Source organism: Acomys russatus, chromosome 24, assembly GCF_903995435.1.
Source record: "Acomys russatus chromosome 24, mAcoRus1.1, whole genome shotgun sequence".
NCBI classification, from domain to species: Eukaryota; Metazoa; Chordata; class Mammalia; order Rodentia; family Muridae; genus Acomys; species Acomys russatus.
In genome coordinates this window covers 19,376,022-19,448,110 of record NC_067160.1, presented here as the reverse complement: position 1 = coordinate 19,448,110, position 72,089 = coordinate 19,376,022, and the positions used below count along the sequence as shown (strand labels likewise).

At 37.4% G+C, this 72,089-nt stretch overlaps 1 pseudogene; it reads left to right on the top strand.

Moving 5' to 3' along the window:
• The first annotated feature begins 32,035 nt into the window (after positions 1–32,035).
• On the top strand, positions 32,036–71,184 carry LOC127207674 (mortality factor 4-like protein 1; annotated as a pseudogene).
• Positions 71,185–72,089: the final 905 nt, after the last annotated feature.

The following is a 72,089-nucleotide window of genomic DNA, read 5'->3' as shown; positions in this document are numbered from 1 at the left end:
ATAACTCTGTAATGAGCAGCAGTAGCTTTGTATAAAAATATCATTTTCTTAATCTAAATTTTTAATCATTTGCTTTTCAAATATATCTAGAATAGTTGTATGTAAAATTGGGCACTAATAACATATGAAAAGACCTACTTTAATCCAATTTAATCATATGCCTGGGAATTACAATCACTAATGTATGGAAAATATTACTATTTGCCCTAATTTTTTTTGTATCGGGCTTTAACTATCAATTATAAAACAAAAAATAAATTATGGAAATGAACCACAAAGTATTTTGGAAGTTAAACTATCATAGTCAAAATTTCAAAATATTGAAAATATGCTTTTGTGATAAACTTTAGAACTGAAGTGAGATTGTACAGTATATAACCCCAGACTCAGAATATTTGAAAAGACTGAAAACTATGTTTCCAATTTAGAATTGTTTAATGCATAATTAACTTTGGTAACATTGTTATACCAATGCAGGATTATTAATAATAATGTGTGTCAGATTTAGGTTGGGTTAGTAATAGTGAAAGAGGATATATGTGTTTGATGGGGGACAAGCTTGTAAATACATTGTACACTTATAAGACAAAATCTCCTGAAATTCTTACACATGTAAATTCTACATATTCTCACAAGATTTAATAAGAGTATGCAAAAGAAGCAATTAAATTATTATTTCAAGACCCATATATTTTTATTGAAATATTTTATAGGATTTTACAAACAAAAAACCTAATAATTTCCCCGTGGTGGGGCCGCCTCTCAAGGCCACAGGGGAAAAGGATTCCTTTAATTATGATGCTACTTGATGTGCTCTGGCAGCTTGGGTGGAGGCTCCCCTTTTCTGAGGAGTAGAGAGCAGAGAGAGGTAAAGAGTGATGAAAGGTAGAACCAGGTGGAGAAGAGGGAGGGGCTACAATCAAGACATAAAGTGAAGAAAGAAAGAGAGAGAGAGAGAGAGAGAGAGAGAGAGAGAGAGAGAGAGAGAGAGAAGCAATGTAAGGAGAGAGAGGGAGGAGACAGTTTTACTAAGAAAGTTTTACAGAGCCTAGTTGAAGATGTAACAAGCTAGACACAGGTGAAGACAGAATGAGCTAGAGAATGGGAAAGAACCAGAAGATTAGAACAGATTGCTAGAGTTAGTTTAAGGCTAAGTAGAGCAATTCAGTCAGAAGCTTAGAGAAACCAGTTTGAATAAGTCAGCTCAGAGAGGTGTTTAAACCAGAACAGCTTAGTTGGACTGGTCAGCCAGAGTTGGGAAAGAACAAGGAAAGGTAAGCTTGTTATTCAGCAGGAAGGCCAAGATTAAATTGTATGGAGGCTAGAAGATTCCAGAGCTACAACTAGGTTGGGAGATGGGGGCAGAAAACCTAGGAGTTGACAATCACCACAGAAAAATAAAGTTACACTTAGAGGAGTGAAAGAGTGCCTTCTGGAAAATAACACTTCCTTGTTTGATAGCAAGCAAGGCATACTGGCACATACCTTTAATCTCAGCATTCAGGAGGTAGTGGCAGGTAGAACACTTCTGTCTCTTCCATTCTGTCCTTTCCCCAACTCTTCCGAAAGTCTCCCTGCCCTCTCCCCATTGCTTGGTTGTGAGTGACTGTGACTTCAAGACCATCTGGTCTACACAGTGATTTCCAAGAAAACCAGGGCTACACAATAAACTGCGTCAAAAGAAACACACACACACACACACGTACACACACACACACACACACACACACACACACACACATCATATCACATTACATCACAATAGAAAATATTACAAGATTCTTCTCTGAAAACTTTATGCAATGATGTGAGCAAAGTGAACATAATGGAAAATAAAAAGGTGCAAAGCATTGAAGAATTGTATGATATATGGCTTTAATTAAAATGTTTAGTTGTAGGGAAATTTTATGGTATTAGTAGCATTAAATGCTTTGTTTATATTTCAGATTTGTCAAGCTCTGCCACACCCACCCAGATATCTCTTTGTCAAAAATTTATAGATGAGTACTACAATCACATCATTTCTCTCTCTCCTTCTCCTCACCCCATGTCTTCCCTCTCAAAATCATGACCTCCTCTTCAATTGTTCTAGTTGTGTGGTGTGGTGTGGTGTGTGTGTGTGTGTGTGTGTGTTCAACCTGCTGAGTCCATTGAACGTTGCTGATAGGTAGAGGTATATGTGTTTAAAGCTGTCCACTTAGGATTGGATAGCTTATCAGGGACCTTAATCTTAGAGAAGGCTGCTTCTCCCTCTCCAGCAGCCATCTATTGCCTGAAGCTCTTTATGTAGGTGTAGAGCTCTTGGGATTTTCCCATCCACAGTGGATGGGACAGAGTTGTCGTTGTATAGATCTTGTTTAGGCAACCAGACTGCTGAGGTTTCATGGGTGCGTCATCTGCTTTTGTTTTTGGTGGGGGCAGGTTTGTTTTGGTTTGTTTTTGGTTTTGTGAGACGGGGTTCTCTGTGTGTAGTCTTGGCTGTCCAAGATTTGCTTTGTTGACCAGCCTGTCCTTGAACTCACAGCCATCCACCTGCCTCTCCCTCCAGAAGGCTGAGATTAAAGGCATGCACCACCACACCTGGCTCAGGCGGGTCATCTGTATCATACATGGAAGACACTATCTCACGGCTGATATCTTGGTCCTCTGGCTCATACAATCTTTCTCTCTTGAGCTGTATGTTTAGGGGATGTTATTGTAGATGCACCACTTGTGGTTGGGCACCCATGGTCAGTTGTTCTCTGAAGTTTTTGAGTTTCATATGTCTGTAATGTTTCCTGCTGCTGCCAAAAGCAGCTTCTTTGATGAGGGATGAGAGCTATCCTTACCTGGGCATAATGTTAACAATGTACAAGGCAGTTAGCATTTCTTCATTCTTTCTTAATTTTTGAGAAGGTCACACATGTATACAATGAAATATCATCACACCCAACCTCCAGCTGCACCTTCAATTCCTCTCATACCTTTCTGACAAGTCACCTTTCCAAGTTCAGGTCTTTTTCTTATAGCATACCTAGTCCAGTTGTCACTGTTTATTGTTGGGGAATTATGGAGTTTGCCTGGTTTAGCTGCCTTAAGAGACATGTGTCAAGCCAGGAGGGACTGATAAAAATCCTCGCATTACAGAACATATCAGAGACAGCTCCGGCTCCCCTTAGTAGAGAACCCATATAAAGCCTGATCTGCCCGTTGGCTCCATCTGTGTAGGGGGCCTAGGTCAAGTCCGTGTATGGCCCTTGGTTGGTGCTTCAGTCATGGCGAGCCCCTCTGGGTCCTGGTTGGTTGGTTCTGTTGGTCTTCTTGTGGAGCTCCTGTCACCTCCAAGTCCTTTTCTCTTTCCCCCGACTTCCACAAGACTTCCTGTGCATCACCCAGTGTTTGGCTGTGAGTCTCTTCATCTGTTTCAAACTACTGTTGATTGGAGCCTCTCAGAGGACAACTGTGCTAGACTCCTTTCTGCAAGCATAGCACGAGTATTTTTTAATAGTGGCAGGGGTGGCTCTCTCCCATGGGGTGGGTTTAATAGTGGCAGGGGTGGCTCTCTCCCATGGGGTGGGTTTTGCACTGGGCCTGGCATCGGTTGGACATTCCCTCACAGGGGAAGAGGAAAAGCTCTGTCCTGATGTGACTTTATGAGCAGCGGGTGGATGGATTCCTTTTTCTGAAAAATAGGGGAGTAGGGATCAGGGAGAGAGGGAGGGAGACTGGGAGGAAAGGAGGGATGGGGCTATCATCAGGATGTAAAGTGAAAAAGAAAAAAATAGGCATTTGTTACAGGGTTTTCAGGCTAGAGTCTTTGACTCCTGAGACACTGTGTGCCTTGCAGTTCCTGAGAAACAGAGATATACCCTCAGGAGTGAGGCATTAAATGCAGCTTTGTGTTTCTTTGTGTTCCTTAGATGTCAATAAAGCATATGGAAGTTTGAAGTGTCAATTGGTCTTAGACATTACTCTTCTATGCTTGTATAGTTGGCAACCATCATAGTATTTTGGCCACTGCCGTTGTATTGATCCTGGCAACTGCCATTATATTCTGAGTATAAGGGTATAAACAGTCTGATTGCTTGTAATAAACTTGTCTCCACCTCTGTCTTGATGAAACCCCTCCATTCCATCATGATTAAGATTTTTTTCTCATCATCTGTATCAGGTAACCTTGGCCCAGTAAGTAAGCCCTGGTTCTCACATCTTATATGCACATGGGGTAAGGCCCTACAATGGAGCATGAGGAACGTAGCAGTGGCCAAACCTCAGACGAAAAATTCTGCCTCCCCAAAAGCCACCTTCAACTGGCCAGCAGTCCCTTAACACTGGGCCTAGAGAACATCTATGCTGGAATATGTCTGGTGTGATCTCCTGACAGTCATGTAACCATGGCTGCTGTGATTCCATGAGTGTCTAAGCCAGGTTGTGTCCAGAAGATCACAACACACTCCTCTCACCCCAGCCTCCCTTACATTCTTTCAGTCTCATTATCTGTAACATTTCCTGAGCCATGGTAGGGCAAGAAGAGGTTAATAAGGTTGTCTTATTTATTTCTGAATGTCTGTAGTCTTGTAGACTCAGCACTGAATAGTTGTGAATCTCTGCACTGACTGATACTTGCTGTAAGCAAGACTGGGTGTGCCCAGGCCTATGGGTATAAACATAAACACTTAGATTGCATTCTGACATGACCATTTAACAAAATAACAATAGGAGGTATTATCCCAATGTCTGTGGTCTGCAAGGCCATGAATTGTTTTTTGTTTTTTGTTTTAAAAAAAAACAAGATTTACAGAAGCAAGTCATAAACCCTTTCCTGTGAAAGCAGGCCTCAAATCTTATCTGAAAATGCTATCCCAAAGCAGTTAGCTGTCTGCTGTAACTAGTTGACACTAGTTGACACTGACACGGGTCAGTAGTTTAGCATGATTGTGTAATACATTGGTGTCTTTTCTGCCTCAGTGTCTTGCATCATAGTATCTTTCAGTGCTGGAAAATGTAACCCAAAAGGAGGAAGTTTCCCTGCTGCCTTGAGATCAATTGCCCTTTCTGCAATCCTAAAGTGTGATATCTTCAGAAACAGGTCTAGCCATGTAGTTACAGTGGTTAAAAAGAGCAATACTTTTCTTACACATCAACACCTACAATGGACCGAACTTTCCTACATCTCTCAGCAACGAAGAAAAAAACCCCACAGACACGTCAGCTGACTGATTTGATACAGGGACCTCAAAGGATACAACCTCTTTCCAGATATTTCCAGGTTTATGTCAGCTAGAAAAAAAAATAACTATAATATGTCCCCAGGCCATTTTTCATAGCTTGCATTTGCGCCTCATGCTAAATGTTTCTGTAGTAAGATCCAAATTTAATAAAAATGGCTTGTTTAGTGAGAGTAAGTGAATATTGGTAGTTTACTACAGTGTGCAACGTGCTCAGACTCTTCTTACCTGAACTGTTTTGAAAATTTTATAAGAAAATGGAGAAAGGAACATGAATAACTCCACCTCACTGAACCAGTGAAATGTAAATAGAGCAATATGGATAGTAGGTTTTTATAATGAGACCAATTCACAAAAATTGAAAGGAATGCATTTATGATTGTATATGCATATAGAAACACATAAGAAATCATAAATGTGACCAGATACAATAACAAACTGTGGCCAAGGATCAATGTGGAGGCCTGACATTAAGAAACAGATAAGAAACAAAGTGTGCAATACCGATGTTTTTATGTTTTATATCTTTCTCTTGCTGTTGTTTTGCCTTAGGCAATTTGTGGTTTTGGCTTTTTCATTCTTTACAATTTTTTCCATACAGTATATTTTGATCTTGTTATCTCCCTGTCTCAACTTCTCCCAGATCCTTCCAACATCACTACTCTGTCTCTCTCAATGTCTCTCTCTGTCTCTCTGTCTCTGTCTCTCTGTCTCTCTCTGTCTCTGTCTCTCTCTCTCTCTCTCTCTCTCTCTTTCTCTTTGTGCCAAATACTCATTAGACAAAAAAAAAAATTGCCAAAAACAAACCAAATGAACAAACATCACACACACAAACAAAAACCTTCTGTGTTGGTTAAATATTCATTGGTACAGGAGCTGCCCTGAAGTGCCGTTGATATATCCAGTGACACTCTACTATGGATAATGAATTTTGCATTTCTTGTCAGGTATCAGTTGCAAATACGTTCAAGTTAGGGATGAGATTTTGCATCCACGTCCCCTTTTCAATGGGGACTCTGGCGTGGATCTTTACAGATCTTGTGTGTGCTGTGATAGTCTCTGTGACTTTGTATGTGTATCAGACATGCTGTATCTGGAAGACACTGCTTCCTTGGAGTCCAAGCCTTAAGGGGTGGGGTTTGCTGATGACAGCCCATTTAGGAATGACTGTTCAAAAGTATCTTTTCTATGCATATTGTCCAGTTGTGGTTCTCCATGTTCATGCCTATCTATTGCAAGAAGCTGCTTCTCTGATGATGGTTGAGCAAGGTCTTCTTTACAAGCATAGCAACGCATTAGGAGTCATTTTATTGTGTGGCTTTAGTAGAAAAATAGTATTTGGTAGTCCTCTGGGCCCATGACCTATCTAGTCTTAAGCTTTTGGCAACTGTAGCAGTGTCACGTATGATGGTATAAGATGTCTAGGTGAGGCGCTCTCTCTCCTCTATTATATGGTGACTCCATTTAAATACCTTTCATATAAATATTATATATTCATACATATATTATGGATATTCTAAAGTGGTACGTTTCCATATGATTTTCAAAATGCCTTTAGTGTTAGCTGTTCCTCCTCGTATTCTCTCCTTTGCCCCTCACACTTCCCCTTCACCTGACCATAACATTATTTTCTATTTCCTTGAAGGTTCTTGTCAACACTGGTGACTCTCATAGATATAGCACCCTTTTCTTCACTGGCATTCATTTTTCCATGTATATCTTTTCACTGTTTTCTATTGGAAATTCAGGACAAGAGATCACATCAACAACATCTTGTGCCTTAGAATGCAATTACACATAATGCATCCTGTCAGTCTGGCTATGCTTAGGATGTTCTCATTAGCAACCCATCTAAAACAGGCAAATGCAAATCTCCAGTGTCCTATTATTTCCAATTCATCAACTGGTCCTTCCATGAAGATTAAAAATTAGAGCACTAATAGTAAAACTTCTTGTCAGTTTTTCTCCCTTCTTGGTGGTAAAATTGACATCAAAACATCAATTAAAATGTAACATTTATCAACCAACTTGCTTCTCAGCTAATTCCCTTGAAATTATATCTCCAGTTAAAATATCCCATAGGACTGCATTTATTTCTAATCCAGCAGTTTTTTTCTTTGCTTCTGTTTTTGTCTTTTGCCTCTGAATTTATCGCTATATTTCTGTTCCTAAACACATAGATATCCATGCAACTACCTGACCTGAAAATGTTAGTTAATGATGTTCATAAGTATTTTTATTTTCTTGGGTATATTACACCAATGCTTCTAAAATCCTGGAATAATGAAAGACAACATTTTTATTTTGGAAATGTTATGTCTATTACAGTCTCATTGAGTGATAATTCTTACATGGGGGAGTAGAAATAGCATCCTTATTTTGTAGTTCATGTAAAACACTAAACAAGAGCTTGAATCAAAAACATCTATGAGTTCAGTGTTTTTATTGGATTCTGCAGTTTAGTTTTGGACACTTTTTGCAATTTACTGTAATCACTATGTAACTAAAGCCTTCTATCTAAGTGACAGTCCTTTTTGAAATGTTTGTATCATTTTGTGTGTAGTAATTTTTATTTTAAATTTTTAAATGCCTTTATCTTCATTTCAAGATAATTTCTAAAGTTTTATCAAAATTTGCCCATAGTGCACATAGTGCTAGAATACCATTATGTCTCATAATGTACATTGTACAATGTGTAAGCATATTTACTAAGACAGTCAGATCTTTTTTATGATGGCCCCACTAAATAATCTCTTCAAGGTTTTCAAATGAGCAATCTGTTATCATTCTCTTTTGTCACCTTACTAAAAAGAGAAATGGTGGCTTTTGACATGATAACTTATTTTCCAGAGAGTGGTACAGATGTTAAGAAATGTAAGAGTTGTTAGTGATCTTACAGGAAAAGTGAATGTCATATTCTTTGCCTGCAACACGGTTCAATTTTTATTTAACTGGACTGAGAGGAAGCCTTCATACAACACCTCCCATTAAAAGAATCTAATAAACGTTTTACCCAAGTTAAGATCATCCATTGGCTAAAAGTAAAAGAAAAAATGAGGGCGTGATATGAACGTGTGGTTGATTACATTAAGGCCCAGGGTGGGCTCTCAGTCAACTGTACTCTTGACAGTGGGAGATCCTAAAGGACTCTAATATTTGCCACAGCGCATGCCTTATACGACACAGTAGAAGTCACCAGTGCATCTGGGGTGATCTACCAGTTCCTCCGCCATTATTTCCATGGATTTTCATTAAGATAGGAAATATGGGGCACACTGTAGCCGCATTCCTGTTGTAAATGTCACATCTATAGCTGGAACACTCTACCTTGCTTGATAACAGCCTAACCTTCAGCCGGTGCAGCTCTTGCTGGTTCCTGTAGTTGTATGTCCCAAATTTTCCTTCTCAAGCCCTGAGACAAGAGCGTCTACACTGACCCTGTGAGCTCCCTCTATTCTGTCTGTCCATATTGTGTTTAAGAGCTCTCCTTCCGCCTTTGTGCTCCTTAGTTGATTTCTTTGCCACAGCAGCTATACTTTATTACTTCTAGATAATAAAACACTCACTGCGCTTTTGGAGCGTTGATACTCTGCAATACAATGCCTCACTTTTTGGAAGCCAACTCCTAAACCTGAAGATATGAAATTTATAACGAAAAAAGGGAGGGCCTTCGTTGTTGGGAACTATATTAAGAGAGGTTGTTTTTGTTTCCACTTTAGTTCTTGAACCAAGGTAGAGTCTTATGAGACACGATGCATACAGAAGCTTCTGCTAAAGTTATATGCTACATTGTGAATGGTGCTGTCCCCTTTTTTCAAGACGTTACCACCCAAATGTCACTTTACTTCCACCTCTAGAAGACACTGTTGTGCTCTAACGTTGTTGTACCCACTGATCATAGATGGAGCACGCATATGTTAGTACGTCACTGTTTCACAACCTGCATCAGTTGCTGTTACTTTAATAAGATGTCTGAATGAAGCAATTTGAGGGGGAAAATACAAGTTTTGGCACGCTGTCTGAGACACAGTGGTTGGTGGTTGATATTACTCACAATTGTGATCACAGAAACCAGAAACTGGTCATACTTTGGTGGACTAAAACACACACCAAAAGATCAGCCATTAATAATATCAGATCATAATTCCAAAAATCTATCTCCCAGTGACCAGGTCCACCTTCAGTGATCTAAAGAATAAAAACTTCCACCATCGCCAGCTGGAAACAAAATGTTAAAACACATGGGCTTGTGGTGGATACTTAAAAATTCTCAAATCACATCATCCTCTTTGTTTTCAAATGAAACCCTTGGTTATATGGCATTTTATACCAACAAGTCATGAATCCCAGAAATTCAGATATACTTGGAAGACAAAGAATCTATTATATGACTGATTTTCACTAGGCATCATCTAAATCCAAGTTACAATACCCTCAGACAGTAAATAAACACATGAAAGAGCCACAGGCCGTAGATTTTTCTTTCTTTCCTTTTTTTTTAAATTAATTTATTCTTGTTACATCTCAATGGTTATCCCATCCCTTTTATCCTCCTATTCTTCCCTCCCTCCCATTTCCCCTTATTCCTCTCCCCTATGACTGTTCCTGAGGGGGATTACCTCCCCCTGTATATGTGTAGATTTTTCTTAAGACAGCACCTTATAATCCACACTTGAAATGACACATTGTTACAGGGTAGCTATCTTGAGTCACCCTGTCAATGTAAATTCAGGTCCTCTCTCTAGCAGTCTTTCAATTGCCTAAGTACTGCCCTGTCTCTAGTGTAAAAGGACCTTTCCAAATAAACATAGTTCTATTTTGGAGAGAGGATAAAATGTATACTCACAATATTATAGCAGGATAATTCTACCTATGAACACAGCCATTCTTTAATAAGTTAGTTTTATATGTAAAAAAATTCTATTTGACCAAAAGGTGAGCAAAATATAAATAAATTTCTTGAAGCTAATAACCTTTACTGTTGTTCTCTGTGCTTAACTTTTTTTGTTATAATCAAAAACTTCCATTTTAGTTGCCTGTCTGGTTTGTTATAAATATTCATTTCTCTATAGAACATCTCCAACTCTATTGAACTCCTCATGGACCAAGCCTCCCATCCCCAAAATATCCCTTTGCCTTTCTAATTCATCACAGGAATGGCAATCTTCTATAATTAAAGGGCTATCACTGGCACCTAGTTTCAGTACTAAGGGAAAAGTTCATATTTCATCACATCAGTGACCCCAGGTCTGTGTTTGCCCCTCTGGGCATCATTCCTAACCTGCACAGCAAAGTCATCTCCAAGCTCCATGGTGCTGCTAGCAGATCTCCTAAGGACATTCTGAAGGCCCTCCTGCGTGCTGCGCTCTGTGTAAAGTCCTATGGAATAAATCTTCTGTCAGATGCTTTAGTCTAGCGTTATGTATCTAACCCAACATGTTCAACTGCCCTCTAGTATATCCCAGTGAAATAGGCATTTCAACTGTCTGCAGCATGAGGCACTGACACTATGAGAGCCATGAATGGAATACATTTACGAATCCTCTAAAATGACACCAGAATCCATTAAGAAACCCAAATCACTAAAAAAGTTTCTTGATTTGAATGGATTATTAATTATTAGTCATACATTTTCCCTATGTTCAAAGTTTAAGCTAGAATTACTTTCTTTCCTCTTTTCAGTAGTGAAATCACTCAGAACACTTGGGTATCCCTCAGTCAAACCTCTGACTGGACGATGTTAGATTTAATTCAGCCTCTGGAAAGGGGGGCAGGAACAAGCTTCAGGAATTGCACCTGTTTCTTGGATGAAATACCCCTCAGTATCTTTTAATGCAGCAAATTACTGGACCTGAAATACAAAGAGAAGAATCTGTTCAATGAGCATTGATGCTCCAGGGTCTTAAGTTCAGCACCTTTGAGGACATCAAGGACCTTCTCTCCCATAACAGAAATAAAATCAATAAACAAGTGAATGAATGAATGAATAAATAAATACAAGTGCAAATTACACCATGGGGAAGCTTAATGGTCCTCACATCTTAGTCTTTGCTTTCTATAAAATCTCTGCTTTCCTTAGACACCTGAAAGCATCTTACTCAATATTCATTTATCCTTCTTACTTGCTAGACAATGTCAACCAGTATTCAAGTCAATTTTTTTGGCCTCACTCTTGGTAACAGTTGTGTTAGTTCAGGTTGTCTGAGAAATAGGTCAACCTGTTATTCATGATAGAGACATGTACATAAAATAATTACAAAATACACAAGAAAAATAAAAAGGAAAGGACATACTTTGCTTCATGATAAGAGGTTTGAAACATGAAGGAGAAGAGAAATGAATGATATGATAGAAAGATACATGGACCTCAGGGCATCTGAGCAACTGTCTACCAGGGAGACTATGAGTGGAGAAAATATGAATTAGCAAAACCCTGCACTGCACAGTAACAAATCATAATTATTCTAGGGATATTCGGATGGGGCTTGGGACAGGCTGGGGTCAATGTGGTCTTCATGTGAGCACAGAGGGAAGTTATTTTTGAGGATGTCAGTGAAAACTGCCCATGAGAATATCTGAGAAATACATTTTCTCAATCAGTGAAGACTTCAATAACTATTCACATCATTCTCTGACACTTGCTGATGATATAAGTTTTTCCTTAGTGTTTGTTTCTACTGGGAAAACATCTCTTCCTGCTTCCTTTTCTCTTTCCTGTATCCGTACAACAAACAAACTTTAACTCATCCCCCAGGATCACAATGTACACAATTATCCATCTGCTTTGATCTTTTGGTATCTGGAAGACATGAAATTTTTTTTGTATTTTTAAAATCTAAGTTCTTACTGTATAACTTTAAAGGCACAGTCAGTGCTAAATAGGTGTTTGCTAAGTGAATAAATTCATGCCCAAGGGCAACGGAGATCAACTTGGGTTAGATATTGAAAGGATTATAAATCATAATGTTAAAAAGCAAATTACCAAGAAAACTTAAAAATCTTTCTCTGAGTATGATCAAAATCCAGCATATTAACAATATCTAAGAAGCAACTTACTGAAAAAATAATACTTTAATAACAAGATGTACATAATTTTTAAATATAATTGGATATCAATGAAAAACTTAATTGTTTTATTTTCTGTATTTACTCACATTTTTCAACTTTTGGGTGATTGCTAGAATCATTGGCAGAGTATATTACAGATGAACTGATAGGCATATCCTTGGCTCATTCTTAGTCACACAAAAAGGATTTCACAATTTTGCCATTAACAGGAATGCCTACTATAGTCTTGTTAATGCATTTAATTTACTGATATTTGTTTGTCATTTAATTTTACTTGTTAAAACAGGGTTTTTTTTTACTTGTTAAGACACGTAAAATTGTTTTTGTCTTTCAAGACAGGGTTTCTCTGTCCTGGTTGTCCTGGACTTGCTTTGTAGATCAGGCTGGGCTCAAACTGAAAGAGATCCGCCAGCCTCTGCCTACCGAGTAGTGGGATTAAAGGCGTGTGCTACCACACCTAGCAAGACAAGTAAAATTGAATCTTTAAGATATATGACAGTGTTTTGTATTTTAAATTTATCATCTGCATTGAATACTGTCTTGCCATAAAATTTTGATAAATTTTGAAGAATTTAAGAATACCATATTTTAGTATATGCAAATGTACTAGCGCTATATTGATAAAGTACTCAACATGGTATTGTTTTCACAAAACAATCATCATTTTGCTTTTATAACTCATGAATCTCTGTGTCTGACAGCATTCATTTCTCTGTTTTGGTGTCAGTTTGTTTACTGACACAGGGCATTATGAGTAGGGTTGCAAGACATGCCTCATTCACTTTCATTAGTACAGAACAGTCTCCCTTTAAGTCAAATTCCTGGTTGGTATATTCTTTCTGTGCAGTAAAGAGCCTACTCTTTTGACTACTTTTTACTGTCATTGTAGATCAACTTCAAGCTTTCTGGACACCTTTTACAAGTAATTTACCTTTGTGTCTCTAATCTAGTTTAAAATTTGCCTTAGTTATTTTTAGTCTTGTTACTGCGATGTTTAAAACAACTAATCGGGACTCTCCATGTATCGTGCCAACCACATTCATGAATGCTCCACTCTTCTCAGGGTCTTAAGTTCAAGAGCTTCCACTTGATTCATTTGTATTAGTCCCAGTTTTCTTGAACGGTTAATTAAAAGGGTTACTTTAAATTTTGGCATGATGATTACATCGTTCCAATAAATCACTTCTTTGTCTATTTTACTTCTATTTCTTTTTCTGGTCCTTTGTATTCCTGTAACATTTTGTACAATGCTGTCAAGTCTATTGCAGAATGCACAGTGTTTCATGGGGATGCGGTTTTCCTTCTAAGAAGATTCACTACTTTCTTCTACAGGCAAAAAAGAAAGCAGCTTACCCCACACAGTCCATGGCTAAAACCGCTGCAACATTTGCTTGATGGGTCTTGAACTCTCAGCACTATAGGATTTCAGCAGAATATTTTTTAGTCTTCTCCTTTCCCTTTCAGTCAGTTTCTGGTTGCTTTCATGAAGTTCTTATTTACAGAAACAAGAAAGCAACAACAAAACTTGAGAATAAAATAGTCAGGGCAAAAGCTGGAATGTTATTCTTAGTTGTGTTTACCCCCTCCCTCTCCCCCATCATCTTGGCGTAAAATCCTGGCTCTTGCTGCTTCTGGATCCCATTTCTTTCCTCAAGATACCGATGAAAGTCCCACTGGTCTTCCAGCCTGCTGGCTGCTGTCCACCCTCCTGGCTTATTAGCAAAAATGTAGACTTGGGAAGTAGTGTGTAGCGTTCTAAACTCATTTTAATGAGATGATTTCTTTTCTCAGAGTATTTCTCTCTGTGTGTCCCTCTCTCTTTTCTCTGTCTCTTTCCTGTCTGTCTGTCTCTCTGTCTGTCTCTGTCTGTCTCTCTGTCTGTCTGTCTGTCTCTCTGTCTGTCTCTGTCTGTCTGTCTGTCTGTCTGTCTCTCTCTCTCTCTCTCTCTGTGTATACACACACATACCTTATGTTTCTGGTTGTTTGGAGCACCTTCAAACACAGATTTTGCTGCTATTATTATTAATGCATATTAATCATACAAATTAATAACATTATATTTTCACATCACATGCTTAAATCATACACTGAACATGTCCAGAAAACTTTTTGTCCTGCCAGTCATTTCTGCATATGCAATACTTATCTTTGTGTCATACCTAGATTTTAGCCAAAATTCACTTACAGTTCTGTGTTAGCACTGGGTTTCTAACTGAATTCCACCATCACATCCAGAGAAGGAAGTGTCAACAGTATTTAAAAGTATTTCTTCATATTCAGTTTATGACCAGAAGATTGGCACATTATGTTCAGTGGAAGAAAATATTAGCTTTCTTTCACTTTCATGTTAAAGAATAAACAACAGAGTCCAATAGTTTGTATATCTTCTGCAGGTGCACGTCATGTTATATATACTTCCATTTTTAAAAAATTAAAAATAACGCTTATTTTTTATTTAATATGTCCATTTTTCATTTATGTTGAAATGCCTTCCTAGTTCCTGTGTCCATTGAAAATGTTAGCACAGGGAATAACTTTTCACACTGACAGGTTTTCCCCCCTTAGTTTCAAATGTTTTGATTTTGCCTGTGTCTGTGGCATTTGTCCTGGGAACTGTCTCTGCAAGTGCTAATTTTTTTCAAAATACCAATGATTTCAAAGCAGAGAGACTTTCAACCAATAGGCAAATAAAAAAATTGGTAGCACAAAATTCAGTGAAGCAGTAATGGACACTTTAGAGGACACTCTGCCCCAGTGGCAGTGGCCGAAGAGCTCAGTGGTCAGCTTTGCTTCTGCTAAGATTTACACACTGATAGATTTGAGACTTCACATGCCCTCCAGCTTTAATTTGGAAGAAGCTGTCTCAGAAATGAGTTTTAAATGGTGGCTGAGTTGTCACAGATTATGGCAATATGTAATGACTTCAAAACTTGACATTTTAAGGACTCTTAGCTATCTGTATGAAGCAGTATATGACTTGTTTTGGTAGCCAGCTTCCTGTTTACTTGAAGTCTTTCTATCTTTTAAGTCTTCCATATGATTATTGAATTGCAAGCGGCACAGGCCCTTTGGTTTTTTGTTCTTTGGGTTTTTTTTTTTTTTTTAACTACCATTCAGTTGCTATAGACAGCAAAGATGACACAGCTACTTTGAATCTTAGGAATTATCCTGTCTAAACCCATTAGGATTTCCAGGATACTTGCTTATTAAATGATAATATTAAAATGATAGGTGAGTGAAATCTGTGAAAACAGGGGCTTTAATCTATAGGCATTTAAGGATTTAAGGCAAAGTGCATATAACTAATTATTTTCAGCAATCATCTATGTCATTGTCCAAGCAAATCCAAAGTGATGGTCATTGTCAGAGTAGGAAAGATGAATTATATTCCAAAGAAGTTGCCACAACTCTAAAATGCTCTATTAACATCACATTTCAGAGCAAGATTGCTAAAATGGAAATAAATACAAGATGTGCTAATGTAAATTACAGAAGTTTGGACTAAAGGGATGGGAATCCTTTGGTTGCTTCCTGTAGATCATACTGCTAGAACTAAGACTGGAAGCTAGGAGATCTAAAATAGTCAAGTTAGGTTACAGAAAGCTTAGAGGAAGGGTGAAGCTGGGGATGTATTTACGCTGTTCACTCCTCTACCTGTTTATCTGCTCATACCTTAGCCCTCCTTCAAATTTCAATAACAATCATCTGATCAGCTGGTGTGAAAACCTTACTGAGCCTTTATACCTCTCACTAGCCAGAAACAATGCCACTTTTAAAATCTGCCAGATACATGTGTGACTTTTTACTGCCAGCGTTCTCAACAATCATACCATTAAAGGTTTGTGCCATCTAATGCAACTCCTGTAAATTCTGTGTTTATAAATACTATGAATTGTAAATGTTCATTGTGCATGATGCTTTTAATGGTCACTTGCTATAACAGACACTGAATAAATTACTTCCAATAAGTAAGTAGATAGCTAAAAAAAATTAAACACATTAGAGAAGTGTGTTCTTTCTCTTTACAATTTGATTCCTTTATAGAACATAAAACTCACCCATGTCAAAGGAAAACCTTAAGGCCATGTAACAAAATGGTACCTTTTGACTAAATCGAGGTGATAGATCTGATCAATTGATCTCTGTTTATCTTCCTTGTTAAAACAATCTATTGTATAAAAATATATACATAACCAAGACAGTCTATTTGAGGAGACTTGGTCAGGCATCTCTGAGGAGGTTTTAAGTCATGAGTCTCTGAATGAAAGTCAATTGCATGGTCCCTTCTCTAACTGATTTGCATTTGGGAAACTGATGACGACATAGAATGGAAAAGAAACGGTTGAGTTATAATCTGTTCCTTGATTTGTGCTATAAAAGCCTCTTTCTGTAGCAGGGTCTCTTTGATTTGTTTGTCTTCATGAGTGCTTAAGAAGTGGTAAAGTTATTATTTTCATATTAAGAAATGGAAAATACAGTGATGTAGTAAGTGAAGGTTATAAAACACAGTGCCACGTGAAAGAGAAATCCATTCTTCAAAGACATTATATCCAGTAACAAAATCAGTGCTAAATTAGAGCCAGGGTGGTATCATGACCATATTCAAGATGGCCATTAACAAAATGTTTAATTGTATTTTACATGTACATTTTGTTTTATTTTATTGATGTCATTTTATCTTTAAACTAAAACTAGTAGGCAGACACTCCAGGTATATCATGCTCACAGACATATGACCCACTGCAATGAGGTCTAAGGGAGAGAGATTCCATACCCAGTATGTTTTGGCCATCTTTTAAAATATGAACCTACATTATAAGGGAAAACTCAATGAAAAGATCTTTTAAAGAAACAGTCACAATCTTTCTCACAACTATTATTACATAACTACTTTGAAAAATTCACCATCTTAATTGTTTAAAAAATAGTCTCAATAAGCCACATGTGCTGGGGAATGCTTTTAATCCCTGCACTCCAAGAGGCAAAAGCAAGTGGACAAGGCTGAATTTAACTGTTTTTAAGTAAAAAGGCAGAAACTTAAAATAACTGTTTTTATCATACAGGAAAACCACAAACATTTAGAATATTGTTTGTATTACATCACGCTTACTGCTTAGAAAACTACTGGAGTGGCTCTAAGGTAGGAAATACCTAGTGTATGAACCCTGACTAAACGACTTAAATTCTATTAGCTTTTGATGATTCATTTATTAAATTCGCTTCTTTAGGACCATAGCACAGATGGTGAGTTGGAAAATAGAGACTGTTGCATCATTAATGCACTGTGTCATGTTAGTATTACTCTCAGTGCCTGATTATACTCAAATGCTCAAAAGTATTAATGTGGATGGGTTAGGCTTCAAGATATCTCTTTATATTAGTCACCACATTTCCCTTGGATGCATTACATATAGCAATTTAATCATATTTTTCCTTGAATCCATTAAATTTATTAAATTGAATTTCTTCAATGAAGATTATCCATTCACTGATGAATAGTAGGGCCAGATAGGAAATTAGAATAAATTGAGACAGATATAGAAAAGTCAATGCAGCACTGAAAATCAAATAAATGTTCTAACAAAAGGCTATTCTTTATTTATAGGTTTGTTGTTCTTTAGGCTCAAAAAGAAAGTCTAGTTTGTTTCTAGTCTGACATCCAATTAACTACTTACCGTAGATATAACTGTGAGTGATAAAACTAGCTACCTTTAAAAGTCTAACAATATTTCCATTGATTCAAGCTTTTTAAATTACATGCAGCTTTCTTCTGGAGTTGTATTGGTTTTCCATGTATTCACACGATGAGATTCTGTGTGTAGCACCTGTTGTAAATACGAGAATTTGTAGGCTCCTAGAAAAGACAAATTTCCGTCCATGTGAGCTTAGTTGGAGAGTTACAGTATCACAGCCCAAGGCAACCATGATGAGACTCAGAAGTGCAAGAGAGCCAGCCCTCATGATGACATCTTAAAGAGAGGCATCCTTCAGTTCCGAAGAGCAAAGGGAAGTTTCTTGTTCTTATGAGGAGTCTGGAAAAGTTCCCCAGCGGGTGGCTTAGCTTATGTGCTAGGATCGAGGAAGGTGCTGATAAGGACCAGTTATGTAGCTCAGGAGCATTCTGGATGAGTAGCAGGGGACTAAGGCTGCAAAGGTGAAGGACAGTGAACTCTTTAAGAGCTGCAAGGTCACAGTGTGGCTGTTTATCATCTCTTTGCAGAAAGCTACAGTGGGATATCAGTGTGGCCTGGTTTCCAGGAGTGATTCATGAAAAGAGTCTGTAACATAGTAGCACACAGCTCAACAACAGTGGCTCAGAAAAAGGGGTTTCTCCTGTGTCCCCACTGGAACAGTGTATACCCTCCCCGACTTCACCTTCTGTTTGCTTCAGTGGATATTTGTGACTTACTTATCATGTTTTCCTGAATCACTCAATTAGTCTCTCTCTCTCTCTCTCTCTCTCTCTCTCTCTCTCTCTCTCTCTCTCTCTCTCTCTCTCTCTCTCTCTCTCTCTCACACACACACACACACACACTCACTGCAAAATCACAGTAGACCATCTTCAGAACCACAGTGATTTCAAGTCCTGTCTGTGCTACAAAAAATCCTTGTTTCCAAAGCAAAATAAAACAAATCATCATGTCTATTTAATTGCTTGCCTATGTATGTTTTTGTGCACGTGTGCTTTGAATTTGAACTATGGATGTGATAGTAGTTTATAATCTATTTTATTTGACAAAATATCACATCCACACATAAGTTCAAATACTATGTTTTCAGTGCTCTAATTGATATTTGGGTGTTTTTTTGAAATTTTATTTTAAATCTAATATTTGAAGAGAACAATGACAGTAAATTGTTTTATTTATTTCCACATTCACATCTGGCACAGATCCAACTATGACATAACAATCAAATAGAAATGAGATGGTGACCACTCTATATCAGAAAACCAGCTACAAATCCTCACCTTTAAATGCAATTCCTCCCTTTGTTGCATGCTATGTGAAAAATAAAAAGTTTTGTGCCAAGTGGGTCATTCTATTCCAAACACTGATCATTTATCATGTTTCTCTCAAATCATTCTGTACAGTTCTAGGGTCATTAAACATTTAATTTTCAGCATTCAATTACTGCCCTTTGACATTTTACATTCCTCCTGATTCTCAAAGCATCAATCAGCAAGAAGCCATGGCTTAAGACGTGTTTGTGATAATGACAATTTGGAAGAGTAAAATGTTCTTGGAAGGGAGAAGCTTGAGTTAAAAAACACTGACAGTTGAAACAATTTGAATAGTTTCTTAAACTTCATTTAAGTAATTTATATTAAAACAAAGAATTATGCTGACTTTTTTCCTGAAGAACCTATAATATATTGGGATGACAACTGGAGCATTTTATACAAAGTCCCAAGAATAAATTTCAATAAGCGTTGGATCAAATGGCCAGCACACCATTTTGAATTCACTACCATCAAAAATACACAAGCATAATTTTATAATAATTTTACTTTTAAGATACAAAATGTGTAGAAAACCAAGTTTCCTGTTACTTTAACAGAGTTATTTTCCAGTCAGGGTTTCTATATGTGTCATTTTGCCTGTCCTGGAATTCACTCTGTAACCCAAGAAGGCTTTGAACTCACAGAGCCCTATCTATCTCTGCCTCTGCCTCCCAAGTGCTGGGATTGAAGGCATGTGCCACCATTGCTCAAACTCACAGTTAGTTGGTTTTCCACACTGACTACAATATATACTTAGAAGTTCTAGTCAATGAATATCTAATCCTTGATAGAAGGCACTTAGACTCTGTGCTTAATATTTTATCAATTTTGCTTATTAGATAATTAAACTGATACTAGATTTTATTCAAGCTTTAATTTATTTTGCCATATTTGAAATAATCTCTATTGGCAAGATAATGCATATAATTTTCTCCAGTACACAAGCCTGCCCCTCTCTCTCTGTCTCTCCCCGCCCCTCTCTCTCTGTGTGTGTGTATGTGTGTGTATGTGTGTGTGTATGTGTGTGTATGTGTGTGTGTATGTGTGTGTGTATGTGTATGTGTGTGTGTATGTGTGTGTGTATGTGTGTGTGTGTGTGTGTGTGTGTGTCTTCTCTCCCTTTCTCCTTCAGAATCACAGAACTTCAAAGAAGATCATATTTAACCTTAATTTTCTCATTAGAATTGATTCTTATGAACCATGTTGCAGTAAGTACTTTGATTTTTATGTAAAAATATTTTGAACTTAGTTCTTTCAATAGCATATTTCTATTTAGTTCACATGTTTTTAGGCTTAACACTTTTATTGCAGGTAACTGTGGTGTTCTTCTGATGTCTGAATTCAGCTATATTCACTCATCTTCAGTCCTGAAGGTAGGCTAGAGATGGCAACACTTCAGGTCATTTTTACTTTCATGACCTACTTATACCGCAGTACCTTATTAAATTTAAAAAATCCATTCATATCTTAACTATGCTCAAGAAAACTGTATTCATTGACAATGAGAATTATAAACATAAAATGATAAATAGAAACTAAAACAAAAACAGTAGTAAGGAGCAGATGAAAACACATTGGAATTCAAGATCGCCATATATAGAACAATCATACAGTGTCTTTCAACTAAGCAATTGTCTTTCTATACATCAAACACCAACAATTTATATTCTAACTAAAGTAGAATCCTTTTATAAGGAGGTATTTTCATCAATTATGTCATATAAATTATTTAATTTAGCCAAGTGATATCCGTATACTGTCCCTGTAGGCACAGGCCACACCTCCTCCTGACACATTACTAGTCTATGTGTCCACCCACACACTGTTATGTGTAATCTGTCAGAAGACAAGTAGGTGTATAGGCCAAGGGATGGGACAGAAGACACAAATATAAACCAGGCACCTAAAGTGAACTGATTTTCACACGGGGACTAAAATGAGCACTGGAGAAAATAAATGTTGTTCAATAAGTTTTCCTAGAGAAATTGAAATCCTCACAGAGAAAAGGAAATGATTGTAGCTTGACCCTTTGGGATGATTTAAAAAAAATAAAGTATATGGAAAACTTCCATGTCATACTGAACATCTAGAAGTTCCATGTTCATTTCCATTATATTAATTCGATCATACATGAGCATGGGAGGTGTCTTCCTTAATTTATTCCTTCTGAGATTTAAAGTTTTCAGTGCTGAAGTCTCTCACCTCATTAGAGAGTTTTCTTCTGAGGTTGTTGAGGTTACTTTTTCTGAGGCTATTAAAAATGGAATTATTTCACTAATTTCTGTCTCAGCATGTTTGTTACATTAACAGTAACTAATGAGTTTTACAAGCTAATTTTGTATCCTGCCATATTTTTGAAAGTATTGCTCACTTCTGCAAGTTCTTTTGGTGGAGTCTTTGGAACCTCTTGTCTAGTGATATATCACCTGCAAACAGAAGTAACTGGATACACCAGCATCCAGCATACCTACAGATAGTTTAGCTCTTAACCCTCATCAGAAAAATCTCTTATAGAAGTAAACAGTGGTTTCCATAGATCTTCACAGCCAGTCAAAGTAATGAGAATGAATTAATTGGGGGAGTTTTCAGCCCCAACTGGGAAAGTGTGTCAACCACTCCACCAAGATGAAAGAAAAGAGTTGAGTGGGGAGCTGAAGGATTGTAAGATCCAAAGATTGAGGGTTGTTGCAAAAATATTTTCCTTTGGACTTGTCAGGACTATTAGTTTCATGAGCTCACAGTAGCCGTGGTTGCCTGTGCAAGAGCTAAACTTAAGCAAACACCTTAGCATTCCTGAATGAGGACAGGTCACAAGGTTTCAACACTAGCCCAGCCTGCTGAGGAAATCCCAGTCAGTTTTCTTTGGGATGTGGTCCCTAGTAGGTTGTCCATGCTCCACCGTGTGTTCCTATGTGTGGATGCATATGAGTAACACTAATTGAACTTTGTATATTGTAAAGATAAAAAGAACAGAAACTTGAGGGGAGAGATTTTCTTGGGTTCGAAGAATTTAGGAGGGGAGTGGTGTTAGAAATAACTGACAGACTTTGTGTATTTGTATGAAGTTCTTAGAGAATTGATAATATAAAACTTTCAAAAACACTGGGTATGTTTCAAGATCTCATACATGGCTTTCTGAATGAAATTCTAAAATTTCTTGAAATACCAATAATTAATAAGAAGTAAAATCATATGAAATTAAGAGTGATTGCACAGAATAAAAAAATAAACATATTAAAGAGAAAACATACACAAAGAAGGACAGGCACTGTTAGGTATATGTTTAACTAGGTACATGTAATTATGTGGGTGTATTTATCTATAAGCAAAGAAAGGCATATCAAAGCTACCTATTGCATCTACCTCAGTCAACAAGTGCTGGAGAGGATGCTAGACACAACAAAATCTTATACAGTATCTGTCCTAAAATAAGTCTGTCTTCTATGAAAACCAGTATGGAGGTCCTAAAAAAAACTAACTAGAATATCATTAAGAATCACGATGGCTATGCCACCCCAGGGTAAATAGCTGAAGAAATGAAAGGCAACAGTATATAGTATAAATGAAGACTTACATTTACTTCAGGACAGTTCACAAGAGCCAGCTTATAGAAACAGTGCAGGTGCTCAACAAAGGATGACTAGATTAAAAAAAAAAAATAGATTGTGTATATATACACACACACCATAGGGAATTTTCTCGCCTCAGGGAAAGACAAAATCATATTGTTTACAGGAAAATGAATGCAACTGGAGTAACCCAGTCTCAAAGCAAGTATTGCATGTTGTCTTTTATCTCCAGAATATAAACTAAATACATAGAGGACATAAATGTAAAAAAGAAGAAATATGTAGGGAGAGGAAGGAGACAGAGGAGCTCAAGCAATGGAGGGTAACAAGAGAGTCTGTGGGATCAAAGTAAAATATATAAAAGTATGGGAGTATCAGAATGAATTCCATTGTCACTACTCTGCTAATCAATGCACAATAATGTAAAGATCCTATGCTGCAGCTATAAATGTGAGAGAGTGCATACCGTGTTTGGTTGGGTTATATGTGATGCTAATAGACTGTTCCTATCAATTACTGCAGAATGTGACTCTCTTGACAAAGAATAAAACTTGATCATAGATGCTCATGGAATAAACTCGAGTAGAGGAGCAATCTCACAGTATAGTTGCTGGATGAGAAGGAATAATTGTGTTAAAAAGACAAATAAAAAAATGAATGGTTAGCTGATGATATGAAAAATGCAGCCTGGCATCATATTAAATTGTAGCCATGTCATTCTTTCTGCTTACACATCTAGTGAGGCAAAACAGAAGTGACCCCTGATATCCTGAACAAGACAGCCTAGGATTCGGTTGTATAAAAAATGCATCAACTGATTTGACAATTCAAATAAGACATATTTTTACAATCATGCCATAAATTGTGAGCTCTTCTTCTGCAAACATATCAGCCCCTCTCTTTCAATTTTATTTGTTAACTTTTTGATCTTCACGTTTAACAAATAAAATGTTCCTTAATATGTATATGACAGAGAGTGTCTGCCAGTTCTCCTTACAGAGAACACAATTTGAAACACAATTGGAACTATTTCAATAGAAAAAGTTAGCCACAGCTGGAGTGTCAGTGGCTGAAGTTAATTAAGAACAGTTTATTGATGGGCTTGTAAGTCACAGGGGAAAAACAAAACAACAACAAAAAGAAGATGGCCATCTTCTCATTTCCTGCTAGTAGCCCAAAGTTATAAAATCAATGTCCAAACATAAATGTGAAATTACGTTTTTATGGGTATATTTCTGTTGGCTGATTTAAACAGCTATTTCTTCTTTTCTACGCGTTTCACTGTGTACATCTCCAGATGCCGGAAGTTCCCTCTGATAGCATTAAATGTAAAGCCCCCTTCTAAATTAATGCTGCACATTCCCGGTGAGTGACAACCATGTGAGTTCTGCTTTCCTTCTGTGCTTCCTTCTCTAAGAGGTATGACAGAATGGCTACCAGTTAACTCTGCATTTCAAATCGCCATGCTAATGGTTAAAAGCTACCTTTGTGAACTTCGGCCATTCATTGAAGCCCACTGGGTACTAGTTTCTTTTTTTTAATTTTTTTATTAATTTATTCTTGTTACATCTCAATGGTTTTATCCCATCCCTTGTATCCTCCCATTCTTCCCTCCCTCCCATTTTCCCCTTATTCCCCTCCCCTATGACTGTTCCTGAGGGGGATTTCCTCCCCCTGTATATGCTCATAGGGTATCAAGTCTCTTCTTGGTAACCTGCTATCCTTCCTCTGAGTGCCACCAGGTCTCCCCATCCAGGGGACATGGTCAAATATGAGGCACCAGAGTACGTGAGAAAGTCATATCCCACTCTTTACTCAACTGTGGAGAATGTTCTATCCATTGGCTAGATCTGGGTAGGGGTTTAAAGTTTACCACCTGTATTGTCCTTGGCTGGTGCCTTAGTTTGAGCGGGACCCCTGGTGGTAATGCAAAATAGTACAGCCACTTTGGAAATCTATCTGGTGCTATCTCAGAAAAATGGGAATAGGGCTTCCTCAAGACCCAGCTATTCCACTCCTTGGAATATACCCAGAAGATGCTCCAGCACACAACAAGAAAATTTGCTCAACCATGTTCCTAGCAGCCTTATTCATAATAGCCAGAACATGGAAACAGCCTAAGTGTCCATCAGTAGAAGAATGGATAAAGAAACTGTAGTACATATACACTATGGAATACTACTCAGCTATTAAAAACAAGGAATTCCCGAAATTTGTGGATAAATGGATTGAGCTAGAAATGATCATAATGAGTGAGTTAACTAGTTTCTTTAGTTACAAAATAAAAATGCTAACAAAAATACTTTTGAAGATATTTCACTTGCTTCTTTCGCATAAATAGGCAATACAAGTCTTAAGAGGTCATTGGAACTGAAAGGGTTGGCTGCCCCTCCTCCGTGCCTGTTTTTGGTAAGAAAAGACAGATTTGCTTGCATATCTGGAGATGTGCCTGGAGTAATCAGACCTGAGAAAGCACATGGATGGAGCCTCCCTACAGACATCAAGTCCTCTAACTGTATCTGTGCTTCTGTGGTTGGGAGAATGGCAAACAAAAGAGGATATGATTTTCTTGGAAAGTTGTTTAGTCTTAAACAGCTTAATTGTTATCTGAATTCCCTTCTGTAAAGTGATGCTGATAAAAAATACTGGCTCATGGAGGGTATTCAAATTTGAATTACAGTGCAGGAATAATTACTAATAAATATTAACAAGAGCAACATCTTCACTACCAGTGTCATGACCCAGGAGAACATTTAGCTAAGATAATCTATTTCAAGATCCAGATAATAAGGCTTGGGAAGGAACTGGATAGGAGACTCTCTTTAGTCTTGGGAAAGTATGCAAAGATTTCAGTAACTACTTGGGTGTGATTGCACATGCTTATAATCTCAGTACCTGGAAGACAGAGGCAGGATGATTGGGACATGTTTGAGAGGCTAGTGTGTACACAGTGAGTTCTACAACAACGATGGCAGCAAAGCATAACACTGTCTCAAACACAAAGCAAAAAGAAATTTTTAAAAATTACTACTTGGATTTTATAAGAACAGGCATGAATGAGTGTAATCAGTATAGTGTAGTCACCCTCGGTTCAACACAAAATACTAAGGTCTAAAATATTTGGGTTGCTGATGAGCCTCAGGACCTTGTACCCTGTTTTCAAAAACAGTGGTTGTGTTTATTACCTTTGAGTCTATTATGTGCTCACTGCCAAGCATCGAAAGCTGAAGACCAGGTGTGTGTGGGCTCCTCAAGCCACTTCAATCTTTGCAAAGGCAGTTTCCTTGGCAGGTTGACAGTTTCAATCACTTGGGCTTAAAATAATGATACAGTGTTGTAGTTCTGCCTGTTTAAGGAAAATAAAGGCAACCACAAATCCTGTATGACTTTCTGCTCCATCAAAGCAAAGAAACAAGCCAAAGCACACGGACTGGACTCACAGGATTCCTGTATTTATCACCATTCTCAGAGCTTAATATCGCACCATCCTGATGGATGTGCGGGATTTAAGCGAGCCTACTACTTCACATTCTAGAAGAAAGCGAACACAAAAGTGAACCACAGGAGAGACAAAGGGAAAAAGAACTCCTAGGAAACACTGTAGGCCAATTCATCCACATCTAACCCTGGGAGAAACACACGGCGCGTGTCCAGATGGCTAACGTACACCATGCACTTGGATGGAAATGTCTTTTAGAACCCATCACTGCATGCAATGAATATATTGAAATGAAATAAATATTTTACAAAAGAAAATAGCACATTGATAATTAAATGATGAAGGGGCATATTACTACAAAATATCACTATTAGTGAGGACCACAAAGAATATTTTAAAAACTATACTCCAATAATTTGAAAAACAGAATAAAACGAGCAAGTTTTTAAAGACATAACCTACCAAACTTGAACTACCACCAGTGTAGCAAACAGGTCTCATGGAGCAGTCGTATTTTCCTCATGTATTTTCTGAGACAAAGTGTTTCTGTGCATCCATGGTTTGCCTGAAACTCATGATGCATGAGAAAATAAAAGGGCATTTAGGAGGAGGAATGTTATTGAGGAAGGAAGACATGGTGAAAAGAGAGTCATGGGAGGGAACACAATATAAGTACATTGTATGTATGCGTCAAATGGCCATAACAAAGCACAGTATGCAGACTTAATAAAAGTCATAAAAGTAAACAATGCCTACATTGATTTACACTTTTCTTTAATTGATTTCTATTTTTCTACATTAAATTTTGTTTTCTTATTTGAAATTAATTTTATACTTTTTCTTGGTTGATACATAGATTCAAAATCAATTGGAGATCCATTTTAATTTTCCAATGTAAACATTTATTATTGTGTATTTTATTTAATAACTGCCAGCTAAGTCATATTTATGATATTATAGTTTATCTTTAGCAGTACATATATTTTTTTGAAATAGCCTTTCTCAGGGTAACAGCCCTGCCTATCTTAGAATTTCCTTTGTAGACCAGGCTGGCCTTGAACTCACAGAGATCTACCTGCCTTTGCCTCTCAAGTGCTGGGATTAAAGGAGTGTGCCACCACACCATACATGGCAAAATTTTGCTTTTCTTGTATTATGTTGTTATTCAGAAATTGTAGCTTAACTGCTAAGTAATTGGCAATTTCAGAAATATTTTTCTTATTGTTTTCTAATTTTGTTTTATTGTATTAAAATAGTATATTTCATAAGAATTCAATCATTTTATACTTATTGAGGCTTGCTTTAGAGCTCATAATATGATTTGGTTTTCATAATGCTTTTTGTATGCTTCAAGATGCTGGTTTGGCAAGGCATGTAATAGAAATATCAGATTGGACACAGGGGCAATATTGCTCAAGGGTTTTTGCATATTCATCGATTTTCCTTGTACTAAGCTAGTTAATGACAAAAGTAGAGAATGTAATACCCAATTGTAATTGCAAGAAATTCTCTGACTACCTTTTTCTCACTCCTCATGTATTTTACATCTATAATAATGTCTTTGTCTTTTGATAAACTGGTTGTTTAATTATATAGTGTCTCATTTTATCACTAAAATATATTTCTTATTTTAAAGCTATTCACAACTCATATTGATATAGATGCTTCAACTACTGTTTAGTGTATTTTTGATGTTTATGAATTTCTGTTAATCTATTTTTAATCTTGATTTTTTTAAGTGGGTTTGCATTAGATGATCTACAGTTGCTTTGCTTTATTTCTTTTTTAAAAATATATTTTATTAATTTATTCATATTGCATCTAAATTGTTATCCCATCCCTTGTATCCTTCCATTACTCCCTCCCTCCCATTTTCCCCTTACTCCTCTCCCCTATGGCTGTGACTGAGGGGGATTTCTTCCCCCATTATATGCTCATAGGGTATCAAGTCTCTTCCTAGTAGCCTGCTATCCTTCCTCTGAGTGCCACCAGGCCTTCCCATTGAGGGGACATGGTCAAATATGGGACACCAGAGTTCATGTGAAAGTCATACCCCACTCTCCACTCAACTTTAAAGAATGTCTTGTCCATTGGCTAGATCTGGGTAGGAGTTCGAAGTTTACTGCATGTATTGTCCTTGGTTGGTGCCATAGTTTGAGCAGGACTCCTGGGCCCAGATCTGCCTGTCATAATGTTCTTCTTCTAAGTTTCTAGGATCCTCTGGATCCTTCTTTTCCATTTTCCAATGCTTCTCTTACCTAGAGTCCCAATAGGATGTCCTCCCCTCTGTCCCACTTTCCTGGTAAGTGAAGACTTTCGTGGTACATGCCCCTTGGGCTAGTGTCCAGATATAAGTGAGTATATACCATTTGACTCTTTCTGCTTCTGGGTTAACTCACTCATTATGATCATTTCTAGTTCAATCTATTTGTCCACAAATTTCAGGAATTCCTTGTTTTTAATAGCTAAGTAGTATTCCATAGTGTTAAAAGATTTATTTTGTTTGTAATTATGTCTATGTGTGTGAGTGGGGTGTGGTGGGCCTGTAGAGGCCTGATGATGACATCAGAGCACCTATAGCTGTAAATATCTTGTTACAATTATTGTCATAAATCTTTTCAATGCAACAGTTTGTGTATGTGGAGGGGGTATCAGGGAGCTCAAAAGTCCTTTTCTGAGTTTTTAAATATGAATTTTTAAAGATGTGTGTAAAAGTTATATTGGTATTTATTTTTTACATATATTATAGATATAGCTTCACTACCTATTACAGGCACAGTTTTTATCAGTTTATGATGTTTCCTCTGTATTTCTCTAAAAACTTAGTACAAATGTGGGGATGGGAAATAAAGAGCCCCCTGCGAGTCATTGAGTCATTGTGTTATGTTGGCATTATACTGATCGTCGGCTTCTAATTCAATGCTAAAAAGTATTATTGTGAACAGGCTAGGCAACATATCTCTTATGATAGTAAAATACAGAGCTTTTTACTTTATATACTATCATTTTTGAGGTGTTTTTTTTTTTCATTTTTTACCTAACTATGGAGATATACACCTGTAATCCCAGTATTTGAGAAGTTGAGGCAGGGTATTTTGAGTTCAAAAGCTAGTCTGGATTATATTGCAAGAATTTTAAACATTCTTTTTTTATTATTATTTTTTTTCCCCAAGACAGAGTTTTCCTGTGTAGCTTTGGCTGTCCTGGATTCACTTTATAGACTGTGCTGGCCTTGAGCTCACAGAGATCCACCTGCCTTGCCTCCCAAGTGCTGGAATTACAGGCGTGAGCCACTGCCTCAGGCTCTGTCTCAAAAATTTTAAAAAATTTCCCATTTCCTTTCCACAGTTCTACTGTGCTCCTGCTTTCTTCTTCCATTTTAACTATGCATGTGTGTCTTTTCAAAACCATAAAACCATCCAAAGTGGCTAACTCTTTAGGAACTGATTTTCCTTGCCCTGCATTTCAATTTGATTTCTTACAGATTGTAACTCACTTAAAGATTTTAGAGGTCTTCTCCACATCCGCGTATTTCTATATGGACATGGTTTGCTCTTCTAAAGTTTGGAACAAAACTCAGCTACAAGTTCCTAAAGCTCGTTGCTCTCCACTTTCATCATCCACTCTGCGATTTCTCCTGTGAGTCCTGTTAGTGCTTCTGTCTTAGGCATTTAAACACTACTTTCTTCTCTCGATCATTTTACTTTTATAGTGTAGGGGATCAAACCCAGGACCTCTTGGAAGTCATCTAAGTGCTCTACCTCTAGGCTGTAATACATAGTTTTTGATTTCCCATAGTGCAATTCATTAATCCTCTATGGTGCATAAAGTACTTAAAAGACATTTTATGAGGTGTCTATAGCTAGAATCTCTCTACTTTAGTTATTGCCTTCTATCCAATGTTCTAAATCAAGTGTGTAATACACCTCCAGATCTTTTTGAAATGCAGCACTCTAATCTCTGCTGTACAGAAGTTCTGCTCTGCTTTCTAGGACTTTCCCCCTCACCTATTACATCTCTGGTGTGGGAAGAATTCTTGAGGAGAAATTTGGCTCTGCACAGGATCTCCCCCTTCCCTCACTGCAAGTCTCTTTCCCCACTTTGATTCAGATTCCCAAGATACTTTACAGAATATCTTTACAAAGACCAGTTCTCATCGTTAATTTTCCTTTGCTACTTAATATCTTCATTTGTCATTACTTGTGCAATCCTCCACGTACATGAAACAGCTGGCAGCATATATTTTTTCACTTTGTTGAGTTTCCTCATGAAGGACTGTAGGTGTTCCCAATCCACTCTGTCCCACTGAAAGCAGAGTTCATTAAGATGGTGCAATATATAAAGGAAATTTCATCATTATAGACTTCCACAACCTGACCTCACCCTATGTTCTATGCAGACATTAAATATGAGCCGGCGTGTACTGAGATTCCATCATAATCTGCTGAATGCACCAAATATTCTCTCAAGGATGCTTCTGAAGCTCCTTCACCCCAGCTCCCTGCTCGAAGAAATGACAGCAGCTAACACTTCTCTTCTCTCATATGCTCCTTGATAATAGGGACTGCATTTTGCTTGGATTTAAATTCTTTGTGCCTCATAGCTCAGGGCTCTACAAATAGAGAGAAACTCAATAAATATTTGATAATCTCAGTTGAATAGCCTATACTTCATGTTTTGGTACCCTTTGCCCTTTCTGTCCATGACGTCCTAATCTAGGAAATTAAGTTCCAAGTAAACTTTTATTGGCTAGATTTTTTTTCCAGGCTAAAGCATCAAATTCTGAGCTGACTTTTGTGTTAGCCACATAAGTCCAGATAAGCAGAAAATTTCATATCTAAATGAATTTTAGACAGTGAGCAAGCTACTGCAATAGAAATCTTAATCTTTCCCATATTCCAGAATTAATGACTGAATATATCTTATAACTTAGCATTTGGGTGTACTGTTCTTTGGATTGACCAGAGGAACCCAGACAGCTGGGATTTTTGCTGGTTTTTGTTGTTGTTGTTGTTGTTTTGTCGATAAAAGAAGTTTTTCTCCTCATTATCTGTGTTCTTCTGTTTATAGGTTTTGTTATAGGAGTAGATAATACTTCTACTGATAGAAATTCTGTCATTAATATTCACACGAGGCTCAGGCAATCTGGCTAATGCTTTAATGCTTACCATGATTGGGTGGGACTTACTTTTAAGCAGTAAGTAAACTCATCCCGATACCTTTGGCAAAACTGATTAAAAATATTGAAGAAAAAATATAGTAGAAACAAATTTGCTTATGATGCTGGTAATATTGTAGTAAGTGTTCGTACAGATTATATTTTACTGGCTGTTGACAGTAACTTCATTTGACATGTAGGCAGTCTTACCATGCTCAATTTGTAACCAAGGCATAGATGAATATAACAGTCTGTCTCACAAACATAGAGCAAGCTTCAGGATAAATATTCCAGCACATCTTATTTAAACTGAAAAGACTATGGCCTTTAGAAGAGTCTCTACTTGTCTGTTTAGGACAGGCAACAGCAATAGCAACCTAATAGGGAAGAAGCTAAATTGAATCAAAATGATCTAAATATAGTGCCTTGAAGTTTGAACTATACTGAATTAACAGAGCAAAAATTAACCCGTGTTAAAACTCATATGAAAACATGCCACTAAGAAAATGTATTGGAAGTTATGTGGGGTAGACAGTAGGGGGCAGTAGTCCGGGGTTGTGCAAGAAGGAGGAGGCTGTGAATGACGTATAAATGGCGCCCAAGCAGGACCCAAAGCCTAAATTCCGACAGGGCGAGCGAGTGCTGGGCTTTCATGGACCTCTTCTTTATGAAACAAAGTGTGTAAAGGTTGTCATAAAAGATAAACAAGGGAAATACTTTATCCATTACAGTGGTTGGAATAAAACTTGGGACGAATGGGTTCCAGAAAGCAGAGTACTCTACGTGAACACCAACTTGCAGAAACAGTGAGAACTTCAAAAGGCCAATCAGGAACAATATCCACAGGGCAAGATGTGAGGTGCTGCTCCAGTAAAGAAGACATCATGTCTGCAACAGAAATTTTTTGAAGTGAAAACAAAGAAGAAGAAGAAGAAGAAGAAGAAGAAGAAGAAGAAGAAGAAGAAGAAGAAGAAGAAGAAGAAGAAGAAGAAGAAGAAGAAGAAGAAGAAGAAGAAGAAGAAGAAAGAAGAAGAAGAAGAAGAAGAAGAAAACACCTGGAAATGGAGATGGTGGCAGGACCAGTGAGACGCCTTAGCCTCCTAGGAAGAAAAGAGCCCAGATAGACCCTACAGCTGAAAATGAAGTAACATTCATGAACAGAATTGAAGTTAAAGTAAAGATTCCTGAAGAGCTGAAACCATGCCTTGTGGATGACTGGAACTTGATCACCAGAGAAAAAACAGCTTTTTTTATCTTCCTGCCAAGAGAAGAACGTGGGTTCCATTTTGGAGGGTTATGCAAATTATAAGAAATCTCGAGGAAATACAGATAATAAGCAGTATGCTTTTAATGAGGTTGTGGCCAGGATGAAGGAGTACTTCAATGTGATGTTGGGCACTCATCCACTCTACAAATTTGAGAGGCCACAGGATGCTGAAATTCTCACAGCTCACTCCCATGCACCCACATCCCAGGTGTATGGAGCGCCACATTTGCTGAGATTATTTGTGTGAATTGGAGTGATGTTGGCCTATACACCTCTAAATGAGAAAAGCCTTGCTTTGTTACTGCACCATCAACGTGATTTCCTCAAGTACCTGGCAAACCTTCTGCGACTTTGCTCAGTGCCAGTGACTATGAAGTGGCTCCTCCTGACTCCCATCGGAAAGCCATGAGGGGTGTGCTCTCTCTCACTCATGCTTGGATCTCTGTACACAGTCTGGTTCTTAGTCCTTCTCTTGTACAAATGATATACTTTGAAGACCGTTGGTGTATAACAGAGTTGCTGTTTGTTTTTGTTTTAAACAGAGAAAATAAAAGGAGTCACTGCTCCCTTTTTCTTTCTTTTTTTTTTTTCATTTCAAAGTCTCCACCAGTGTACTCAGTGATGGACAACAGAGACACGCTGTAGAGTGTTTTATTACCCAGTTGACAAAGCTGCTTTTGAATGCCAGTGGTTCTGTTCCTTTGACCCGACACACTTTTATCATATGTGTTAATGCTCTATTTCAAAGTGCTCTCCTTCCTAGTGCCAAAGGTTCACTTCAGTGTATATAACTGAACACTCATCCATCTGTGCTCTTTTTTTATGGTGCTTAAAGAGCCCATCCTCTGTGAGTCACTCGTGTTGTTCCTTAGGCATTTTATCTTTGCTTAATTGTTAAAGAATGGTGGCTTGTTTTCATGGTTTCTGTATTTGTGTCTAATGCATGTTTCAACATGATAAATTCAGTGCATTGCGTAGCTACAGCTTTATGGAAAAGTCAATTTTATAGGAGTCCCTTTTCATATTTTCAATAAATTTCTTTATATTTCAAAAAAATGAATTATTGTATTATAATAAACCAGAATCCTATAGATAAATATGACATTTTCTGCCTTATATGGAATCATGTGTGTTTGTGTGAGCATGTGCACATGTGTGTGTGTGCATGTGTGTGTGTGTGTGTGTGTGTATAAAACATGAAATGATATAGGGGATCATGAAGAGATGATAATATAATGCATATGACATGAAAGCAGGAGAAGAAAGAACTTGTAAGAGGGACTGGGAAGATGAGAAAGCATATTTTAAAATATTTATAAAATAAAGAAGAGTAAGTCAATTAACAAAAGGATACATTTTCCTTGAAACTACTTCCAGCTAAAAAATGTCTAACATTAAGAAGTAGTATGAGTAAAACACTGTAAGAATTTTTTGAGAAATCCCATGTGTGTTCACTATGTTCTGAGCATACTGAAGCCACCATCTCAGGCTAATGGGAGTAGACACTTTTGAGACAATCATTTGGACTGTGTGATGCAACAGAACTTGGAAAGGAAATTTGGTTCTATGTTAAGCCTTCACTTGCTGAAGGGGATGTTGGTTCTGAGTAATAAGCTCTGGGAGATAGGGTACATGTCTATAAGTTAAAATAAAAACTGCTACTCTTGAGAATTAGACAGTCAACTAAAACATAAGAAATGTAGAAAAGTACAGAGTACTGTTGATGACACTCGTGATAGAAGCTAGTGAGTCTACTATGCCAGGACAACTCCTGAGAGTGGTACATCTGGATTGGAAAACATATTAAAGTAAAGGGTTCTTTCCTTTACTTTGAAAATGAAAATCAGCCATTCTCGACAGGCATAGTACACAGGTTAGAAAAATCAAGAATAAGAAGTGAGAAAAGACCACTATAGACCTGGCAAGAAGCTTTGATTAAATGTGTGTGACAGTAATCTTAAACATGATTAGCATGATGTCCCAGATGAACCGAGGAAAACAACATCATTTTCTTATTTCTGAAGACAACATGCTCTGTGGCTCAAGGACATAAGAGAAATCAATGTCAAACTGAACAGGAAACTTTCTCTCAGCTGGCTACATTTCGAAGTGCTACAAGGTGCCATGCAGGATTGCTCAGGGAGGAAAGATATCAAATTATCTTACCAGGGTCAAGACCCTGAATGCTACAATATGACCTACCAAGCAAGATGTGCCAACTTGTGCAATGGTGGCAGGCATTAATGTTACGAGTGACTAACCACTTTCTGGTTAGATTTGGTGTCTGTTCCACAGGAAGGATTCTATGTCAGGTGTGCCAAACTTTGTCATAGCTCATGGGTAGGCAAGAAGGCCCGACGGCAGACTCTTCTACTGTTTTGCTAAACAAGCATGCTCACAAATTGCTGTCTAAATATATCCATGGTCCTGATTTACTCTCATGTTTTGTCAAAAAAGCTTCTCTTTCCCAGTGGGTTGCAGTAAACGGAAAGATATATGACTGGTCGAAAGGCTGGGTGGTCATCCATAACCTTATCATCTGTATAAAGCTTTCCTTGCCTCCCTGTACACACACCCAGGTTAAGAGAAGTCTTAAGGTGGTGGAAAGAATTTAGGAGCTGGTACTAAGAATTTCTGTTTAACTGGACATGGCATAGTTTACAGTCATGAATTTACACCAGCTGCTACAAGATGAAGCCAGCCAAAACTCCTGCATATGTACTGTAGAGTTTCTTCAGGCCCCATTCAGTATAGAGGGTTAATTACATGGCGGTTTCTGAAGGAGAGAGATTTTTGAGGATGTGGCCACTGATGGGAATTCCATACTCTATTGGGTGGCCCCATGTCCATCCACATATGGGCAACAATAACTGACCTTGGTGAGTTGTATATTTTTAAATTGTGATAGTTTATCACAATATTATTATGAGTTAGATAACTGTAGTCTATATAGTGTAGATTATTCCATATAAATCTATTAAGTGGGTATGAATAATTGTGTTTAGTGTGTGTTTTATACACATACACATATGCACACACATACACACAATATGTATATGCATATGTGTGACTGTATACATAAATACAATTTGTTCTATACTGAGAAAGTAAATCGTTTCTCCTCAAAAAAAGGCCATACGCATTAACAATTTATAAGGAAATATAAATGGAAAACTGATTTTTCACGGTGTGGCTTATATAATGTGATAAAGTAGAACATGTAAGAAATGCATAGAATTAAAAGTGTAACTGGGTGTCCCTTTCTGGATTGTCTTTCCTTTATTTTCCGCCTGGCTAAATGTACTTCTTGACATCACAGGATAGCGTTCTCAGTTCATGGGCCTGGATACATCTCTCATCTTCAGGATTCTCATGTACTCTCATGTCCATTGTTACATCCGTGACTACATTCTATTATGTAACAAGACTTGTGTTATAATTATCAACCAAATAATTATAGGTCGCCCTCTATTCCTAGTGTAAGAAGTACACCACGCATTCAATACTTCCAACTGAGCTGTATGATCTCACAAGCCAAAGCTGCCTTCCCAGAATATCTAATAGTCAGCTGTTGGTTCAGTATCCTAGTCAGTGTTTACAGTGTGAATAGTATTGTTTATATGAAAATATTTAATGCCAGGTTAAATGTTTGCATCATAAAAAAGCAGCACTTATGTTTGCTTCAAGAAACACAGAGTGAAATGAAGACTCCATCTGCAAGCCCCTGAAACTTAGCACACAAAAGACCACATGTTCTGCATATAGAATGTACGTGATACGTCATAGAATTGCTCAGGCTTAAACTATATGGAGCTTTCTGTGTGTTTCAATTTATTCTCTTTTACAATCAAAAACAAGAAAAGAGCATAAGAAAAAAACTCACACAAATGCTATGCTCTTAGCAAGCCAAAATAATTATTGTGACATGATTCTAAGATAATTATAGCAATTTATTGTAAACACTTTTCAAGTAATCATTAATTTGAACATCCCAAATTGGAGTTATCGTTTTAACGCAGTTTCTGTTTTTCTTTGAGTTGTCCAATTAGCTTTTATATTTGACCTCAATCTCTTAAGTTTTACTTGACTTATCTTTCTCTAGCAAGGGATTTGTTAATATAAAAAAACATGTAAATGTCTTAAAATAATATTTTTAACAGAAATTAAAATATTTTAATTTTACCCTTCAAGTTTTTTGTTTATGTGGTGTATTGTACACATAAGTGCAGTGCCTTCGGAGAGCAGAAAAATATTTTGGATATTATGAAGCTAGTAATTCAAGAGGTCGTGAGCCACACGAGGTAACTCCTAGGAAGTGAGTTTCTGTCCTTTGCGTGAGAAGTATATGTTTTTATCTACTGAGTCATCTCCCCAGTCCTGATAATTAGTTTTTTAATGTGAAAAAAATTGATAATATGTAATAATATTTACCTGATTCTTAGTTTTCTGATGAACTACTATTAAACAAACTACCATTTGTGTGTAAAATGGATGTTCCTGTTTCTTAGGAGACTGTTACATACGCCTATTCAGTTCCATCCCTCTGATCCACTTGCTTGCGTCTGCCATTTGATTTCATTTCAGATTTTGTCATGACTTTTGATGTCTTGGTATCATGTCATCTTGCTGTCACACCACATATCAATGCCATCCTGCTTAGTATTCCGTGTCTCATCAATATGCCATATCCCTTACAAACAAGTGGCTCTTATAAGCCTACTAGAATTAGAAGCATCACTGAGGAATAAAATTAAATTTAGAAACGAATTTATCAGTCAAAGTCTCTAGAGGCTCCTGAACATGAAATGTTTTGATATATATAGCACCCTAACCAAAAGGCCATCCTTTTCTTTCATTCTTCTGATAGTAAATAATGATCTCATGATTAACCATAAAAAATAATCCCACATAGAACACATCTTTAATTCAGTACCCCATTTTTAAATGTCAAACAAGTCAAGTTAATTATGTACTTCAGCTTAGAATAGTTAAAATCTTCCCTCACTCTGAGATGATGTCTAACTAGTTAGTTAAAGGCTCTGTCTTTTCACATGAGTGTATATATTAAATTCTATAGGCTCTTGTCATGCCATTCCAACCATTTGAGATAGTCACAGGTAATAGGAGAGAAACAATTTAGACGTGTCTAAATCTGACTTTGTGCCAGGCTTTGTCATTCTCTAGAAAGGTGAACATGGTCAAGTAACTGTTTTATTTTAATGCTGATGCTTAGTCTTTCATTCATAGTTGGAGTTAGAAAAAGGCTTTTCTGTAAGCCCCTGCTGCCTCATGTTGGTTGATTCTGAAGAATTATTTATGGTGTGCTTGACCCCTCTGGCTCCTGCAATTCTTCTTCCATGTCTTCTGCTGGATTCCCAAGCTCAGCCTAATATTTGGGTGTGGATCTCTCTGTTTCCATCAGTTGTTGGGTAAAACCTCTCTGATAACAACTGACCTAGATGCCAATCTATGACTTCAGCAAACTATCTTTTTTTTTTATTTTTATTTTTTGCTATTCATGTTTAATTCTATTGTGGGTCTCTGGGGTATCCAGCTTCTGGCTCCTGGCCTTCTGGGCAGTATAAGGAGTGCAGTCCCTCTCATGGCCTGGACATCAACTGTAACAGTCATTGGTTGTCCATTCCCACATTTTCTGTACCATGGTTACACCAGCACAATTGTAGGTCAAAGGTTTGTAGCTGGGTTGGTTTCTCAATTCCTATATGGAAGTCTTTCCTGGTTACAGGAGATGGCTAGATCAGGCTCACAATTCCCCATTGCTAGGAGTCTTAGCTAGGTTTATCCTCATCAATTCCTGGGAGTTTCCATTGCTCTGGGTTTCAATGTCATCTCAAAGATGCCACATGATTCCAGCTGTCTCTTGCAGTACTCTCTCCCTCCATCCTCCCCACACCTGATGGCACCCATTTCCATCAGCTATCCAGTCTCCCTTCCCCATTTGCATGCATACAGCGTGTATTCTGTTTTACCTTCTTGATGAAATTCAATCACCTCTACCCCCTTGGGCCTTCCTTGTTCCTTAGCATCTTTGGGTCGGTGAATTGTAGCATGGTTATCTTGTACTATATGGCTAATACCCACTTATAAGTAAATATATACCATGCTTGTCTTTCTGGTCTGGGCAACCTTACTTGGGATGGTCTTTTCTAGTTTCATCCCATTTGCCTGAAAATGTCATGATGTCATTGTTTTTAACAGATGAGTAGTATTCAATTGTGTAAACGTTCCACATTTTTTTTTTTTTTTATCCATTCGTTGGTTAAGGGACATCTAGATTGTTTCCAGTTTCTGGCTAGTATGAATAAATCCATTATGAATGTAGTTGAGACAAATGTCCTTGTGGTATGTGAAGCAGCTTTTGGGTATATGCCCAGCAGTGCTATAACTGGGTCTTGAGGTTGAGTTCTCCCTAATTTTCTGAGAAAACTCCAGACTTATTTCCACAGTGGTTGTACAGCAGTGGAGTATTCCCTTTTCTCCACATCCTCACCAGCATGTCCTGTCACTTGAGGTTTGTTTTTTTTTTTTTAAATCTTAACCATTCTGATGGACATAAGATAGAATAGAATTTCAGAGTAATTTTAATTTGCATTTCTTGATGGCGGAGGATGTTGAACATTTCTTTAAGTGCTTCTCTGCCAATAAATATTCCTCTACTGAGAATTCTCTGTTAGACTTGTACCCCATTTTAATTGGATTATTTAATTTGTTGATGTCTAGTTTCTTGAGTTCATGTATTTTAATAGCAGCCCTCTGTCAGATGTGGAGTTAGTAAAGATCTTTTCCCATTCCTTAGGGTGCCCTTTTGTCCTACTGATAGTACCTTTTGCCTTACAAAAGCCTTTCAGTTTCACAAGGTCCTATTTATTAATTGTTGATCTTTGTGCCTGAGCTGTCATTGTTCAGTTCAGAAAGTTATCTCCTGTACCAGTGTGTTCAAGGCTATTCCTCACTTTCTCTTCTCTTAGATTTAGTGTATTCAGGTTTATATTGAAGTCTTTGATCAAGTAGGACTTTAATTTTGTTCAGGGTGATAAAAATTGATCTATTTACAATCTTCTACCTGCTGACATCCAGTTAGGACAGAACCATTTGTTGGAGATGTTTTCTTTTTTCTGATGTATATTTCTGGCTTCAAAACCAGATATCTGTAGGTTTGTAGATTTACTTCTTGAAATTCATTTCAATTTCATTGACCAATCTATCTGTTTTTATGCCAATTTTACGTGATTTTTATTACTTGCTCTGTAGTACAATTTGAAATTAGGGATGCTGATACCTCCAGAAGTTCCTTTATTGTATAGAATTGTTTTAGATATCCTAGGATTTTTGTTTTTCCATATAAAATTGATTATTGTTGTTTTAAGGTCTATAAAGTTGTGTTGGAATTTTTATGGGAATTGCATTGAATCTATAGATTCCTTTTGGTAAAATGGCCATTTTTACTGTTAATCCTACTGATCCACGAGTATGGGAGGCCTTATTATCTTCTGATATACTTTTAAATGTCTTTCTTCAGAGACTTGAAGCTCTTCTCATACAGGTCTTTCACTTGGTTAGAGTTATGCCAAGGTATCTTATATGTTTTGTAGCAATTATAGAGTGTGCTGTGTCCCTGCTTTTGTTCTAAGTCCATTTTTGGTTTGGGGTTTGTTTGTTTTAGTTAATTTTATAACTAGTCACCTTGCTGGTGGTATTTGTTAGCTTTAAGAGTTCTCTGGTCCAATTATCGAGGTTGTTTATGTATGTACCATGTCATCAGTGTATAGTGGCACTTGACTGCTTCCTTCCCAGTTTGTATCTCCTTTAGTTGTCTTATTGTTGTAGCTAAACCTTGAAGTGATACAGTGAATAGATACGGAAAAATTGTCTTGTCCCTGCTTTTAGTCCAATCCCTTTACATTTGTCTTCATTTAATTTACTGTTGGCTATGAACTTTACTGTATATTGCTTTTATTGTGTTTAGGTGTGCATATCCCTGATCTCTCCAAGATTAAACACGAAGAGGAGTTGGATTTTGTCAAAGGCTTTTTCAGCATCTAATGAGATGAACTATTTCTTTCGATTTGTTTATAAGGTAGATTACTTTGATACATTTTTGTATGTTGAACCATCCCTGCATCTCTGGAATGAAGCCTATTTGGTCATAGTTAATGATGTGTTTGATGTGCTCTTGATTTGGTTTGTGAGTATTTATTGAATATTTTTACATCAATATTAATGTGGGAAATTGGTCTGAAATTCTCTCTGTTGAGTCTTTATGTGGTTTAGGTATCAGGTGACTACTATGGCCTCATAAAAAGAATTTTCCAGTGTTCTTTCTGTTTTTATACTGTAGAAAAATATGAAGAGTATTGGTATTATCTCTTCTCTAAAAGTCTGGTAGAATTGGGGGGGCGGGGGTTGGAGACTTTTGGTGACAACTAGCCTAAGCCCTTCACACATATGTAAGAGTTTTTACTTGATGTTCTTTTGGATGTCCTAGCAGTGGGAGCAGGACCTGTCTCTGACACTGTTGCCTGCCTTTGGGACCTTTCTCCCATAAAGTGTTGCCTTGCCTAGCCTTAATAGAAGAGAGGCTCATATTCTTACTGCAACATAATGTGCCACAGCTGGCTGATATTTATCAAGCCAGACTTTTTTCTAAAGCAAAATGGAGGAAGAGTGGATGAGATAGAGATGGGGGGAAGGGACTGTGAAGAGAGGAGAGGGCAGAAACTGAGGTCTGGATGTGAAGTAAATAATATTACCAAAAAAAAAAAAAAAAAAAAAAAAGGGAGAGGGGTGAATAAATTTTCTTAAAATGCATGATGAATTTCCAGTAGGCATTACTTGTCAATTATATTCAAGTGAAAACTCTAAAAGAGAAAAATCATGAACTTGAAAAATGAATGAAGGAATTAAACACAGATATCTCATTCACTGGAAAGCATATGCAGGCTGGAAAGGGGTTTTTATTTAAGATAAGCAAAGTCATTCTCCTCTTCATTAATTTCCATGAGAAGGCGTCAAATGCTTCCTCTTTGCTGCTGAGTGGTCTTTTGTTAGGCTTTAGTTTAAGGGATTCTGGGCACATTGCTTGCAAGTGTAAATTGTGACAATTATTTTTGAAGGGAAGAGTTCACAGTTCTCATCATCATTGAATATACATCTATTTGTTAAAAGAAGAGCACTAAGAAAATGCTTTTCTGTGTCAGATAATAGTCACCATGATTATTTGCTTATTTTTATGCCATTTCTTACCACATTATTTGGGTGACCTTTGTCAGATTGCCTTTTAAAGATGATATTTCAAATCATTTTAATAGAAGTATGTGCTTCTCTGATATTATGGTAATTATCATTCTATATTGAATGATTTATCCAACAAGCAATTTTGCAGTGGCTATTAGAGGACAGCTGTTAGTTCAGACACTGAAAACAACAGTTCAAAATAAAGGCTAAATTCACACTCTTTAACAGTTGACATTTAAGTGGGAGATCTAAACTAAATAAAAACACAAACAATGTTCTGTAAGTGCCACAGAGAAGAACACAGAGTGCAAAGAGCATAAGAGCTGAATAGATTGGTGCATGGTGGTGATTGTGAAGGGCATGGCCCAAAAATGTCAGCCTTGTACCCAAGAAAGTATCAGAAAGCTGTGGAGGGGTAAGTCATGTGGACAACTGCAGAGAGAGTGGTTCAGTCACAGAAAGTACCAAGTCCTGAAGTTTGCAAGGAGGAGCATGTTCAGAGTATCAGAGAATTAGAGCTCTATGGTAGTTTTAGGTTCCGTCATTGGCTCCCAGTGAAACAGAAAGCTCTGAATGGTTGTGAGCAGAAAATTAGCAATGTATTGCCATTGGCTGTTGTCCTGGTTACTTTTCTTCCTGCTGTAGCCAAAACACTCGACAAAACCATTTTAAGGAAAGGAAGGTTTATTTGGGCACGGGGTTCCAGGGCAGAGTCCAGCATGGTGGGAAACATGGTGCCAGGAGCCAGAAGAATCTGGTCACAGATTGCTACTGCACCTGAGGCTGGTTTTTCTTTCTTCTTCAATCTGGGACTTAGCCAATGGTATGACACTCCCTACCTTTTATTGACACTTTCCACTTCCATTAATCCAGTCTAGAAACTGTTCCATAGAGATGCCCAGAGATTGGTGTCCATGGTGATTTTAAATCTATTCAAATTGACACGTAAAATATCTATCATAATTGGCCAATTGAAAATGGATTGTAGCTGTCCAGGGACAATTAAAACAACCCAACTATGAGACTATTGTTATAACGTACGCAAAATAAGATACAGGTTGAGGAAAAAATTGGAAGCCAGGAAAAGGATAATAAATTAGATTTTAGCTACTTGTTTGCTGGAATAGTGACCTTGTTTATTTAAACAAGCTCCAAAGTAAAAAAACATGCATGATAAAGGAAATCACAGCATGAAGACAGTAGCCACTCAGCAGGCAGAAGAGACTTTAGACTCCCAGCTTCAGAAAGAAAAGCCCATCAGCATGGCTTTAGGCTGGAGGGAACTTGTGGATACCATGAGATTAACAGATACTATGAAGGATTGCCAGGAATGCGGATGAGGAACTAGTGCCAGAGGCTCAGTGGCAAGAATCTAACAGGAGATACACACCGAGCAGCAGAACACAGAGAGAAGGAACCTCATAACCTCCAGCTTAGCCCTGGATGAAATTTGACCTCCTCACCCCTTGGGTAGAGAGAAGAGATGGACGAAAATAGGGGAGGAAGCACACCAACTTCATCTAAGGTGTAGGGAAATAAATACATTTTTCTACATGTATTAAATAATGAATTGTTTACTTTATCAATATTAATTCGTTCTTTGTTCAGAAACATGGAGAAAATATTTTTTCTTTAAATTAGAATTCCAAGAAAACATTTTCATCCACTGAAGAACCATTTCTAAAGAGAAATGTGATATTTCACTGATCAGAATATTTTACTTAACCTTAATTTACTTAAGGTTTCAACAAACATGGCATTAAATTAATTAATTACACCTCAGATATACATTTTTAAAATATTAGATATGTCCATTTTGATCGTTTGTTTTAGATTTATTTTTATTTTGTATTTATGTACTTGTATGTGTGCATGTGTGTGTGTGTGTGTGTGTGTGTGTGTGTGTGTGTGCGTGTGTCTGTGCTAGCTATCACAGAGTATGAGAAAGGGGCCACAGATCCCAGGATTTTAAAAAAATGGAGTCAGACCTCTTAGAGCTGAAGTTACAGGCAATTTTGTGCTGCCCAACACAGTACTGGGCACTGAAATTTGGTCCTGTGGTAGGTCAACAAATATTCTTTTGATGGATTTGAGCAACTCCTGATGTGTATATAAGGTTTAATAGTTTAAAAATTATATGACATTTGCTTTTAACCACTATTCAATTAGTTAGTTTTTGAAGCAAGTGAGTGTTGATCAAATAAAGGCACTAGTACCCATCCAAGAGTTGTATAGGCTTCTCAAGAAACACAGTTGCCTCAATTTATACAATCTTTCAAAAATTTTATAGAGAAGGAAAATACTTAAATTTGTAAGCTAATTAGTCATTATCAATCAAGTCATTTAATGTTTTTGAAAATTTTCAAAAAAAAGAAAAGAAAATTCAGACAGAAAAAAAAATCTTCTTTTACAGCTAAAGAAACTGAGACATATGCTTCATGGTTTTCATGAGTAAAAGAACACCATCAGTCGGAGAAATAATAATTCAAGACACACACACACACACACACACACACACACACACACACACACGTATATACTAAAGCAGTAAATGAAATAAAATAATTTGACAATTTCTGTTTCAATGATTTTTTATTTTAACTAACTATGGTGACTCAAAAGAGAAAACATAGTGGGTAGAAATAGTGCAATCATGAAGTTTTCCATTTAAATTCTGTATTTTAACCAATTAAATTAAATAGGTAAATTTGATAATATGTAACTTTAAAGAATAAAGTAGGGAAAAACTCTGGAAATAGTTAAAGATAGCTTATATTCTGCATTGCCTACTATTTAGCCAAAATGTAATTTTAATGTCTACCTCATTAGCTTGCAAAATTGTTTTCATTTTTAAGAAAAGGTAAAATATATAGAGTGAAGACCATTTTAAAAGTGAATTTGTCATTGATTTGTTACCAAAAGATCAGATATCTATGCATCATATAGAAAGTATTTAAATTTGGTCAAATACATTTCTGGTACCAGAGACCTTAAAATGTTTTCTTTGGAAAGAAATGTAAAGACTAAGATATAGAAAATGGTCAAACAAGTTGGGAACTTTGATAAAATGGCATAAGTGTTTGGATAAGAACTAGCCCACACCACTGTGCACATAGGCCTTTCTGTCATTAACGTTCCAACCGTCATTTTAGCTGACCTCAGTCATGCTTGGCCCTTTGCTTTGGCCTCATATTTACTGCAATTCTGCCTGCTCTAAAGCTCTGTCCACACCATCTCTCTCCTGGACTGTCTGCTGGGGGCCTCTGGACTGAGATTATGGATTCCAATTAGGCCTTGTTACAACCAGAATGATTTTTCAATGCTGATCTTAAAATGCTAAGCCCAACATAGTAACGATAATTCACTTGCATATCTTTTAAGGATAAACTTAAACACTCATTTTGTCCCAGAATATATTACAATCATCTGATGACTAGTCACTCCTCATTTTTACATGACTTACCCCTGTTCACTGGGCTCTGTGCATTCTAGCCGTTTTTAAGTCTTTAATATGTATTACTTGTTTTTTCAGACTTCAGGCATATTAGTTATGTTTATGAAAACATTTCATATTCCTTTTCTAATCAAATCTTGTCTTAACGTACAGGTTAATTTTATTTATTTATTTATTTATTTATTTATTTATTTATTTATTGCCAAATAAGAATTCATGTACATACACACACCCCAGAATAGAACTTGTTATAGTGGGCTGAGTTCACCATCCACTTAATAGGTTCTCTATTTTCCAGTCTATAATTTAAGCTGTAAGAGTTAATAGAAATAGTCGTTTTCCATTGTACATGGCATATTATTAATCTTTGGTAAGTAAATGGGTAAATTAATGTATTTAATTCAGCAACATGGCTGCTCTGACAAGAGATCACATCTAAAGACCTAGGTCTATGTGATCCAGCTGATGTAGACAAAGTGACAAATCACTGAAAGGTTTGACAGAATGAATCACAGGTAGGATGGGCCCAACTCTTTAGAGAACAGCATGGGAAAGAGAAGCTCCTTAAGAACAGCGCACGGAAAGAAAAATAGTGGAGGGTGAGTAGTGTGTGTGGCAGTTTTACGAGGACAGTTTAATAGAGATAGGTTGCAGAGAGAACTAGCCAGAGAATGAGGAACCAGGAGATTAGAACAAATTTCCCCAGTTAATTTTGAGGCTGAGCAGTGCAATTCAGTTAGAAGCTAAGAAAAGCCAGTTTTAATCAGTCAAGTTGGTGAAAAGTTTGACCCAGAACAGCTGAGTTGAAGCAGCCAGTGTGAGTTCAGAAAGAACTAGACAGAGTAAGTTTATTCAGCAGTTAAGTCTCAGACACTGAAGCATTCTAGGACTAGGTTAACAGGTGGAGGCTGGAAGCTGGAGCCTTCAAGATGCAAGTGGATAGAAGATTAGATTTTACAAAAGCTAGAACCTTCCAAGCCTAGGGATAGAAAAAATGAAGAAAGAAGCTCTGGGCCCAGCCCAAGCCATGTATTCACACAACTTGGGTACTGCTCTCATCTCATCACCTCATCTGAGGAAATAAAAAGAGCATTTGCATTACTGATTTGATAAAAGTGGAATTGTAGCCATTGCACTATAATCACTGAACTCCGTATATCAGCATATGTCCTTTAGGAAGAAGTTATCATATTCTCAGAAAGCAATCTTCTGGCTTTCTGGCTTCTAAGACGATTATCTCAGTTCTGGGAGCCTTCCCCTAGAGGACAATGTCCTGTGGATACCACAGTCGATCATCTCACAGTTTCTTATTAGATTTCTTTCATCTCTCACTGAAATGTCTATAAAACTTCAAAATGTGAACAAGCAAAGGCAATCTATTAATTATTCTTTCACATAAAAATCTATATACCATGCTGAATCAATGAAAATTTAGACCACAAGAGATAGTTGCATGACTCCATTTTCTGGAGACACACTTGAGTGTGTAGTTGCCACACCTGAGTAGGGACTAAAAGTGGTTTTTGCCTCCATCTACTTGTGTTAAAGAATACGAAACATATGTATACATGAGAATTGAGATTCAATAAAGTCAAGAATTTCTACTGCTTCCTTTTTGAGGCAGAGTTTTATTATGCATCCCACAGTTACCCAGAGCACTTTTAAGTAAGCATTTACATGTGTCTGTATGTTTCATTGGTTTATTTACACCATGTAATATAGAAGATTCCACAAACAATAGCTCACACATCAAATTGAGACCATGAGTAGCTTTATTTTTAAAGAAAGTTTAATTGGACCATAGCATAGCCATGATAACTCATTAATGTGACATCTAAAGATGTTTTCACTACACAAATGAAGATGTTAGTACTTAGGAAAAAGACTCTATGGCTGAAAAAACACAACATATTTTATAACTTGTATAAAATGGGCGATTAATATGTACTATTAATACATGTAATTATTATAGCAGTTAATTATTTAATCTGCTGTCATATCAATAAAAGACACAGACACCTGTTAGATTTGTAATATGCCTATACACTGGACATGAGCAGAAACTATCCCCCTAAGCTGTCTTTTGCCTTCCAGCCCCACATCCCGAGCCAATTGCTCTAAAAATTCCTATCTGGGCTACTTCCATCCAATATCCCATAAACACTTGCACATGTTTCTCATCTGGGCTGCATTCCTCCATCCCTGATCCTCAGATCAGTGGCTCCTCCCAGCCACATGATTATTTGTTTACCTAATCCATGGTTGGTCTGCCTTTTCTTCTCCTCTCTAGTACCTGACTTTCTCCTTCCTGAGATCATGCTGTCCTGCAAGCTCTTGGACGTTGGCTGTGCCTACCTCACTTCTGCCCTCCCAGGTGTGTAGGCAACTTTATTTAGCCAATCAAGGATAATTTTGGAGGCAAGGTTTTGCTTTGGTACGTGAGTATCTGCTTGTAAAAGACAACAAAAATAATTAACTTTAGAATACATAGCACCGGCCAGTCCTCACCAGCAACTTGACCTTAACAGAACAGGATTTTACTGGTTCCTAAGATGTAAACTATAAGAACACACTGAAAGCTAGTGCAGGTCAGAATGGCTGCTTTTATGTTGGCTAAGAAACAATCTTGTTCATGCCATCTTCCTCATTGATAGCAAATTCCATCCCAGTGGGAAGGACAAATAATCCCTCAATGGCATTGTAAAAAAAAGTATTGAATTTTGATGGCCTCTGCCTACCACTCCAGAGGATTCTGTGGCCTCTTATGCTCTCCTTAGACATCTGTACTCACATACATACCCACTCACAGATACATACCTACCTACACATGCATAAAAACAATTATTGTTTAATGTATTGTTTTCTGAACTCACTGTAACACCTTTGGGAACCCCGCAGGCTTGTAGACCACACTTTTAAGTCATACAATTCTTACCCAACTTACCTCTTTGCTTCCTACACTTAATGGGAAACAGAATCTAAGAGTAACTGGTGACCCTTATACCCTGGCATACCCTTACCACTCAACCATTGTCTAACATAAGCACTAAAAAAGCAGGCATGATACTGGAGTTTACAACCATGTAAAACTAAAGGGATACTATTCATCAATTTCTAGTTGTGTGTAGAATAGTCTATTTTTAAAATACTCTGAGAAATATTAATTTCTTTAGAATTTTTTAAGTCACTAACTTTATAAAACTGCACATCAATCCTAAAAGTTTTCCTTGATTCGTTAATTAAACAACCATGGCTTTAGGGCTGAATAAGATATATTGGGCCAGAAGACTGAAGACAATGCTTCAAAAGTATAGAGTTTGGGGTGACTGTTTAGGCAGCAAACTGTCTCTGTCACTTTCTCATTTTTCTAAGCTGCTAACCTGTACTTCCTATCTACTCAAATAATTAATTTTATTCTTTCTCAAGTCTCTGATGGGGTTGAAGACCAGATAGTTTAGTTTTACAGTTAAGCTTAGTTGTTCAGGGGTTAAGATGTTTTTAGGTCTAGATAGATATTTTAAGTTGATAAAGATGAGATATGATAGATATTGATTTACATTCACAAAGATAGGAAAGATGTTTTCTTCAAGGCTGCCAAATACAAATAACCAAAACACTAAGAATCTAAGATTTATATAGTTCCTGATTGTTTCATGGTTCTTGTTGCTATGGTTAGTTTACTGTATATATGTGTAATGACATAAATGTATATGTAAAAAGAGAAAAATAATGAACAATTTAAAAATAATAACAGAAAAAACACATGTGATAGTTTGCCTATGTGACATGATGGTACTGTTCATACACTCCCCATCCATTACTGCCAAAGTGTCCCACAGAGAATTAACACCCCACACTAAAGTAGCTGACACTTCCTCTAATGCTACCTGTACCATAAAGCACACTCTTTTAGCAATGACAGTGTGCAGTCACTCACCAAGGACTAAGCATATGTTGTATTGAATCATCATTTTCTCTCTGGATTAAAATCAGGTAAGCGTCTTGCCTGAAGTGATTGCTCAGAAAACGAGGACTGACATGAGATCAAAGCACTCTGTCTTTCAGGGTCTATGTTCGCTACTCTGATCTGAACTCTCCTTCCATCATTTTCAATCCCCAAATCTCTGGAAGAAGTCATGTTTTAGGGCAGCTCTACTCTGATTGGTAGTAAACAGGAGGCAAAACTTTATTTTCATATCTGAAAAGGTTACTTTTGTCCTTTCTCAACTTTACTGTGGCTCTCTTCACATAACCTCAAAATTGCTTACATAGTAAGAAAAATACAACCTTTTGAACCCTTATTGGTATTAATCTTGCAAAAATTCAGATTCATGAACCTGTGTAAGAGCCAAAGCAGACAGAGAACACCAATAAAACAAGGCCTCTAAATCAACACCATCAAAGCTCCTATAAACTCCCAGGGTCTGAAGCAGCATGGGTTCTATGCATATATACTATGGGTTCCAGTTTATTGTTTTATGGTATTGTTGAGTGTGAGAATGAGTCTTGTATCTTCTTTAGTGTTCTTTTTATCCTATTTGTTTGTTGCCCAAATTCAAGGTAATAGTTTTTGTTTTGTTGTATTGTATTTTATTTTTGCTATATTTTTAAAAATTCAAGTTTATCTTACTCACCTTCTCCCTCTGTTCTAATTCTATAGCTATAGCTCAGAGTGTGTTGTTCATGCTATGCACTGAAATATTACTCAGTTGTGAAAAGAACAAGGTCATAGAGATGATATATACATTAGTAAGTATATTAAGTATATACTCATGTATATTAATTGAATGATACATTTATATCAATAAGTTAATCAAGTCAATGTAAATAAAATGAGATACTGTTTATGAATTCTGTTTTGGAAGGAAGAGCTGGTGATCATAATTTTTTTCATAGTACTTAATATCTTTGTGGTATAATTAAAGTCATTTCATACAAAAATTCAAAATGTTTCAACATTTTCTAAAATAAAGGTTCATGGGCCAGAAGTACTCATTCATTCATTTGAGAATAATTTGCTAAGGTTCTGTAACATGTCCACAATCACATTTGAGGATTGCTGGGAATGCATGTGTGAAGTTGGGTAAAGAGTGAGATTCTAGGGGACAAAAAGGAAGAAGAAACTGTGGACACTTCTGAAAAGCAGAAGTCAGTGCTCATGCTGAGACAGTCTCAGTCCCCAGGGTATCAGAGTGGCCTTCGCTGAAGGCCTTAAATAACAAGTTAATTAAAACAGTAAATAGTTGACCCAAAATGAATCTGTTTGAACATTAATGATGATTACCCAGGATATTAATTCATAGACAAACAAAAGATCATAGAGTCAGGTTTGTTATACTAGAGATGTGACCAAGCTCTGCAAAGTACAGATTTTGGCTTGTAGTATCTAAGACATCCAAGTTAAGTCTCCTCATTGCATAAAAAAGAAGTTATCTGAAATTATGGTTTTAAAATGTTATCCTTTCTCTTTAGCCATCAAAATGCACCTTCATATGGAAGCATTCCACACACTTCTGTCAAAAATAACCACAAAACTATACAGCCTGTCATTGATATAAGCAACTTAACATAAACTTGAACTTTGTGGTTGATCAATTTTAAGAATATTGAGGATTATATTTGAACACATTTTACGTGAAAACTGAATTTTCTAAACTGCTAGCATATATTTCTACAGAGTCCTGCTATAATAAATGTTACAGGCAAAGTGTTTACTATGCATTGTTTTCAAGTAGAATAAAGTGTAGTGTAGGCTCTCCTTTAGTCTGTACAAAAGAGCTGTGCCCAGAAGAATGAAAGAGCTAGGGCTGCTGGGATAGCTCAGCTGATAAAATACTTGCCTTGCAAGCAGCAGGGCCCAAGTTCAATCCCCCAGAACCCATTTCAGAAATGCAGTTTGTAGTCCTGTGTGCTCATAATTCCAAAGCTAAGAAGGGAAAAAAAAAAAAAAAAAAAAAAGCAGGTTCCCTAAGGCTTGTTGGTCAATCTCCCTGATGTGGACTCCAGGACAATGAAAGACATTATGTCAAAATAGACAGACAGACAAATAAGGTCGATAGCCCCAGCAGAACAGTGGCTAGGATTGTTCTCTTCCCTCTCCATGCACGCGCACAAATGTACATGCATGATCACACATACAGGTGCCACTGCACATGCATCAACACACATATACATGAAACACAGTGAGTGAGCTTTAGGGACATCTGTTCATGGATTACTGCTGAACATGGTCATATCAGGCCATGTCACCTTGCCTCTGTAAGACATAGCAACTCTATTGGTAGCACACTTTTTGTTCTGTCACTAGTCAGCTTCCAAGTGAATTATTTTTTTTTCTTTTGAAACTCAGTCTTTTTTTTTTTTTCTTCAGATGCTATTTTATTTTTATAGAGACACTAATATCAATGATGATCATATTCAGAACTAAAATTGCAGATACTCTGGGCTTAGAGATGAGGCTAAGGTTTTGCCTTTCTTTATTATGCTTCTTTTTTTTTTAGTGTTTCTTTTTTTTTTTTATTAATTTATTCTTGTTACATCTCAATGTTTATCCCATCCCTTGTATCCTCCCCTTCCTCCCCCCCCCCATTTTCCCATTATTCCCCTCCCCTATGACTGTTCCTGAGGGGGATTACGTCCCCCTATATATTCTCATAGGGTATCAAGTCTCTTCTTGGCTACTTGCTGTCCTTCCTCTGAGTGCCACCAGGTCTCCCCCTCCAGGGGACATGGTCAAAAGTGAGGCACCAGAGTACGTGAGAAAGTCGTATCGCACTCTCCACTCAACTGTGGAGAATATTCTGACCATTGGCTAGATCTGGGAAGGGGTTTAAAGTTTACCTCCTGTATTGTCCTTGGCTGGTGCTCAAACTAAGGCACCAGTCTTATTTTTTATCTCCTAAATAGTGTGTACTCAGATAGAACATTAATTCCTCTAAAGCAAAGAAGAGAAACTTTTGGAATTTGGCTGCAACTATCTCCAAGACTAGATTTACTATAATACTATTGTTTATACATAACACAATGTTTTCTTCCAGTTTGACAGGTTTTGGAAAATCCCCCTTATTCCAAACAAGAACCCATTAGACGTGAGTTATAAATAGAAAATTGTCATTCATAGATAGAATTTGTCTTAGGTGCTTGGTTTTGCTCTGTGGCTGGTCTTCCAATTGAGCTCACTAAATCCTCACAGTGATGTCATTCTTTCTTGACCATATTAATTTTCCCTCTAGTTCTAGAGATTTCAGAAATGTTCCCTCTAAATCGGGAGATTCTTGGAAGCACTCATTGCTGCTATAGAGAGAAAAAGAGATCACACTTGTACTTCCATCCATTAAAACCTTTTTATTAAGTACTTTGCCTAAGGAAATCTGTCAGAAAACACCAGCTAAATGGAGTTAAACACATGAGCCGGCTATGGTGGCACACACCTTTAATCCAAGTACTTGGGAGGCAAAGTCAGGTGGATTGCTGTGAGTTCGAGGCCAGCCTACTCTACAAAGTTAGTCTAGGACAGCCAAGACTACACATTTTTTGTTGAAAAAAAAAATGGAGTCAAACACAGGCTGGTATGTCCTTGTCCAGATTTGTAAAACCATGTGTGTATGCCTCCTCTTTATAGAAAAAAAAGGGGGGAAGATGGAAATTTAGCCACACTATAGTTAATTTTAAGTAACATCTTCTCGTCACTAGATTCCACTAAGTGTCTACATCATTACCAGGACACTGATTTGTTTCCCTTCCTAATATGTAATTCCTCACCTGGAAAACAAGAGTGATATCCTCTGCTCTGAGATCCTGGGCTCAACCACGGTTTCTCCTAAGAAGACTCAAGATTTTCTGCACGGTCGTTGAACTTTCATAACATGAAGGTGTTTGAAATGCAAACAATGACAAAATACTGTAGACAAGGCCGGCACTTAGACCTATTTTCACAACTTCTATGTCTCCCAGGAACACCACACAGGTCGCACTGTTTCTTCCAGTTGTTGGGCCTTACATTTTTAAAGTGGAATTTTTTGGTTGCTTGTATTTATCAAATTTCAATAGTTTATAGTTTTGGTGTTTTCATGGGTGATTAAAGGTTTATTGGCTAACAAGGAGATCATGCTTGATGCCCAAAATCGTTCCAAAGGCTACAGAATAATTACAATTCAAAGCACACTGTTCCAGAATTACAAAGATGGGCGCTTCTTAACATGCCACATGCCACAGCTCAGCAGTATATTTATAGGGCGATTTTTGTTACTGCTTCTCCCCTCATTGCTACAATTATTAAACTGGCCTGTTGCACATTTGAATTGCTGATCCACTTGGCCTAGGAGAGCACCCTTCTTCCTTTCAAGTCACAAAGACGTTCAATGGTGATACACTTAGAGGCTCACCTTCTGTCCTACTATAGTTAAAGGACCTTGCTGTGTTGTTCATGGGGATTCATAAAAATGTGTTTCTAAGAGGAGGGAAATTAGAGAACGCTATTAGAGCTTAGGCTTTCCTCCACACCTTTGAACGCTTTATCTTCAGTCACAGTGGGGCTGGTTTCTGACCATCTACAGGCTAAATGCTAAGCAGTGACTCTCTTGGGAAAAGAGTTGGAAAGATGAGGTCTTTCACACTTCTCTAGTGCCACCCCATGAACTTCCTCTCTCTGGGACTGGATCTCACTTCCTATGGCTCCACATTGTTATTTTTAGCAGAAAGTACAATCCTCAGGGCGAGAGGAACTGGAGGAAGCATCCTATGCCATCTGTTCCTCAGTGGCACCCGGAGTCGTGCCCCCTAGGATCAGCTGATGACTTTGTTAGAGGTTAATGCCTTCACGATTCTTTCTCAAAGCATTCTACTTCTGAGTGGTAGCACAGTGGTAACAGCACTAAGGACTTCAAGGAATTCCATGGCCATTGTCTGAGATAATGATTGTAGTTATCTCTATAGTAGGCCTGCATTACCACCACTGGATTTAGGATAAAGAAATGGAGTTCCTCGGGATTTATGATATATTCTAGTTCCTGTGGTTGCAGCTTTTGAGACATAAAAGAAGATAAAAGCACATCTCTTTTTTGATAATTAGAAAACTGTCTTCTATAAAACATGGACAGCCAGGAGCTTTATAAGATTGTGTTTCTCAAGTTCTTAACCAAGTCTCAGCATGAAATAATTAGCACATGAATATAAATATTCATATCTTCAGATCTTTATATTTTGCCTGAATATTCAGTTTAGTGTCAAGAAGAGAGTCTCCAGACAGAAATCAAATACTCTCCCCAAGGAATCTGTGAAGTGTTCTCTGAATTAGCAAGGAGTTTCCTTCTTAGAATTTCATTGGTGGTCACTATAATTGTGTGTTGAAATATGTATCATGTGTCTTCACTCAATACATACTTACAACTGCCATATTGATTATTCTTCCTATGATATCATGATCGAAGGACACACTAGCCAGTAGAGATAAAATAGCTGTTGTGTTCACAGAACTATTAGAGGAGAGGGTGAGACTTCAGCCCTTATGGGACTGGCTTCTAGGTATCTTCTACTTTGTCACCCCAACAGAACACAATTTGTGTATTTATTTTTCAGGAAATTCATGATTTATTCTGCCTAAGTGTTGTTAGCCTACCATCCCCACAAATATGCGTACTTTTCACTTTGGTTTTTTATTTCTGGTTATTTTCATGATAGTCTGAATACAGAAATGTGTTTTAACTTAGGTGTGAAACTTGGGAATACCACTAGATTATCTCCTTTTCAAAAGCTTAAGAGAAATGTAATTTTAAAAAAACAATATAAGAAAAGAGAAAAAATAAAACATTTTGCCTGCTGGCATCTAACGTAAATGGCACATCAGCTTTCAAACATGGTATAGGGCAGATTAGATTTAAAAGGTTTAGCCATTAGGAATTTTTTCCTCTTCCGGTAATATGGTCAATTGAAACTATTTAAATATTTTAATAGAAGTTTTTTTTTATTAGAATTCTTTTTAGACTGCTCTTTATTAGTTAGGCTCTAACTAATAAAGATAATTATAAAATACTTTAGGGTCCCTTTTAAGGAAATGAGAGTTGAGTAGGGCAAGTTGCATAAATCCCTTCCTTGCTGAAAATAAAAAAGCAGGATTTCGACTGTCCAATAAAAATTAACTGTCAAAGTGCAATGCAATCATAGAAGTAAACGTTTAGAACAGTAAGTCCACATCTATCTCACAGGTTGTGTGCTCAGTATTTTCTGAGCATAAAATGTCACAGCTTGTCTTGGGCATAGAGCAGATGAAAGCAACATGGCCTCTGTGCAAGTGAGAAATAAAAGGCCATAAGGTCACACTCATCTAAGTAAAATGCAATTAATGTGGACTTTGCACACGGGACCTCATAGAACTTAGAAACAGATGTCTCTGTTTTACAGCCCTCCTTTGAAAAAGGAAAATGGTCATGCAATCAATTATATCCACAGAAATTAGTCAACATGACTGTACATCCTTAATCAGATTTTCTCTTTTTGGAGGATATTAAATGATGCATTCACATATTCAGAATATTTTACTCTTAAATACTATAACAAATGAAATTAAATATCAGACACTATCTAAAGAGGGCTCTGAGCCCCGTAGTATTATAAGTATGATTTCTCTATGATAAATATATTTCACCTCTAAAATGAATTACAGTAACCTATTAACCACTTAAGGTACAGTATTAGGTTTGGCTCCCAGAGTGTGAATATATTGGGAATGTTTTTTGAAAGGGACAAAGATGAAAGTACATATTCTGGAGAGAACTAACAGGCATCGGAAAAAGTGATAACCAGTTATTAGTTAATACTGGAATTGTTGCCATACACGGGGAGTGAAGATACATGGTAGTGTTGACCCAGATTTCTCAACAACTGGACAGCTTAGGCACTAATCATTTCTTCTGCGATAACTGAGGTCCCTGTAGGTGAGCTCTCCTGACAACCAGATGTATTTGTGAGTTAAGGATCCTTTTGTAGCTAAAGCCTGTCAAATGCTTCATCAATATAATGAGGACCAACTGGTGTATCTCACTATCAAAAACATAGAACTTCAAGGTGCTGTCTTTAAGGAATTTCATCAAAGTATTCCTTCTCCATGCCTAGCTCCTTACAGAGCTCTAAAAAGGAGACACAGAGATCAGGGGATGCAGCAGTGTTCCCTAGGACATGAGCATGTTCTGAGGATCTTAAAGTGTTTTAACATGCATCTCAGGTCTAGCAGTAACAAATCAAAACCAAAAAATATCAAAATGTCTTTACACCATGAGGAAGCTGATGTCAAGGTGGGAAAGGGCGTAAGTAGTAAATTTCAAATTAGATAAAAATAAGTTAAATGTTATATAAAATAAAACACACACAGAGAGGGAAGAGAGTAACCACGTGGATTGTTGCTCTTTATTTTTGTTTGTCTTTCTGCAATTTGGAGTTCATGTTTTAAGTTTTGATGCAAAGCATCTTCATGTGAGTCTGCATTCAGCCATTCTTTTTTTTTTTTTCCCCAATGCTCAGATTGTGCTCTTACTCATTACAGCCAAAATCTGCCCCAATTAAAAAAAAATGACTCTGAAGTTTCACAGTTGTGTTGGAAACACATTTTTAAATTTCCCTATTTCAATGATGCAGTCCACTTCAACACAGACAATTTAAGCAGGTATGACAGGTGAGAAAGACAGAGATTCTTGCACAGAGGCCTTGATGACTTCCATTCAACTCTTAGATTCAAAGAAGTAAAAGAGAACTGACTCCAATGTGTTGGTCTGCACAAGCTACTTGGCGTGTACACAGCAGCATGCATGCATAAGTATGCATTTATGTGCAGGTACACTCAAGCACTTCCATACACACACACCTCAGAAATAAATGCAAAATAGCTATGAAAATTTGTCCCAGTAGTTTGTCTCTGAATACAAGGCTGGCATAAAAATATATACGATATATAAGTCTTCTATACAGTGAGGAATAAATATAGAGAGATAAATATACATACAAAAGATGATTACACAGTCCTGATGGTGGCTGCATGTAACTTATAGAGTTGGTACAAAGCAATAGAGATGATTAAGGAGTGTTCTGTCTGGCTATTATGACAAACTAGCTAAATAAGCCTTTGTTATTTTCCAAAAGATTTTTTTATTATTTTATTATTGGTGCTTTGCCCACAAATATGTCTGTGTGAGGGTATCTGCGGCCCTGGAAATGGAGTTAGACAATTGTGACCTGCCATGTGGGCACTAGGAATTGAATTTGGGTCCTCTGAAAGAGGAGCCAGTGCTCTTAAATATTGAGCCATCTCTCCAGTCCCTAAGACTAATACCTTTAAGGTTACTAAAGGGTTTATTTCAATCAATATAGTTAATAGTCAATTATAGTCAAACTCCCCAAAGTGTGAGTGTAGTATATTAGTTTGTTAGGGCTTCCAAAATTAAATGCCACAGATTGGAGTAGCTTCAACAACAGGAATTTTTTCCCTCACAGTTCTGAAGTCAAGAAATAGAAAATCAGGGATCAGCAACAGGGTTCTTTTTCCTGTGTGAACAATGAAGGAAGTGTCTTTTCTCATCTTTCTCTTTGGCTTACAGGTGGAAGCTCTTATTCTGTCTCCTCATTTGGCCTCTGTGTGTGATGCCCTTCGTGCCTCTGCGTTTAAGTTGCTTTTTCTTATAATGATGCTTGAATCTTCTTCTAAGGAAACCATTCAGCCTAGTCACTCTAATAGCCTCATTATAACTGAATCACTGGTCTCAAAGCTGTATTTCCATTATGAGCATATATGGAGTTCTGGGGCTTAGGAATTTAGGGAAGAGAAAACAAGTTAGCCAAACTCACGCATAGGTACAATGAATGAGCTGGGCTGTACATCATAGATCCGGAATCTGAGGAACCCAAGAAAAGCATATGTAAGAGTGATCTGGGTGGCTTTACGACATTTGGTGAGATTAAGAACAATCGTTTTCTGCAGTACACAAAAATTAGTGTTTATGCTCTCTTTCCTGCTTATTTCTACATCAGAGAAACAGAGCTGAGGTCCCAGCTCCCACACCAGGCTTCTCAGGCATCTTGTAAATGCCTATGGATCTGATACACTCTTCTGACCTCTATGGACACACACACATGTGCGCACGCACATACACAGACAGAGAGAGAGAGAAAGAGAGAGAAAGAGAAAGACAGAGACAGAGACACAGAGAGAGAGACAGAGACACAGAGACAGAGACAGAGACACAGAGAGAGAGACAGAGACACAGAGACAGAGACACAGAGAGAGAGACAGACATAGAGAGAAAGAGACTATGGCACCTGTTTTGTTTGTTTGTTTGTTTGTTTGTTTGTTTTGTTGGAAAGTGTAGGAATAGTAACTTAAGAAACTGCCTTATAATACTCCAGAAACTTCATATCTTCTAGCTTATAGATAACTTCGGAGCTCTTAATGATTATTGCGTGTACCTTGTACATTTAAGAAAATTTTATTGCTTTATTTTTCTTGGTTTTTCCAATGATGTTAGGTTCTTTTCTTTCTACATCATGTGTTCTCACCATTTTAAAAACATGTAATAGCCTTGAGTGGGTGGTCAGCAGTTAAGAAAGGGAGTGTTCGATTCAATATAGTCAAAATAGATGAATAAAGTATTCCCACAATAAACTGACTGCACAGGAGCAAACAATATGAGTCAAAATTGGCCGGAGTACAAAACAGAGTGACAGAAGATATTAAGAAAGCTGCACATTCTAGAAGAGTTCTGACATGGCTATGAATGCTTATGACTGAACAATTTGGGGGGAAGCTTCCCTAAATAGATGCTATTTGACACTGTGAAAGGACATTGTAGAAACAGTGACAAGAGGAGGTATAATGAAGAACATTGTTTCGAAACATGTGCATGAGCACAGGTGGAGAGGACTTCAGAGATGACCCAAAGTTCAAAGGTCATCCCTCTGAGCAGAGGAAGAAGAATAGCTGAGCATGGACATGTTGGGCCCAGTGGAGGCATACTCTGGATATAAAGTTTCTAAGAAGTTTTACTACTTCATTCAACTTTGTTACTAAGTCTAACTTGTAAATGCCTAATCCATGCATGGATAAATGAGCCAGGAGCCAAGTAGGGTTTTGGGCCCTTAATATGGTGTTTGTTTTAGAACACAAAATGTGACAATCATTGTGATTTCTCTACTTAAAATTTATATTTGTCTACTTTCCTTAATTCTGTCTTTGGATGCAATGTGCATATAAGATGCCATCTGACTGAAAATTCAGCTTGACCTCTGTTAAGTGCTGCAGTGTGTGAAGCAGAAAGCCATGAGAGATATAAATGGAATGAGACAAGTAGAAGTTAAGGAGTCAATTTATCTGTCATTCCATCCCATTCTACAGTGAGCTGTATTATTTCAGTTTCAAAACTAATGATTAAGTTACACTCACTACATGGTGTAGTTATGAAAAAGGCCAGTTTAGAGCCACAGTGAAACAGGGTAATTGCTTTCTTACCTTGTATCCTTCGATGAATTTTTTAAAATTAATTAAGCTCTGTGACTTTATTCTTTTATTGTAAACTAGGGACAACCTCATAGCTAGCACTATTGAACCAATTACATGAAAATTGTAGCTACAGAGCAGAAAATGTGGCACGCCATGCTGTTCAAGAGAAAGTAGCTTTTATGACTTCTTAATAGCACATGGGTGCACAGGAGCTTGCCTAGGACAGAATAGAAAATGTGATGAGCACAGAAGTTGAGCAATAGGAGAGACAGACAGACAGACAGAGACAGTAATATTTTTCATCATCACTTACCTCTGAAACTGATAGCCTATGCCATTTCTGTTTTGTGATTCTATAGGTTGACTTCACTCATCTTGAAGTCTTATGCCTTTCATGATATTTTAGTCCAAAGTGGGCTGAGGTTATATGAAGAGAATTGGTGACCATGTTTCTGGGATGTCAAGAGAGTATGTAAAATTAAGTATCTCCAGATGCAAATGACCAGTCTTAGTAGCTTGAGCCTCATAGAGTGTGATACACCTTCTAAGAGAGGCATTTCCACCACAACATCCAGAGAGACCAAACGAAACCAGGAAGTCTTTCTTATTCACATGCAAAGAAAGTATCTGTGTTCCTGGATCTTCTCTCTCTCTCTCTCTCTCTCTCTCTCTCTCTCTCTCTCTCTCTCTCTCTCTCTCTCTCTCTCTCTCTCTCCCTCCCTCTCTCTCTCTCTCTCTCTCTCTGTGTGTGTGTGTGTGTGTGTGTGTCTTTCTCTCCAACAACTTCTCTCTCTCTAAATCAGTGATCAGTGGTTCTCAACCTTCCTAATACTGCAACCTTTTATTATAGTTCCTTGTGTTCTGGTGATCCCCCCAACCATAAAATTGTTTTTGTTGCCACTTTTAAACTGTAATTAATTTGCTACTTTTATGAAACATAATGTAAATATCTTTGCTTTACAATGGTCTTGGGTGACCCCCTATGAAAGAGTTATCAGATACCCCAAAGGGATTATGACTGAGAATTGTTGCAAATGACTCAACAGACAGGGAATAATACCTGATAATCTGTTGAAGGGCTGAGTCAAGACAGGCAAGTTGTGTCTGCCTTGCTGCTGTAGTTTCTGGGAAGACCAACCTCTAAACTATAAACCATTGAAGAAACCAACTTTACTTTTGGATGGAAAGTGAAAATTTGCATTGTGTTTGAACAGGGAGGGTGACCATGACGATTAGACAGATGCAACATTAGCTGTTTTTGTTCTCTGGAAGAGGAACCTGAATCATAAGAATCTTACAGGGCAGCCAAGGTCAGTTTATTGAATGAATGAAATTGTCATTTAATACTGGTCCTTAAATCCAAATTTAGTTCAAAAATCAAGACACCATGCAAATGAGCTTTTTTAAAAAACCATTCCTGGCCTTGTCTTATATATAGCTCCTAGTGAGCAATAAAGGAGATATCTCAACATTAATCTCTCAGCCTTCTACACCTGTTCTGTGTTTACTTATGACCTCACTTTCTATTCCTGTGCCCTTGATGCTCCTTATGTTATCCTGCTTCATTGACTATAGACTGGAAAGATGAGCACTTTACTCTATGTATGAGGCTTATTTATGGTTTCTATCACTGTGAAAAAACACCATGACTATAAAAAGTCAGGAAAGAATGGTTTGTTTCATCTTACAATTCCATAATATAGTCCATTACTGAGGGAAGTTAAGGCAGGGATTCAAGGCAGGAACTTGGAGACCTGAAATGAAGTAGAAGCCATAAAGGAGTGGAGCTTACTGGCCTTTTCCTTTTGGCTTTCTCAGCCTGCTTTCTTCACTACCCAAGTGCACCTGCCCAAAAGTGGAACTTCCCACATCAATCACCAATCAATAAACTTACAGACTTGTGTACAAGCCAAACTTATTGAGGCATTTTCTCAATTAAGTTTCCTTCTTACTAGATGGCCCTATTTTGTATCAAATTGACAAAATATATAAAAAAGTATTAAACAAATCACATAGATTATACTTACAAAAATGTTTGAACCTATATATATTTGATATATAATGAGCATCAAATATTTTCTAGATAATGTTGCTGTGAATAGAGCGGTACTATTCAAATTTCTCAGAAATTAAATGTACAACACTGTCTCTTCCTCCCTTCTCTATCCTTCAATGCCATTTCCTCCGTGTGAACCAATTGGCCCAGGCTACTTCATGATTGTGTAAACCAGGCACTACTTTCATTGTTTATTTATCTTCAGTAGCTCCATGCTGCACTTGAAATAGCTCCCTTGCTATTCACGACTTTGCACCTTTCTCTGCCTCAGGCAGTCACACACAGTTGTGCAAGTTTCAAACTACTCAAAGACACATCTAGTTAAAAAAAAAAAAAAAAAAAAAAAAGGGCAGCTTATCAAAATGGAGCTCAGCATCATAATATTATGGCTTCCCAGCAGATGGTGGCAGCAGGATCTGGTCTGACTAAAATCCTTAGGTTTCTGTGACAGATAGAGATGAAGTCTTGAGGAGAAACAAAACCTAGCTTATGGAAAGACACCATGTAGCCACTTGGTGGCCAAAGTTTTGAGGTGGATCCTCATCTGTTTTCACCTAAATATATGTAAGGTTCTTTTTTTCAATTTACTATACATCAGTGGTTCTCAGCCTGTGGATTGGGACCCCTTTAAGGATCAAGCCTTTCACAGGGATCACCGAAAACATTTGGAAAAAAAATTTATTGTGGTTCCTACCAACACCAAAATTAGAGTTATGGAGTAGCAGCAAGTATAGTTTTATGGCTAGGGAGTCAGCACAACATAAAGAACTGTATGAAAGGACAGCAGTTTGAGGAAGGTTAAGAACTATTATTCTGCATACTCTAATTGAGTGATTTATCAGACTTTCACTGCTGTAGCTGTCACCCTTCTAGCTAATGTGTCCTTGCTCTCTCCCTCTATTATCGACTTCTCTGAGTTACAACTTTCTAGCTACCTCTTGGCCATCTTCATCAGGATCTTAGGTAAAATTCAAACTCAGTGACTTCACAGTTCATTTCACAATCTCCATGTCAGAAACGGAACACAGGTGTCAATGTTTAAAGGCAGCTAACTCTTTTACATACCAGCATGTGTGTAGTAAAGTTCAGTTTTGTTATAGAGGCGTGTACATCGGGATGCCAGAGGAGTACATATTTGTGGGATCCCCTGTGTCTTCCATCCATGGAAACATGGAAGTGCTGTCCCCAAACTGAGAGCATTGTTGGTTCTCAATCCTTAGTGCTCTGTCTTCACCAGCTTAATATTTTTAGACGCTGTGAAGACAACTCAGGATTGGCCCCTACCTGCTGGAGGCAGTGACTAGTTCAAAGAAGTGATGCTTCACATTTTTGATAGTTTCTAGGCCACTTAATTAGAACACCTAGAGGTTAGACTAGAATTCTTACAACCCTTTACTCATATTGTAGCAATTGTTACTGTGATGCCTAATTTTTTAAATGTGTTCTCTCTTCTTTGCACTATCCTACTATGCATTTTATATCTTTCAACTGCATATTTTAATATTTTAATAAAGCAATTTTGTAAGATGCTGCCATTGTATCAATTATTACATACTTTTGACACAGCTAGCAGGTGTGTTGATATAAAGTACTGATCTAACTTGGCAGTCCTGTGTACTTTACTTTCACACATTCTTATTACCTGCTGGATTGAATTCAGGTGTTTCTCATGATTCAGCTTTGTTGCTTCCTGCTTATCTGAACACACCTTCCAAGCACCCCTTCTGTGTGTTCTGGACCCTGCATCTTCTCACGGAGGATCCATTGGGGCTAACCCTTGCTCAATGTCTTCTTCTGCCACTACACTAAGACCTGCATGGGAGCCCAGTGTGCGGCACAGTCGTTTATGTCTTCTTTATGCCTGGAACATATCTTTGACTACACTACCTGTGCAACACATTTGGAATGAATGAAATATGAGAGCAGAACTATGTGGCTAGAGAGGTCACACTGAGTTAGTTTTTGAAGGAAGGGCTACTGTTAATAAACTGGAAAAAAAAAAAAAAACCTGAAATCTTCCATGGTGAAAAAAAAGTAAACATCTAAAACAGGATGCCAGGAATGCAAAGCAGGAATGAGCAATGGATTTGTTGAAGCCAGGGGAAGTAGTCAGGGCAGAAGCCAAATGGGGAAGTTCTTCTCTTGTCTCTTATATTTTGATAATTTTTCCTTTGCTTCTGTTTTCTTTTCCATGCCTGTATAAGAATTCTTTCAATTTTTATTTCTCTAAGGGCAGCACTCAACATTCTGCAGTACACATGAACTGCCTCCATTATTTAAATTCAGACAGATCTGTATTTTTTTTACAGTCCATGTTTCCTTTTATTTTATTTTGTAGTCATAGACACACACTCATGGGAAAAATATGAGCCAGCAATGCAACCTGTTTTCTTTGGGGAGGTTTGTAGACTATTTTCAACATTTCCATCGATCCAAAGCTCCTAGCTCTTTGGCAAATTAAATGTTTATATTTTTCATTATTGCACTAAAATATTTAATAGTTTATAATAATAGGGAATTAAAGATAAATATTGTATAAATGAAAAAGAGAATTATCCCATCAGCTGTTAAGTTCTGCTGTTTTCTATTCAAGTTAGCGTTCTGTTGGGGGGATGGGTTCATTGGATTTGGAGATAGTCTCATGTAGCTCAGACTGGCCTTGAGCTCCTGGTTCTTTATTTTCAACTTTCTAAGTGATGTAATTACTGACTTCCTCTACAAGAGGCTTCAAAGTATCTGTAAAACTACTCAATGGAAAAAGAGGCCTTTACTTTAAAATGGAACAAGGGGTGTATGAGAGGGATTGGATGAAGGAAAGGGAAGGGAGGAATAATATCATCTCAGAAAGAAAAGGAGAGATTTTACCTTATACATATGATTAAAGTGAGAGCTTCTAAGCGTTCCTAAGGAACTGCTTCCCATAGACTGTCACCTCCTATGTCCTGTATCTCATCTGCAAGTGCTTTCTCCATCTTCTTGCCCAGAAACATGACAGTTCCTTAAGATGCCACCTTCTTTGGACATTCTGCTTGTATTCAGAAAACATATTTTTTTCAGAAAACATTTTTTCTCTTGATCATAAGTCAGCTACTCTGGTTTAAAAGTTTGCATAGTTGAGGCTCATTCTAATCACATGTACCACTTTTAGCAACCACAAACCAGTTATACTGTTCTCTCTCTCTCTCTCTCTCTCTCTCTCTCTCTCTCTCTCTCTCTCTCTCTCTCTCTCTCTCTCTCTTCCTGCTCCCCCCTCCATGTGTGTGTGTGTGCGTGCGCGCGCGCGCGCACGCACACACATATGCACAGAAATGTGCATGTGAATGCAGTTCTTGTGAAAAAAGGAAGAGGATGTCATACCTCCTGGATCCAGCTGTATGCTGCCCAGTGTAGATGGTGGGACTAGACCTGGTTCTTCTGTACAGAACAGTAAGGGCTTTTAATTGCTGAACCATCTCTTCAAGCCCTGTTATCAAACATTAATTAAGTCCTCCTCTTTAAACAGGTATGTTGACAGACCTTTCTCTGCCTTTTGAGCCTATATATTATACTGGGACACTATTAGAGCCTCTGATACCTAGACTATACTATTAGAGACTTTCTTTTTTTTTTTTTTTTTTTTTTTTTTTTTTTGAATTTTATTTTATTTTCTTATTTTATTTTTTTTATTAATTTATTCTTGTTACATCTCAATGTTTATCCCATCCCTTGTATCCTCCCATTCCTCCCCCCCCCCATTTTCCCATTATTCCCCTCCCCTATGACTGTTCCTGAGGGGGATTACGTCCCCCTATATATTCTCATAGGGTATCAAGTCTCTTCTTGGCTACTTGCTGTCCTTCCTCTGAGTGCCACCAGGTCTCCCCCTCCAGGGGACATGGTCAAATGTGAGGCACCAGAGTATGTGAGAAAGTCGTATCACACTCTCCACTCAACTGTGGAGAATATTCTGACCATTGGCTAGATCTGGGAAGGGGTTTAAAGTTTACCTCCTGTATTGTCCTTGGCTGGTGCCTTAGTTTGAGCGGGACCCCTGGGCCCAAATCTGCCTATCATATTGCTCTACTTGTAGATTTCTAGGACCCTCTGGATCCTATTATTTTGCTGTTCTCCCATGCGTCTCTCATTTAGAGTCCCAATAGGATGCCTTCCCCTCTGTCCCAGTTTCCTGGTAAGTGAAGGCTTTTGTGGGACATGCCCCTTGGGCTAGTATGCAGATATAAGTGAGTATATACCATTTGATTCTTTCTGCTTCTGGGTTAACTCACTCATTATGATCATTTCTAGCTCAATCCATTTATCCACAAATTTCGGGAATTCCTTGTTTTTAATAGCTGAGTAGTATCTCCTGCACCGTTAACTGTCATTTCCACAGTGACAACTGTCCTAACAGCATAAGTGATCTATTCCATCAAAACAGAAGTAAAGAGTCTCATTATCTTTTTTGCCAAATTGCTTTCCCAAGAGCCATAAAACAATGCTTGTTTAAACTCACCAAGAGCTCTGTTAATCCCATTTTATCTACCTGCCCATCCACCTGTTTTTCCCTCTTTATTAGTTCAACTTAAATTCCGTGGTGTGTTGTTTCAAACATTCTTCTTTATTCTAACCTAAGGCACTTTCTCCATGGTTATTCCTCAGCTTATCCATATGTGGTACACATTTTCTTTCCTTTATTTTCTTTTCTTTGTATAACCCCTCCATGGCTGAATTGAGCTATCCCCTTCTCAATATTTGGATTAAAGTTATAAATAATTTTATACTGTCATTTGTACAGACTTTATGTATCATAAATATCGCACATTCAACCACAAACGGACCTCCAGCATTGCAGTTTCTCCATGCACGTTCCAAACACCTGTTCATCTCACATGAACCTATAGAACAAAACTCTCATTCCCTTCAAGGCCTAATTTCACCAAGTTTTGCATCGTAACAGAAAAAAAAAATGGTTGACTTTGTATTACAAAAGCATTACCATCAAACGACAGCACACTCAACCAAATCATCTTCACATTGATTTCTCCTACCTCTCCTTGTGGCACATTTGTCAAGGTTTGATTTGGATTCCCTCTTCTTCAGGCTCTATATGCTTTCCTCTGAGCAAGCCCTACAAAACTCATGACATCAGTAAAAATTATGTCAGATCCTGGATAAATTATGCCTTCTAAATCCTGGAGCTCCGTCTTCAATTGTCATTAAGACATCTTGATAGCGAATTCATGCTTTATCTTCCCTCGCATTCTGGCCTTCTTACATTAGTTTGGCATCATTTAGTAGGGTCACATTCAGCTGTGTTCTATACACGGGGAAGAATGAAGTTCTTCCTCTTAGTGACCACTATGTCACAGCTCAGACACAGTTAGCTGGCTTTGTCCTTGTTTCATTCCTAGTAATTTCTTCATTAACTCATTTCTGTCCAGCTCCATCACTCTCTCTATTCAAGGTTGTTATCACTCACCTAGAGTACACACTCAGACCACTATATTTTGGGGTTTCATATCTGAGGGGTTAACCAACAGCATCCTTAAAAATACTTATAAAAAATGAAAATAACAATATAGTAAAAAGTAATGCAAATAAAAATAGTGTATAACTACATTATAGTAGAAATTATAAGCCATCTAGATATCATCTAAAACATAAAGGAGGATGAACGTACAATTATACAAATATTAAACCATTTCATATTAAGTATATGAGCATCTGTAGATTTCAGTTTCTTCTGGAAAGTCCTGAAACAAATTGTAAATGACTACCAAGGGGCATCTAGCTTCTCTGCTATAGTACATATCCTATCTTGTCTTCCATGTGTATTTTTAAATTTTTCAGTATAGCCCAGTATGCAGTGTTAACTATCGGGATGAATAGCTCCTCATGGGAGACTTGACAATCTATAAACACAATTAACGGGCTTGACTGAGTACATGGGGACACTTGTTAGCATCAAATAAGTAGAAACTGGCATCAAATAAGATCCCTGAAATAATGAACTATCTGATTCAGATGCCAGTAGTGCGAAGGTGAGCAAAACCTTCAGTAACTTTCCATGTAGCTAAGCCCCGAATAGTCTAACTGTACTCTCCAAGGCATTGGAAGTAGGTCATCCACCCCTTTGCTTGCTCTAGAGTCCTCCCAAACACGTTTCCATGCACTATAATTTCTACTATCTTAGTATATTTGTACATGCATTCTGCATCTAGAAAATCATCATTTATTTTTAAACGACTGACTGTATGTTATTTTTCCTGGGGAAACTCTGCATAAATTCTTCACTAGGATAATTCTCCAGAGCCAGTTTATATACCCATAGAGATTTTATGTGATTTTTTATAATTTGACTCTCACTAGGAGGGAAAGCACAAGTATTGCTTTCAAGTGGCTACTCAGTAACCAATGCGAGCTTGCCTTGCAGCTCCTCGTTGTCATGTGTTGTGTTTATTTTTTTCAAACAGGCATTTATGCACTTATTTAAGGATGTGGAATTTTAGTCAAAATTGCCACGGACCAGCTCAGTCGGGGAATGGTCCTTGGGTATGGGGTTCTTGAAGCGTTGGTGGACAGAAGATAAGGTGGTGACAAACAGAGACAAAACTCAAGAGAAAGTTCTGCATCTGCACGTATTTTACAGCCAACCAGTCTAGCATTATATACATTTCTTCATCTGTAACAGGGGTGTTTGTGGGGGTTACAGTTTCCACAGAGCAGTCTCACAGAAGTCAGTGAGGACCCAAACATACACAGTACAGATACAGAATGTGAGGTTATTGTGTTGTCATTTTTTAAATTATAGCTTTGAATGAAACGATACAAAATACATAGCAGAAAGATGTCATCTCTCCCAAGTTACAGGCTTGATATCAATATGCATGCGCTTTCTTTGTCCAGGGCCAACGTCCTCTCCCTAATGAAACTTGTGCCCAACACCTGTGTGCCAGGACGTTTCTCCATTCATCTCGTTCCTTCTACCTGGAGTCTTTTGAAATACCATATTTCCTTGTAGGCCATAGTTTAACTTATTAACGAATGATTGATTTCTAGTCATGTCTCTTTTAATAAGTGGAAGTAAAGCAGAACTACCTCGGCCACGGGCAGTCCTTGGCTGCAGTCCGTGTTAGCAACGTTTTGTAGCAACATGCATACCTGAAAAACGGTTCTGAACTGGGAGTGAAGCTTAAGAAATAAAGTTTTAAGAAATAGGATAGCAGGAAATAGCGCCCAGCAATGAGAGTTTTGAGACTGCAGTTTCTGCTGGTGGGAACATCGACCCCAGTCCAAGAGACTCTCCTCTCTTCGGGGATCTTAGCCTAAAAGGGGGAGTCTTAGTCTAAGGCCTGTGTTATTTTTGTCACACAGATTCTACTGGAGAGGGGTGACACAAAATCACTCCTGGGTAGAGTAGAGTGCATTATATAGATTGCATGGAGTAAGGCTGCTGCTCACTGCTTGGATTGGAGGCAGCTCAGAACATTCTCATCTTGGATAGAGCATATGGGTTGCCACGGCCCTGAGGAAAAGACATCATAATGACAGGGGATGGTAACTGAGGCTCAGAGACAGGCTTGCTCCATTCACATGGGAAATGTCAATGCTATCTTTTAACCTCAGGTGCATGACACACTCTAGATACTATGAATTCCACATTGACACTATTAATATCATACAAGCAGCTTTCATCAGTGCCTGAAATAATTGGTTTCAACAATGTCACCAAGTAACACTTTTGTGTTTCTACACGAATCTAATATTATTCTTCCACGTCATCAGTCTTCGTACGTAGACTGCAGTCATCTTCTGTATTTCAAATCATAATTTTTTTTTCTGATCCAAATAGCATTTTTAGTGTATTCATTTTCTCTTTGGCATGGCTGGTGTCTGCTTCAGCATAATGCATCAATATATGCTCCCAACATTTGGATGTTTAATAATTCATGGAAACACTAATATTAAAAGCAGTGCTTTGAAAAACATAAACTTCTTTTTCTATTTCCCCCGGTAAATGATTTAGTCCAGTTAAAGGTCATGATAATGAGGCCTGTGTAGCATATATTTTGAGAATCTTTAATAATGAAATAAATATTATATACATATATGAATTGGAAAACATGCTAACAGGTTGTTTTTTCTCGTGGTTTGCTTTTCCCTACCACAGAATAAAAATTGAAAATTTATCTATCTGAGAAATGTTTTAAATTTTTTTAGCCATCTCTTTAACTTGGCTCTTCCAGGACAACATGTTAAAAGCAAAGGGAAGGTACAGGATTGTTTCAGTGTCTGTTATTTAGAAATACAGCCTCTAAATTCAAACATCTAAGACATGTAAGTAGCTATTAAAATATCCTCAGCATATAAATTGGTGTAAAAATACAGAATTTTGCTTCTTAAACTATGTTCATTTCCTACTTTCTAAATATTAATTCCAGTTATTTAGTATGACAGGCTTAGTATGTTTGCTAATGTTACTCAATCTATAAAATGTGAAATGCTAGACTCTATGTTTAAATATTTTTGCCTTTTTTTATGAGAACCTTTTATCACTGCACACTTGATTATTATCTGAAAGATGCAATTTCATAATCTTTTTAAACTGACAAACTGTACTCACTATTTGTAGGTTGAATGTGTTTGTAATTTAGGAGCTCTGTAATTGCTAAGATTATCATTATAGGGTGAGCATGACATTTAAAAAACTCATTTCCTCCTGTCTTTAGCATATAATTTTGATATATGGCTATTTTCTGAGAGTCTCTCATTGACAATTCTCAGGCCCAGGAAGTTGCATCTATTAACATATATTATGCTGTATTGTGACCCTTATTTTCACTTTATGAGTAGGAGAGAACACATACATAAAAGAAAAGCTAATTCTTAAGTGCAACCAGGAGCAGAGAAGTAAACTAAGCGTCAGATGTGTGTTTGCAGTTCCTGGCAAAGTTATCAAAAATTTCCCTAAAGCATATTGGAAAACATCCCTCATGCTAGAAAACCCTCCTTCCATCGCTCCTGCTTTCTAAACCACATCTGTTCCCCACTGATAGCTTTTTTAATGTATGCCTTTAATGTCTCCTAACAGGAAGTGGAAATTGGGCAAAGTCTGTGTTCGCCGACATTTGGGAGTCACCCTGGGAGCCAGTCAGATGATTCTGTAAAAGATTCAGGCATGCAAAGTGAAGAAGCATCTTTGGACAAGGTGTCACCCAAGACTGGGTACAGCCCCAGCATCGAAGGTTAGCACGAACATCTTGATGTGTTTTCTGATACTGGACTCTGCAAAATGAGTGCTTAATAAATAAAATATATAAGTGCCTCACTTAATTTTAAAGTTTAACAAGAAAATTGATGGCAACATAGAGAATAAAAACATGACTCAGGAATAACAGCACTACATGCTAATTCTTCTATATCTATTAAGATATCTTATATCTGATCAATATATAGTTTCAAGATTAGGCTTTGAAACTATGAATTTTACTATTATCAGGCTTTTTGTTTTCTGAAAATATAAGACTACATTTCTCTTTCTGTGTGAGTTATAAAAAGATAAAATATATTTAACTGTAGTGGCAAAATAAAACAGTATATAACAATGTCATGAGTATCTGAAATACAAAACTTGACATCATCACATTGTAAGAGGAAAGCACATAAATTTGATTTGTAAATGCTATGAAATATTAGTAGCTCATACTTAGCAATTGAACTGTAGTATATTTCTAGCAATGATAATAATTTATTTAAAAGAACAATTGTCATTTACCAGTTATGACCAGATATGTTCAGGATTTTTTCATTCTTATTCAAGTCATCCATGGTGTGGGGTTTGTGGTAGCTATTGGAACTCATAATTAATTTTGCTCAGAGGCTGACAACTGGAATATGTATAGCAAATTGTCACATTTCCACTTAACATGATGAGCAATGTTGACTAGTCTATGGAGTGTTCCACTTTATGATTTTGGGAAAGCATGATAGTCTTTGTTTGAAAGTCGTCCTATTTAAAGTCACTGTAGGTCACTCCACAGACCTTACCTAGAATGTTCTACACAATCCTGACTCAATCTCTTACACATTAAACCTTAAGAAGCAATATTTTATGATATTACAAGCTGATCCTAATTTACATATGTTCGGGCCATT